Source organism: Anabrus simplex, chromosome 5, assembly GCF_040414725.1.
Source record: "Anabrus simplex isolate iqAnaSimp1 chromosome 5, ASM4041472v1, whole genome shotgun sequence".
Classification (NCBI taxonomy): Eukaryota; Metazoa; Arthropoda; class Insecta; order Orthoptera; family Tettigoniidae; genus Anabrus; species Anabrus simplex.
The window spans coordinates 432,721,789-432,782,308 of NC_090269.1; the positions used below are offsets into that span (position 1 = coordinate 432,721,789).

Consider the following 60,520-nt stretch of genomic DNA (forward strand, 5'->3'; position numbering starts at 1 on the left):
GTGTTGAAGAATACATAGCCTAACGGAAGTCATGATATAGCCGTTCTGGAAAATCACTAACGTTTTTTAATACGATTCAGTGGGAAACCAAGATGAGACTCGCCCTCACCTCTAAAAATTAACATTACCAGTGTAATTACGATGATGATTGTCAACGCAGATTCTAGGCTACAAGGTGAAATCAATCTCTTGTGCCTAGTGTAGTGTACTCCGGCCTTCAAATTCTCACGTACATCAACTCATCATACGGAGAAAGTTATGTTCCACAAAACCAAGATAATAAAATGTAATCCCTAAACAACAGAAACTCTTGAACAGTAAATACTCATCCGTCTGTAGAACCAGTACTTTCAAGCTACTTACTGACATCACGTATAATCACAAAGTTTCATTTACGCCATTTCAAGAAACAAGCATTAGTGACTGCGCGCCTTTTTCAGCCAGAAGGTTACAATTTCTCTGAACCATCCCTGTCAGTTACCGAAAAAGGAGGATATTCGTTTTCTTCGCTAGGGGCTTTACGTCGCACCGACACATATAGGTCTTACGGTGACGATGGGATAGGAAAGGCCTAGGAGTTGGAAGGAAGCGGCCGTGGCCTTAATTATGGTACAGCCCCAGCATTTTCTGATGTGAAAAAGGGAAACCACGGAAAACCATATTCAGGGCTGCCGGTAGTGGGATTCGAACCTACTATCTCCCGGATGCAAGCTCACAGCCACGCGCCTCTACGCGCACGGCCAACTCGCCCGGTACGAGGATATTCATCAGTGCATGCATATACTACCAAAATTGAAATAACAAATCCCTGAGAAAATAGAAATCTTCTGGTAGGAGCATGAAAAAGAGAATTTCTCGCTCAGCTGCAAAGAGCTGCAGGGAAAGCAGCACTATGAAGATCCACCAGAGATCCACATACCATCTGATCAACTGATTAAGCAGCAAGTCACGCCTCCAGAACTAGAAGGCACCCAGAGAAGATGGCATCATTGTAGAAGCTCTGAAACATGGGGCAGATGCAACCATCAAGACCAAAGCCCGAATCCTTTTCGACCGATACGAGATCAGCTGGATACCTGACAACAGGAAAATACCTCTTATACACTAATTTTGCAAGAAAGATTATCGAAGTTATGTTAACAACTATTATGGTATTCCACCGCTGCCAGTAGCCCAAGAAGTAATCTCCAACAAGACAAGGCAGAGAGCCAGTTCGACCAGAAGAATCCTTGAATATCAGGAAGGATTTCATCAAGGAAGTTCTTCTGTCGAGCAGATCCACAAGGCTGAAAACCATTCTGCAACAACAACAACAACAGGTGAGGAGCAATAACATACCTTTGGAATTCGTCAACTTCAACAAAACTTATGACTCCATCGACCGCCAAAGACTCTTCACAGTGGTACGGGAACAATATGTGTAATATAGGCCCCCGTGCATGCTCTTCTTCCTTTGACTGCTCTAACTAATTAGAGGGTGGAGCGGTGGGCGCAGCCGGAAGCATACGAATAAATCTGAAGGCGAAGGTTATTAAAATATGGAAGGCCCTGAACGGCGTAAAGGTAATGCGAACTGATACGTTGTTGCATGCATTAATACTACAGATACACATCGCAACATATTAATTCCCAACAAGAACTCGTTCGAAGAAGGGCGAAAATTCTGGACATTAGAGTAAGCAAAAAAAAATTAATTGATCTATGCAACATAATAGTGAAGATACGCGAAATACTGGTGTCCCCTATGTACATTTTAAATAGGACTGAATCCCGTTATTTATCTCTAAACTGACGAGTTGCAAAATGGCAATATAATTGTTAATTTTACAATAGTATCAGTACGCAATGCTTCATTTTCAGTGCTCTAAAGCCTACACCAGCTAATTTCCTTGGGAGCAACATCACTAGAATCCAGCATATTCCGTGCATTCTTCCTCAGGGTAACAATACAACTACTTTGCCATAACTAGCTGCTAAGAGCCCCAAAGGGAAGGAAGTGAAGATGAAACGATGATGCAGGATGAACCTTCACTTATGAAGAATTAAGTCACTATAAATACAAATAAGAGTGAACTTTAGTTTGGTGACTTTTTGAAGATCACTGGGTGTTAGCTGTCTACAAAAGCGTCTATCCAATTACATACCGAAGTCAAGTTACACATGAAATGTTACGAGAACAGTTGCGGATCGCATGAAATTGTGAATGAAAAAGTAGCTAATCAGGCTGAATTAGTGACCTATTAGAAATTGTGAAATCATATCTATAAACTCCTCTGATTCTAAAAAGCAATTTATACCACTTTTATATCACCTTGCAATTACGTTCTATTCTCCGCTTTGAATATGGGTCGGTAAGGCATGAAATATTAATTAAGTCTTTTAAATTTGAAGGCGTACTTCTTCCTTTATAAGACTTCTTCGGAGCCTTCCTCGGGTTTACGGCACGAAGTAGTTTGTTCATTGTTAACACTGTTATTAGGCGAAGATGAGCTCTGCAACATGTTTACACGACTTTCCAGCTCTATCTGAACAACGACAAAGGTTACTGTTGACTTGCATTTTGTTTTACTATTTGCTTAACGTCGCACCGAACAGGTAGGTTTTATTGCGACGATGTATACGAAGAATCCAGGAGTAAGAAGGAAGTGGTCATGAGCCTAATTACGGTTCAGGTGTGAAAATGGGAACCATGGAAGTAGGGTATTTTAGGGTCTTCTGCGGCTACCACCCCCACACGCGCCTGGGAGAGAACTCCACCGCACTTAATGGGCTGACTAAGAGGTGACTCACAATTGGGTGATTTCGAAAATAGGGTGGGGTTGAGGCCCTCGTCATGGTTGACTCACTTTTCAGGCATGTGTGGAAAGTGTGTGGAGGAAAGGTAACCAGGGTGAGTATTATCCAGGAATCAGGATAAGGCAGACGTTGGGGAATATAGAAGAGATGGAGGAAGGTGAGGGAAAGGCAGTAACAGGTACTAACATAGTTGGGGTTCTGAGGGATCTGGTTACGGCAGCAATGAGGAAGCAGAGATTGTTATCAGTGGGACAACATGGAGGAGGGATTCTGACTGGAGTGTGATTAGGGATTTAAATGAAACTAAGGGATGGGTAGGTGGGAAACAGGGAGTAATATTTGTAGATGCTAATGTGTGGGTAGGAGAAAGCGATCTATACTAAGATGGTCTTCGTGTCAACATAAAACTGTTAGTATTTAACTGTAGAAGTATTGTAAAGAAATAAACAGAATTAAGTCATTTGATCGATATATATTTACTAAATATTGTAATTGAATTGAATCATGGCTGAGAAGTGACACTATGGATGTGGAAATTTCCTCCCTGAACTGGGGTATTTAACACAGAGACAGGTTAGGAAAAATTAGGAGTATTATTTATTTATTTTATGTTTTATACATAGCGAAGTTAGGGCTCAGTTAACAACATTCAGTCTGTATACAGTACCTAGACATTTTTTAACAGAATAAGTAACATATTATTGAAATGCCACCATGTCTACCTGTGATAAAACCAAGCTACTTTGTTTTTTGTTTTTTCTTTTTTTGCTAGGGGCTTTACGTCGCACCGACACAGATAGGTCTTATGGCGACGATGGGATAGGCAAGGCCTAGGAGTTGGAAGGAAGCGGCCGTGGCCTTAATTAAGGTACAGCCCCAGCATTTGCCTGGTGTGAAAATGGGAAACCACGGAAAACCATTTTCAGGGCTGCCAATAGTGGGATTCGAACCTACTATCTCCCGGATGCAAGCTCACAGCCGCGCGCCTCTACGCGCACGGCCAACTCGCCGGGTGCTACTTTGTTATTGCTCGCTCACGGTAGACAAACATGCACTCCAATTTGCAGACCCTTGATTCAAGAAGAGGGTTTAGAGCTCAAGAAACCTATGAATAAAAATCCAGCATTTACTGCTACCAGAGCTTGGTTAGACTACTGCATATAGCATGTCAACAAAATAAATTACCACCCAGGGTGATTAGAAAATCTGTAAGTCCATGACCGTAAAAGATATGAACATGAACTCTCTCCCTATTTATTACAGAAATCATGGCATCTGCTGTTTAAGGACTGGTTTTAGAAACAAGTTGTTCCCTTAATTAAATGTTTCAATACAGAAAATGGAATGCCTCCTTGAGCTTCCCTTCTAACTGACAAAACTCCATCTCATCCATTGGATATGCAGCTAGCGAATGAAAGAAGAAAACAATCTTATTGCCACCAAATATGAGCTCAATCTTGCAAAATTTCTAAAAAGGTATGTCACAAAACATAAAATTAAATTACAGGCAAATATTTCTACAAACTCTAAATGAAGGAGAAGACACTTAGATCTCTAAAAATCTTCAGAAAATAACCATGAACAATGCTACCACCAGGTAGCTAAGGCTTGGGATGATTGTGGTAAACATTTACTACAAAAATTATTAAATAAACTTTGGGGAAGTCTTGCTTTTGAAGACACTCCATTCACTCAAACATAAAACAATGATGATATCCTGCAACTTTTTCAGGAAATTCTTGGATGCAAAGGCACAAGAGTAAAATGTTTTCAAGACTGGATGCAGTCATCAAGTCCTGAGTGACAAGGACATTGTCTCCATGGCCCAGGATCAACCTGCTGGCAACTCTGAAGATACAGGACCTTGTGTCACATTCAGATTGTCAAATGTTCTTCAACTGGAAGCACACTACTATATGCTGACTGACTTGATGATTTTGCTATGCTGGTGAAAATCGCACCATTTAGCAGGTTTAATTCCTAACGTTAAAAAAAAGTTACTGTTCTAGTTAAGTAATGGTTACCGTGTCCTAATACAAAATTGAAGGTTATAATTAAAAGGAAAATATTGTTAAAAAGTGCATTGTAAAATACAAGTTCATAGTGTAAAATACTCATATTATTTTAAGTACAGTGCTGAGATTTAATACACATCAAAACAAATAGTTGTTGAATCCAAAAAGAAGTCATGGGAAGACTTTAGTAATAGCCTGGAAATGCTAGGTCAACCTTTCTGAACAGTAATAAAGAATCTTAGGAAGGGAGGGAAAAAGGAAATCAACAGTGTTTTGAGTAATTCAGGTGAACTCATAATAGGTCCCAGAGAATCACTGGAGACGTGGAGGGCATGTTTTGAACATCTTCTCAACATGAAAGGAAATCTTCCTGGCGGTGTCGCGAACAGCCAAGCTCATGTGGAGGAGGAAAGTGATGTTGGTGAAATTACGCTTGAGGAAGTGGAAAGGATGGTAAATATACCCCATTGTCATAAAGCAGCAGGAACAGATGAAATTAGACCTGAAACAGTGAAGTATAGTGGGAAGGCAGAGATGAAATGGCTTCATAGAGTAGTAAGATCAGCCTGTAGTGGTGGTAAGGTACCTTCAGATTGGACAACTGCAGTAACTGCACCTATCTATAGGCAAGGGAACAGGAAGGATTGCAACAACTATCGAGGTATCTCACTTATTAGTGTACCAGGCAAAGTATCCACTGGCATCTTGGAAAGGAGGGTGTGATCAGTCGTTGAGGGGAAGTTGGGTGAAAACCAGTGTGGTTTCAGACCACAGAGAGGGTGTCAGGATCAAAATTTCAGAATGCGCTAGGTAATTGAAAAATGCTACGAAAGGAATAGGCAGTTGTGTTTAAGTTTCGTAGATCTGGAGAAAGCATATGCCAGGGTGCCGAGAGAAAAGATGTTCGCCATACAGGGAGACTATGGAATTAAAGGTACATAGATTATTAAAATCAATCAAAGGCATTTATGCTGACAATTGGGCTTCAGTGAGAATTGATGGTAGAATGAGTTCTTGGTTCAGGGTACTCACAGGGGTTACACAAGGTTGTAATCTTTCACCTTTGCTGTTCGTAGTTTACCTGGATCATCTCCTGAAAGGTATAAGACGGCAGGGAGGGAATCAGTTAGGTGGAAATGCAGTAAGCAGTTTGTCCTATGCTGACAACTTGGTCTTAATGGCAGATTGTGCTTAAAGCCTGCAGACTAATATTTTGGAACTTGAAAATAGGTGCAATGAGTATAATATGAAAATTAGCCTTTCTAAGACTAAATTGATGTAAGTAGGTAAGAAATTCAAGAGAACTGAATATCAGATTGGTAACACAAAGCTAGAACAAGTCGATAATTTCAAGTATTTAGGTTGTGTGTTCTCCCAGGATGGTAATTTAGTAAGTGAGATTGAATCAAGATGTAATAAATCTAATGCAGTGAGCTCGCAGTTGCGATCAACAGTATTCTATAAGAAGGAAGTCAGCTCCCAGACGAAACTATCTTTACATCGGTCTGTTTCCAGACCAACTTTGCTTTATGGGAGCAAAAGCTGGGTGGACTCAGGATATATTATTCATAAGTTGGAAGTGACAGGCATGAAAGTAACAAGAATGATTGCTGGTACAAACAGGTAGGAACAATGGCAGAAGGATATTCAGAATGAGGAGATAAAGGCTAATTTAGGAATGAACTCAATGGATGAAGCTGTACGCATAAACTGACCTTGATCGTGGGGTCATGTGAAGTGAATGGAGGAAAATAGGTTACCTAGTAGAATAATGGACTCTGTTATGGAGGCTAAGAGAAGTAGAGGTAGACCAAGACACTGATGGTTAGACTCAGTTTCTAACAATTTAAAGATAAGAGGTATAGAACTAAATGAGGCCACAGCACTAGTTGCAAATAGAGGATTGTGGCAGGGTTTAATACATTCACAGAGGCTTGCAGGCTGAACGCTGAGTGATGATGTGATGTGATATATCAAAGATTCAGTTCGGATTACCAAAACTTTCAGATCAAAGTGGTTGGAATTACAAAGATTCTAATGTACTTCAATTCTTCTTTGAAATATGGGACCAATTCTTCTATTTATTTCATCCTTAAAATCTGCAGCAGGATGTAAGTATGGAAAGTAATATTAGAAAAGTAAGGAGGAAAGAAAAGTAAAAATGGTATAAATAAACAAGAAACAGCTAATAAAATAAATTTTATAATTCCACAAAAGAAATATCACCATCTTCCAAGAAGCATGCATGTTAATAGATGTTTTTAAACAGATTCACATCGCTGCTTATATTTCCTGTTAATGACATCCAAATGCTGTACTGATCAATGGGGCATTGATTTATTGATTTGTGACCTTAGTTACAATAGTTTGAAAAGTTGATATAATTTTCAATATACCATTTAATCAAACCTTTTTGTGGTAGCTGACAAGTATTATAAACTAATTTTGGAAACATATTTTCATACACATCTTCAGTAAAATGATATCCAGAAATTGATTTGACCTATTCATTAGTTACTCAACATTTCACGCAATTCTAATATCTAGCCTTTGTTGTGACAAAGTAATGTATATACTCTTCAAATTAATATGATTTATTCAGGGTGGAAGGCAGCGTGAGACAAAGGCTGCCAAACTGATCAAGTCAGTCAGATAGTTACCATAAATGTAAAAGACATTTTGTTTTCGAGTATTTTAAAGGAACTCAATAATAGCAACAGCAGAGAGGAACAGAAGTGCTGGGAACAGAGAGGATTCCGTGGTAGGTACAAGGTAGTAAACAATTTTTGGGGAACCATCAAATAAAGAAAATACCAGAAGAACAGGTGCATTCTAACCAAATATCTTACAATGCATATATTTTGACCTGAGAAAACATTTTCAACTCTTAAAGAACAGTAATACAATAACAGTGACTGCAGTGCATAATGAAATTTTTAAAAACTTGGCAACAAATATTAAAAGTTTAAGGCCACAATTAAATTACATCGTCCAGGGTGTTTAAAAAAACATTGTTCAAGTAAAAATGTAGAATAAAAGGGACGTCTATCCTCCAGAAGCCAACAGAAAAGGAAAAGGAGAGGCGGGGAAAAAGGAGATGGCACAAGAACATAGTGCACAGATTTATATTAGGTGAATTTGAATAGAATGTAACTTTTTGACCATATCTTGTTGTAAAGTAGTGCTCCACAAAGTTAATTTTAGTATAATCGTACATTAAGTTCTCACACTGAGAAAGAGAACACAGATCAGCAAAAGAGGAAGATTGAAAGTTTTTGCAGAAGCCTGAATGGCTCACCCAGTCCTCACACATGAACGTTTTTCAGTTGGAGGGAAAAATAAAAGAATACATGCATAGAACACAGACTTCAGGCGGAGTCCCTCCACACCAAACAACAATCAATGCTGGACTGATTTGCCAGGGCAATATTCGGCCCATTTATAGGACATGAGGAATGTCCTCGAACAGAAAGCAAGCATCGAGAAAGTTTGATGATATCATAGGTTAATACAAAGTATGTTACAAGTGTTATTTTTAATATCCACCTATTCAATACAAAGAGATCTAGTAAATTAAGAATTAAATCTTATCATAAAAAGTTACAAGGGACATGTTTCACGCATATTAAAGGCATCATCAGCCTCAATATCAAACCGGTAAAGTGAATAATCAGGATCCTGATTGTTCGTACAAATAGTGAAAAGATATTAACGTAGGTGTTTGTCTAACATAAAATGATTAGAATGTCCTTGGTTAAAATCGTAGTATCAAGCTGCATGTCACAAGTTCACAAGATTACACTTTCTGGAGCACTGAGTTAATGCGCCCAAAACCTGTTGAGGGTAGAGCAATAAAAAGCTCAGTCTTTATAATGAAATAGAAATGTGTTTCCTTAAATACTCCTATTGGAGGATAAGGAAAAGTAAAGCTGACAGACTGTTAAAGATGTTAATTTTCTATGTTCAGATAAGACAACAGTCTTCTTAAGTAGCTGTTCAGCTGTCTATAGTCCTATTTAACTGGCTTGAAGGAGTGAAAGTTGAATGTGTTCCGATAAGATAACAGTCTTCTTAAGTAATTGTGAGAGCAAGGAAAGTTATTCGGCTGTCTATAGTTGTATGAAGTCTGTAACAAGAGGAGAGTGAATGCTTAGGAAAGGTATTTTGGAAGTGAATGTGGGTTTACAAAGAAAAAATGAAGAATGTAAAAAAACTTACCCTTTCATCTGTAAAGATGTAAATCAGTTACGGAAAGGTTAGCTGAAGAAAACAACGTTATGTGTATGTTCATTTATTTCTTTGACTGTTATGGTGTTAATCAGTTGCTATGGTAATGTTGAATGACTGACACTTGTGCTTCAATTTTAACCAAGGACATTCTAATCATTTTATGTTAGACAAACACCTACAGTGATATCCTCTTGTTACTATTTGTAAGAACAATCAGGATCCTGATTATTCACCTTACAGGTTTGAGTTTGAGGCTGATGATGCCCTTAATATGGGCGAAACATGTCCCTTGTAACATTTTATGATAAGATATAATTCTTAATTTACTAGATCTCTTTGTATTGAATAAGTGGGTACTAAAAATAACACTTGTAACATACTTTGTATTTACATACATTTCAATACGGACCTAACATGAGAATTATAACGTGTGACGTCATAGGTGATGTGGCGAAGAAACAGCTGGAAGTACAGTCAGCTCAGCGTGTAGTAGGAACGTGATGATGGCAGTGTCCGAGGCAGACGAGCAGGTAGAAAACAATTTCTTGTAGATTTTCATTGATTCGAATGGGCACGTTATACTTCTTAAGAAATTAAGAATTTAAATATGACCAGGTAATAAAGGATTAGATTGACAAAAATTGCTATTTAGAGATCAAGCGATCATGAACATGGCAGTGAAATAGGTAATAATAATAATAATAATAATAATAATAATAATAATAATAATAATAATGATAATGATAATACATGGCCTCAGACACCATGTGCAGGCATATTAATTTGCTGCATCTGCTGCTTGTTCATCAATTCCAATGTTAAATTTTACTTCAGGCCCACTAGATGCCAGAGTGAACTAAATCTCTCTTAGGCATCCACCACTGAGTTTTAATGATTTTTTGACATACCGACATCGTACAACAGGAAGTGTTAATCCACCCTATAAAAATCAATCTACCTCAGCCGCATCTGAACATGTGATCTTGGAATCTGGAAGCTAGCACTCACCACTGATCCAAGGAAGGAGCTAGTGAACACATTACATATTGTGTAGAATTAGGGATGTACAATCAAATTAAGCCACTTACTTGTTCTCTTCTTTGAAGTATGGGACCAGTTCTTCAATTTTTATTTCATCTTTAACTTCTGTAGCAGGCTATAAATAAGGAAAGTAACATAATAAAAGTAATGAGGAAAAATGTATAAATAAACATGAAACAGCTGATAAAATAAATATTATAATTCCATACTAAAAATATCACCATCTTCCAATGTGTAAAAGTACAAGAATGAACAAACAGTATCAAATCAAATCATCAAGAAACAAAGAGATCACATAATAGGACAAACATAATGAGGACAGCACAGGAAGAGAAAGCAATAGAAAAAAGAGGAACTTGAAAGGACAAAGACAAACTCCAAACCTTCACACAATACAATTTTCTACTCTTCCTTCTTCCTACACTGTCCTGTCACTGTGTTAATGTGAAATTAGCAACATTTATATTCAGGTTCTAAACGACTCTGAACAGGTAATGCAATTTTGTTAATAAAATGTAGGAAGGAGCACAATATTTTTCTTGGCGATTTTGGATGAAGATGTGGGGAGATAGATTGGTATGAATAAGTTTCAGTAGAGTTTTTGAACATATGAACATAAAGTTGAAATTCAAGAGGAAAGTGGGGTAAATATTTGTTTATAAATAGAGGAATTTGGGAATGGAATAATTTATCATGGAAGGTGTTTGCTAAATGGGGTGTTCAGAGCACAAGGGATTCTAGACCATTTTTGTCATTTTGGAGATATTCCACCTCTATGCACTACATCTCAAGCTGCTTTCATAGTATAAAAGTTTTGTGTCCAGAAATTGTAAACAACTCTTACAGGATTAACAATACTGTTGAGCATGGATGAAAGCAATGTTTTGTTCAGAAAACAATGTGAACAAGTCTGTTATTATAATTTGCATGGTTCATTATGTCAGTGTGCCATCTTAAATTAAAAAGGATGATGAGAAGTGATTCATCTGCACATATTGATAAGGCATCAGATTATCTGCCTTCTAGCTCAAGTAATCTAACAATAAGGCTACTTCGCATTTATTATGCATGTTTCTTTGAAGAGAAAAAAGAATGGCTGAGAGAGGACTGTGGGTGTGAGTGGGAACTGAGGAAGATGAGGGAAGAGATAGCAAGATTCAGGGTGTTAATTAGACTTGTAATGGAGGACAGAAATGAAGATAGGTCTCTCTCAATCAACGTACAGGATACAGTAGGTAGGCAAGAGGAAGAAGAGAAGTTGCAGAAGACAGGTGGGCCAATTTCAGGTAAAAAAAATGAGGGCTAATGGTTTTTCACAGGCAGTGGGGTCAGGAAAACTATCAGTGAGGAATCAGTATGAGTCACTTCAGGAAGATCAGCAGAGGGAAGATTGAGTTCAGGGAAGTGTTAAACAGGGGTAGGCAAAACAAATGGAACCACTAGGAAAGGGAAATGTACAGTAGAGGATAGGAACAGGGTAGTATGAGGAGTGACTAAGGGAGTGAATTCCAAAGTCGTGATATGCCTATTAGCTCAGCGAAAGGGGGGGTAGCAGCCATTTGGAAGTTGCAAAGGCGGCAGTCTAGATGGTTGCCTGATATGGCCTTGTAATAATACTCAACATGGCTTAGCTGTGTTGATACTGCTTCACGGCTGAAAGCAAAAGGAAACTACAGCTGTCAATAACTCTCGAGGACATGCAGCTCTCTGTATGAATGATGTACTGATGATGGAGGTAAACTAGTCCCCCATTCGGATCTCCGGGTGGGGACTACATGAGAGGGGGCATCATCAGAAAGATGGATACTGAGATTCTGCGAGTCGGAGCGTGGAATGTTAGAAGTTTGAATCGTTGTGGTAGATTGAGAATCTGAAAAGGGAGATGGATAGAGTAAAGTTAGATGTAGTTTGTATAAGTGAAGTACGTTGGCAGGAAGAACAGGATTTCTGATCAGGCAACTACCGAATTATCAACACAAAATCAAACAGAGGAAATGCAGGAGTTGGTTTAATAATGAATAAGAAAATAGGGCAGCAGGTAAGCTACTATGATCAGCATAGTGAAAGAATTATTGTTGTCAAGATAGACACCAAACCAATGCCCACAACAACAGTGCAGGTCTATATGCCTATTAGCTCATATGAAGAGATAGAAGATTTAATACAATATGTAAAAGGTGACAAGAATCTGATTGTTATGAGAGACTGGAATGCAGTGGTAGGCCGAGGAGGAGAAGGTAGGAGATTTCGGATTGGGACAAAGGAGCGAAAGACGAAGTCGGCTGGGTGAATTCTGCACTGATCATAATTTAGTCCTTACCAATACTTGGTTCAAACACCACGAACTACGGCTTTATACATGGACGAGACCAGGAGACACTGGAAGGTATCAAATAGACTTCATTATGATTAGGCAGAGATTCAGAAACGAGGTGTTGGATTGCGGAACTTTTCCAGGAGCAGACGTGGACTCTGACCACAACTTGTTGGTCATGAAATGCCATCTGAAGCTGAAGAAATTGAAGAACGGAAAGAATGCAGAAAGATGGGATCTAGACAATTTGAAAGAAAAGAGCATGAGGGATTGTTACAAGGAACATGTTGCAAAAGGACTAAATGAAAAGGCTGAAGGGCTGAAGGAAACACAATATAGGGAAAATGGATAGCCAGAACAATGAACTTAGCAGGGCCGCTGAAGAAATGTTAGGAAGGAAGAAAAGATCAACTAAGGATCAGTGGATAACTCAGGAGATACTAGACCTGACTAATGAACGACGAAAATACAAGAATGCTAGAAATTAAGAGGGCAGAAAAGAATACAAGTGATTAAAGAATGAAGTGGATAGAATGTGCAAGGTAACTAAGGAAGACTGGCTGAAGGAGAAGTGCAAGGATGTCTAAGGTTGTATGGTCCTAGGACAGGTAGATGCTGCATACAGGAAAATCAAGGTAACCTTTGGAGAAAGGAAATGTAGGTGTATAAATATTAAGAGCTCACATGGAAAGCCACTTCTAGGGAAAGAAGACAAAGCAAAAAGATGGCAGGAACATATCCAACAGTTGTATCAAGGTAAAGATGTAGATAATTTGGTTCTGGAAGAAGAGGCTGTTGATGCTGATGAAATGGGAGACCCAGTATTGTGGTCAGAGTTTGACAGAGCTGTGGACGACCTAAATAGGAACAAGGCCCCTGGAATTGATGACATTCCCTCTGAATTACTGACTGCCTTAGGAGAAACCAGCATGGCAAGGCGATTCCATTTAGTGTGTAAGATGTATGAGACATGAGATGTCCCATCCAATTTTCAGCAGAATGTTGTTATACCTATTCCCAAGAAAGCTGGTGCTGACAGGTGTGAAAACTATCGCACCATTAGTTTAGTATCTCATGCCTGCAAAATTTTAACACGTGTGATTTACAAAAGAATGGGAAAACAAGTTGAAGCTGAGTTGGGAGAAGATCAATATTTGGCTTCAGAAGAAATGTAGGAACACATGAAGTAATCCTCACTTTATGTCTGAACTTAGAGGATCGAATGAAGAAGGACAAGCCCACGTACGAGGCATTCATAGTTTTAGTAAAGGCATTTGATAATGTTGATTGGACCAAGCTATTTTAGATTCTGAAGGCGATTGGGATCAGATACCGAGAACGAAGAATTACTTACAATCTGTATAAAAATCAGTCTGCAGTGATAAGAATTGAAGGTTTTGAAAAAGAAGCAGCAATCCAGAAATGAGTGAGGCAAGGCTGCAGTTTGTCCCACCTCCTTTTCAATGTTTACATAGAACAGGCAGTAAAGGAAATCAAAGAGGAATTTGGAAAGGGAATCACAATCCAAGGAGAGGAAATCAAAACCTTGAGATGTGCCGATGATATTGTTATTTTATCTGAGACTGCACAAGATCTCGAGAAGCTGCTGAATGGTATGGACGAAGTCCTGGGTAAGGAGTAAAAGATGAAAATAAATAAGTCCATATAAAAGTAATGGAGTGCAGTCGAACAAAGGCAGGTGATGCAGGAAATATTAAATTAGGAAATGAAGTCTTAAAGGAAGTAGATGAATATTGTTTCTTGGGTAGTAAAATAACTAACAATGGCAGAAGTAAGGAGGACATAAAATGCAGATTGGTACAAGCAAGGAAGAGCTTTCTTAAGAAACGAAATTTGCTCACTTCAAACATTCATATAGGAATCAGAAAGACGTTTTTGAAGACTTTCGTGTGGAGCGTGGCATTGTATGGAAGTGAAACATGGATGATAACTAGCTCAGAAATAAAGAGAATTGAAGCTTTTGAAATTTTACAGAATAATGCTGAAGGTGAGATGGATAGATCAAATCAAAAATGAAGAGATACTTCATCGAATTGGCGAAGGGAGATTGATTTGGATAAATTTGATGAGAAGAAGAGACAGAATGATAGGACACATCCTAAGACACTCAAGACTTGTTCAGATGGTTTTTAAAGGAAGTGAAGGTGGTAAGAATGGTAGGGCTAGACCAAGGTATGAATATGACAAGCAGATTAGAGCAGATGTAGGATGTAGTACTTACATAGAAATGAAAAGGCTAGCACAGGATAGAGTGGCATGGAGTTCTGCATCAAACCAGTCTATGGACTGATGACTCAAACAACATAAAATGTTTGGTCAGGCCACTGTTTGATAATGTCTACATTTCAAGTTCCAGGATAGAGATTTCTTATTGTATATATTTTTTGTGATATGAAACATCCGTTCCATAATGTTTACTTTTATATCTATAGCTACCTCTTCTTTTGTGTTGCTTGTTATCCATTCAGTATGAAAGTATATTATACAGAGTATCCTCTATTACTCAAAGCTGTAAGCTTTACTCTGTCATTAGATATTTAGCAAAAACATTGCCTATTTTTCTCAAAATTGTCTTCATGTGACTTGATTCCGTTGTGCCCTGAATGCCCCAAATGTCCAACTTTTCTCAAATAATTTAACAAATGTCTAGATAAACAATGCATAGGGAATCTGTCCCCTGACAACAAGCCTAAATGCACATCAGTGGGGATTGACTGATTGACTGACAGACTGATTAATAAAACACCAAAAGAATAGCCAACAAGTTTTATACTTTTCATCAAACAGACAATAACCTGATTATCTATGCAATGGATGCAATGATGATGATGATGTCTCTTGGTTTCTACAAAGAATCTTCAGGTTTCTCTTCCTCAGAAATAAGTCATGACTGTTCTTATACAGCAACCCTCTGTTAAGAAATTCTCCAAGGGACCGCTTAAAGAAACTTCTTACGCAGGAAACGTCTTAACAGGGGCAATACCCAAAAACTTATATATGGTACCCTGAAATTCACGTGAAACAGCCGGCAGAACTCCTTGTTTGTGAATGATACCAAAATATACTGACACATATGCACACAGTCTATCTATATATGCCATCTACATATGCTTTGAATTACAAGGCAAAAATATCAAGACACTTTACTATTGAACAGCAACTATGAAAGCCACAAAGTACTTAGAACAGCATCTTAATCTAATATTATCAAATGTCAAGATTTCTAAATTTGGTTTTATTCTAGGTTAGGAACACAAGTATTATATTCATCTGGCTTGCACAAAACCATGAACGACAATCAAATGTCAAGGACGAATATAGTTATACGTAAACAACAAGCAGCATAGTCAGTAATTCATTTATATACCATACCTCAATTTCATGATAGGCAATAAGAGTGTTTTTCTTTATCTTATAGAGGCAGCAAAGATTGTAAGATGACCTTTTAACAATGGAGGAGTTTCAAAAACATTCACAGAAACATCAATGGGAGTTGATACAAAATTTTATAAGACTACCTGTTTCCAGACAAAACAATTAAAAAAAGATAATTAACAAATCCGTATTACATTTAGACCAAGAACTGGAACGCAAACACCAGAAAAGAATTTTCAATAACTTTCAATGTAGACTGACATATAATAGTTTGTAACATTTCATTCAGAATGATAAAAACTATGTACATTAATTTCAAGGCAAGATAAAGTAATGAGGTCAATAAGTCCTAGAAATGCTTGGTAGGAATTACAGCTCCTGTAGAAGAGTACAATAGTACCTCGAAAAATGGAGGAATATAAATTATCAGTGATTGATTAGTTTGAAGTCAATACGAACCAAATAAATTAAACCATTATGGTTAAAACAATAAACTCACACATATATAAGTTATAAGCTGCTAATAGAATTTGATTACCATGACATAACTCCCAACCCTTCCGATTTACCTGGAAACTTTTCGCTTTTAACTCGCCTTTCGATTTTCTGATTTATTTTTACTACTTCCTATTTTTTGACCAATATAAACTCCACTATGGTCGATACTTTGCCCTAGGATATATTATTGTGAGATTGTGTAATTTACGCAACCTCATTTTCAAGCTATATATTTGATGCTTTATTTCATGAATGTATCGTCAGTTGCATCCGTGTATTGTGCTTCCCGTTCATTACAGCATCTTAGGAATTTGGGACGGCCATCATCCTACAAGCTGGAGAGACTAGCGAGCACTAGCAAATCCGTTAATCAGGACGATAGATTGAGTTTCTTATTGCGCGGTTCACATGCTGTTAACGTTGTTTCTGTGTATAGTTTCGTTGGGTTGTAGGCCATGTGCTTTTTCTCGTGGTTCTATGCTTTCCTCCCTGTCAAAGTTGTATGTTAATAATGCAGGAGACATATAGATCTGTTTTGTATGTGGTAGTTTTGTGTATTTAATTGATTCTGTTTTCATTCTTAGTTCATAATTTTAATGTGTGCTGTGTATTTCAGAGAGCTGTGTTGATGACAGTGTCTAGTATTTTATTTTTATTTTGTTTTCTCATTATAGCCATAAAATATAACAACAGTACCTCCTATTTTTCAGAGATATCTATAAAAGTGAATCTATCATTGCCATAAGACCTACCTGTGTCGGTGCGACATTAAGCAAATTGTAAAAAAAAAATTCCGTTCATGTTACAGTCTATTAAAAGGATTTATTATGCATTACGTTTGGTGTTCGTAACTTTTCTTGTAACTATTTTTATGTTTCCTTACTTTAATATTTTAAATTTAATGATCAATTCACCTTGTAATGCCTTTTATGTTGTCCTTTTTTTTTCATCGAGACCATGGTGCAACATACACGATGAAATCCAAGAATTAAAAATTATTCCTATATTTGATTCCTAATAGTTGGCAGGTATGCCACGACGTGTATTTTCAAGGCTAGGTAAAATAAACTGTGTTATAAAAATTTTTGATACGAGAAGGAAACATAACATACACTGAGCGGCACGAAAAACGCAACACCCAATAAATGATGTGTAATTATCTATTTAATCGAAGTGAAGCACTTCAACCATTGTTTTTAGATGGAGTATGCTATTGGCGTTGCTTTGCGAGTAAATATTAAAGTGTTGATTGTTTATTGCACTAGCCTCAGTTGTTTTTCCCGCGCAACATGGAAAACACATAGCTGGATGTGAGCCAATAATGTTTTCCCGCCCTTGTAGCGCTTATTGCTGTACCTTTAATTGTTTCCCTTTCAATCACACATGTTTGTAGGATCTTTCTGTGATTCTCTTAATCAGCTTTCTGGAGTAAACATGCCATTAAGCCCTAAACAAGCTGCAAAAGCTGTTACTTTGGTGAAAGATGGTTGCAGCATGCATTACGTTGCAGAAGTGTTGCGTACTACACCTTCTACAATTTCCAGAACCGTACGAAGGTACAGGGAAACTGGACGCTTTGCAAGGACACCAGTATCAGGCCCGAGAAGAGCAACATCGGTGAAAGATGACCGCTTCTTACAACTTCAATTTCTCCGCAACCGTCACACCACCGCTATTGAAGCACGAAATAGACTCCACCAAGTTGGAGGGGTCAATGTTAGTGAGAGAACCGTTCGAAGAAGACTGGAAGAAGCCAATCTTCAGTCCAGAAGACCTACTACAGGACCGGAACTAACCAGAGAGCATTGCAAAGCTCGACTGCGTTTCACAAGGGAACATCTTGGCTGGACAGTACAACAATGGGATCAAGTGTTGTTTTCCGACGAGTCACGATTTGGCCTCCGATCACCTGACGGAAGAGAGAGGTCTGGAGAAGGCCAGGGGAAAGGTATTCCCCTTGCACATTCTCATCCAGGATGCCTTTTCACGTGGGTCTGTGATGGTGTGGGCAGGAATCAATACAGCTGCAAGGGCGGATTTAGCCTTCGTGGAGCATGGGAGCCTTACCGCACATCGGTATGTGGAGGAAATCGTTCTGGAGCACGTTGTGCCTTTCGCTCCGTTTATTGGTGATGGTTTTACACTAATGCACAACAATGCTCGCCCACATGTTGCGAGAATTGTGCAACAGTTCCTGGATGAAACAGAGATTGATGCTATGGTTTGGCCTGCTCAAAGCCCCGATTTGAATCCCATTGAGCATGTTTGGGACCAGCTGGGGAGAAGAGTCCATCAGCGCTATCCAGAGACCCTCCAGGACCTACGGAATGCCCTCCTGGAAGAATGGGAGATGATTCCTCAACAGGACATTACCGCATTAATCAGGAGCATGCCTGAAAGGTTGAATGCCGTCATTGCTGCAAGAGGTGGCAATACATGCTTTTGAAGATGCAAACAGAGGTCCCCAAGATAGTCTCCGAGGTCTGTGAAGTGAAAGTGTGAAGTGTGTAACATTAAAACAGAGTGAGGTTACTTAAAATTTCCTTGAAATGTGCATCTCTCGCTTAATTTGTTCAATTTGTTTATAATAGTCTTTTCTTTTCATTGTTAGAATGTTAGATGGGACCGTACCACAATATTCCATCATAAGATAGTGGATTAGTGTCATAAAAGTGTCATAAATTTAGAATAAATTTCAGTTTTTGAAAGAAATTGAAGTGTTGTGTTTTTCATGCTGCACAGTGTATAAAACTTTGTGTGAGTGATAAGAAATCGCATACAACAAACATTCAAAGGTTGGATGATAAGTGTACATTATGTAAAAGCAGTACTGCCTGGTCATCCTACCCTCATGTTCATAAAAACCAGAACACTAAAAACAGGAAGTTCATATTTACAGGACATGTACATTAGTATGTTCTGACGAAGCATTTGGACCATGCCGGCCCTCTGGTTCATGGTCCACATCGATGTCTCAGCGCACCACCACCAACTGGTGAAATGTACCTCTAGCTGTCATTATCGCAATAAAACCACAGATAATGGATCATTGTGACATGAGCAGATGTGCAGGATGCCTCGCAGGCATATGCAAGAACCGTACCGTCAAATGTGTGAGTTTGAAAGGAGGCGCATTATTGGCATGAGAGAATGAGATGCACCCATCCGGAAAACTGCAACTCGTGTGGAATGAAGTGTGCTGGCAGTACAATGGGTGTATACAGAATGGTTCACAGAAGGCCGTAGAACACGATGAGATGGGTTTAGTCGCACCGTCCAGATCACCCTACAGATCACCCAGATCCAAATGGCAGTGCAGGAGATAGCAGCATCCTCCGCAGTTCTGGCGCAACAGTGGAACAGTATAACACATCGTATACTATCAGGAGTGACAGTGTGTCGCCGTTTATTACGGTCTGGATTAGAAGCACATCATCCACTTCTCTGCCTACCTTTGACTAATGTGTTTAAACATGCTAGACTGCAATGGTGTATTGGAATGATGTCACTGGGGAGATGAATGGCAGATAGTGTTTTCAGACGAACCAGGGTTCTGTTTGCTTGAAAATTATGGCCGCATTTTGGTTCGCCAATGATCGAGGGAGAGGCATCACACTGACTGCATTCACACAAGACACACAGCCTCGACTCAAGGCCTTGTGGTGTGGGGTGCTCTTGGGTACAACCACAAATCACAGTTTATGCACGTCCAGGGCACTGAGACCAGTTTGACCTACGTGAACGACATCCTGCGACACGTAGCCATACCCTTTCTGCACGACACCCCAAACACAATATTTCTGCAGGACAATGTGCAACCACATGTTGCTGCATGAACGTGTGCCTTCTTGTTGTCACAGGATGTCAGACTGCTGCCCTGGCCCACCCGATCACCAGACTTGTCGCCAATCAAAAAGCGGCACTGTGACCCAATGCAACCACCAAACATGAACTGTGGAACCAGATGAATGCAGCATGTATGGCTATACTCCAGGATGCCATTCGCCCATTATACGCGTCGATGCCGTCACGCATGGAACAAGTTTTCAGCTCCCATGGAGGACCCAGTGCCTACTAGAAAACAGGACATATACCAAACCTAGATGACTGAAATGCTAATCGTTTCTGCAGAACATCCTAATGAATATTTCCTGTGAATATAAACTTCCTATCTCTAGTCTTTCAAGGTGTTCTGTTTTTTTAATTTTTAATACCTTTCAGGCTAGAAGTAGTGAAGAAAAGAAGAGCAGGTTTGTAGTTAATTGTATAAATTACTGCACGGGAAAATGTTGATGATATTAAGTGTGGGTGAGAAAGGTGCAGATCTCACTGCACATATAGATGTTAAGAGTTTCTTTTGCCATGATAACTTTATTTCATGGCCCTTCGTCTTTGCAATACATTCTAATAATACGATGTAATAATTATGAGTAACACAAGAATACAATGCTTAGCTCATGCAACAGTAAAACTTGAAAGAATGTTCATATTTATGACAACACGTTGCAGCGTATCAACAATTGAACGCTAGGGGAACAAAACAAGTGGCGGCATAACCTCTCAAGCATACAGCATCGATTGGCAGCACAACCACAAGAAAGCCAGAGACCACTGAAGTGTGAAATTATGCCAACTACTTAGGGTAAGTCCTGACAAAAGCACAAGGAAACAGGCCTGGGAAGTGAAGGGAATCTGGACAAACCACGGTCAAACGAACCTCAACAGAGGGTGAATTTTACACAAGCATTGGATAGAACACTTGAATTAAAATAACACAACTCACCTTCAGAGTTAAGGATCAAAAATTTAATGTAATCCAATTTAGGATGGTGGGTGTATAAATAAATATAATAAAATAATAATGATGTTAAATACCGTACTCAAAATGAAATAAATCCCCCTTAGGAAGATTAAAAAGATGGTAACATCTAGGGTAACATACTTCCTTACTTACTTTAATTTACCTGGTAAATTGCCTAGGTTATAAATACTCATTGCAAAAGATACTGTCAGGTAGTATGTTTACACTCTAGCTCATTTCAATATATCTTGTAAATGACCTTGGTGCACCATTTAGTTAACATTAAAACCATTAAAAGTGGAGGGTACCCTCATTTGAATATTATATGATTACCCAAAAGTAAAGCAGAAGTGCCTTAAAATTTGAACCTAACTTCAGAAATGAAATTTAACACAGACCATTTTCCATTAGAACATAATTAAATTCAAAAAATTTCTTGTCCTTCAAGTTGAGTCTTATTACAACAACTGATTACACGAGACAACCACGTCCATATAAACTGACAATAATGACAATAACATATGATGCAACATTGTCTTGTAGATAGAGATCACTGACAAAACAATTCAACTCTCTTAACTTGTGTTTACAACACACACCCAGAATTAAATATTTACTAGCAGCTTCATGTTCAGTACATATGAAGGAACAATTTCAACTTATTTAAAGAACCAGATAAAATTTAATTACAATAAAACAAGTCTGAGACAGCCTGAGTGGCAACAACATTTCACAGATGACCATGAAATTATGTGTATAAGCCTAGTGGTACACACCCAACATTTTAATTATTACTCTTAGAAGCAGTCCAAATTAATGAGTCCTCGAAAATGTCAACTTGCACCATAGAATTTTACAATAGAGTTTAAGTTAATGGACCACACACACCTTTCATGATTCAAAAATTTCTTGAAGTTTATTATTGTTGAAATGAAGACCTACAACCTGTTTTCCAGTCTTTGACCAGTTCAGGGATGTAATTAATGTACCATGTATAGGCTATTAGTACATTGGGGTTGAAACTCCCAAAGTGATTTATGAATGATGGATAGATGCTATGAAATGATAATGGAGAGTGTTGCTGGAATGAAAGATGACAGGGAAAACTGGAGTACCCGGAGAGAAACATGTCCCGCCTCCGCATTATCCAGCACAAATCTCACATGGAGTGACCGGGATTTGAACCACGGTATCCAGCGGTGAGAGGCCATCTGAGCCACGGAGGCCACTGAAGTTTATTATTGTTATTAATTTAAAATGAAATTCAATGATCCTTTAGAGGGTGGCAGTAGAACTCAATCTATATGAAGAATTCAATTTCACCAATAGGCTTATAATAAAGAACAGAAACTTTCATTATGTAAGTAGCTGAGATGTTAGATATTAACCAGTACAATTTCAGATATAGAACAGTCAGATGTTCAAACTGTGGTGGTTTCACAACACTTTGTAGCATGTAAAGTAAGACCAATGTACTGAATACAAGATTTAAGAGTTTGGTAAGGGCTTACCAGAGTTGATGTCCATATTCAACTTTAAATGCTCACCTGAGAGTGCTAAATTTATAAATGACATCTAACTGCTGAATAACGGTCACCTTGTTCAGTTTAAATTTTGGAGAGCATCATCACTTACGGCAATAGCACACTACTAAATTGTCCAATGGCGAAGTGAATGCCCACAGTTATATTAAAATTTATATCCAATCATTAATTAGCAGTTAAAACAACAATAATCTGCAAAATTTAAGCAAGATTTGAAGTGAAGCTTAACGAATATGTCCAAACATAATAATAATAATAATAATAATGACCATCTGAATTATAACGCTACAACATGACATGTGGCAGAAGAGAGAACTGGTGCCCATTTCTCTTTTTCTTTTTGTGTGTGGAGTTGCGCTGCTATAATATTGGTATGAGTATTTGACTTGTTATTCAATATTTGCATTCTTCGTACATAATGTGTCCACAAATGACAAGAGTTATAAAGGTTTTTTTATAATTAATTCATCACTGCTGTGCCCTTATCTTCACGTGTAAAACTGTCTGAGCAATAGTACAAATATCGAATGTTATTGTAGGATTGAAATATTTTGTTACTCGAGTATCAATTTCAAAATATTGTATTAAATGTGGTATTTCAACATCTGTATGTGTGTGTGTTTGTGGGTGGGTGGGGGTATGAGAAAGAAAGCTAGTGTTGTTGTCATTACAGCACAAAATCGTTTACCCTTGGCAAGCTCAGTATGGCTCAGAGACGTCAGTGATTCACCACAAGCGTGCAAAGCGTCTAACACAGAGTGCAGCTTGCACAGAGACAGGACAGTTTTAACCACGAGCTGATTTGCGTGGATGTTTTATACTTTAAGGGGCTCTGAAATCTGCACAGGTTAAGCGGGAAAAATTATTATGCGGGAACATCTTAACTGTATTTTACTTGAATAAGAAAATGTTTGAGTATAGTTAACTGTCATTAAGCCTTTCACTAATAGAACTGCAGTCACCTGAAATCATCAATCTAAACCTTCCTAAACTCTATTGTATATTTCACAGTTAGTACTCAGCGAAAGGTAAGACAATACTAGTGGCTTGTGTAGCAGCTGAAGGAAATCACACTTCCAAGGTAGCTGGGCAAATCTGCAGTTGGTCTTCATAATCTAATTGTTCCTGCTGAAAATCCCTGGACTAAATTATTATGAGAGGAGTCTCTTTGGGATTGCCCACATCTATGGAGATAAATCACCACACTGATTTGTATATTAATTTGTATCATTTCACACAACCACCACTTCAAACAACAGCTTACAATAATGTCATGCTGTTGTCAGGAGAGCACACAAACATAGTAAACTGGCAATTCTCCTGATATACCCCTATTAGCAACAAAACCACCTACCACAAGCAATACAGTGGAGGGCCTGAGAACAATACCAGCCACCATTCAGTACCTAACGACATTGCTTGAAGAAAATGTGAAAACTGGTTACGACATTTGGCAGATTACTATTCTACCAAGGACCTTCAAATTGTATACCTAAAAATGAGAGGTCACTTTCTAAAATCTGTTCAACAGTTTTCTCACAATTCCCTCTATCAGTCTATGATCTATCTAATTTATAGGTTAACTGAAATATGTTTACCTGTGATGCTCTTGTCTGTGTAAAGTCAGGTTTGCTTTCTTCTTTTAAACATGTCACTGCTGACTGATGTTCAAAATTTTCCTGCAGAAAAGTTAATAATTTAGGCCAACTCTTCAGACTTACCTATCTTAAAAACAGATAACAAAATATAGACCTCCCTCTACAACCAGCCATCAATTCACAATAACAACAGATATTCTATGGCTCCCTCTATGAGAGGCAACTGTTACATAATAACAATAGATATAAAACAAAACTATAACAAGTTTTATAACCATACAAATGCTGCATTTGAAAATAACAATGCACGTCTGATCCTGGGAATGTCTTGCAATCTAATACCTGGTTTCTGAACCTCTGCCTAATAATAAAGTCAATTTTATAACATCAAGTGTCCCCAGATCCAGTTCACTTATACTGCCATCATTTGTGGTGTATGAAACAAGTATAAGCAAGAACTAAATTATAATTGGTGCAGATATTTACAAGCAGCTGACTTCCTCCTGATTCCTTTGTCTCAGTTCGAATTCCCGTACTACATTACCTTCTCTTCCTTGGTCTACCACTACACTCCATTCTCCCATAAAAATTAGATTCTCACCTCCTGCCACATATCCTATGAAGGTCGATCAAATATAAACAGGATTTTTGTTCCTGAACATAAACAGTTGGTAGGATTGGCCCCATCCTTCTGCTATGCTTAGGTGGAACCGTTAGCAGTGGGGAGAGCGTGCTTATTTCCCACCATTTCATCAGTAACGCTCACAATGTTGGAGCAACAGGTGCACTCCTATACTGCACAATGCATAATTATAAAATGTCTTCCTCGTAAAGGTGTTACACTGGCAGAAATTTTCCAGAGATTGACTGGACAGTTCAGTGATCAAACACTGTCAAGGACAAGTGTGTTTGCCTGGCATGAAAAGTTCAAGGAAGGACGAGAACATGTGCAAAATAAGCAACACTATTACCGTCCTTGGACCAGCATTACAGACGAAAACATTCGTGCAGTTAAAGAAGACATTACTGATGACAAATGACAGGCGTGAGTATCAGAAATTGCAGAACAAGTTGGAATCAGTTATGGGAGCTGTCAAGCAATCATCACAAATGACCTAAAGTTCCGTAAAATGTGTTCCGGATGGGCCCCTTGCCTTTTTACTGGAAATGTCTCCAAGCAACAGGAAATAAACTAGACTACTTGATCATCCTCCTTACAGCCCGGACTTATCGTCCTGCAATTTCCATTTGTTCAAAATGCTTAAAGAAGCTCCAGGAGGGCAACGATTTGTATGTGATGAGAGTGTGGAAGACTTTGTGTGCAACTAGCTGGTGACACGAACCTGTTCTTTTTATGATGAGGACATCAAAAAGCTCCCCATACACTGGGACAAATGCATTTCCAAAGCAGGAAGCTATGCGGAAAAATAAATAGTAATTGCCTTCCGTTTGTCAATAAATGAATTTAAATAAAAAAATAAAGTACCATTTATATTTGATCCTCAGTCATACAATATCTTCTATCCCTTCATATGCTCTTTCAACTGCTTCATCATCTGCTGAAGTAGTAAGCATATAGGCCTGCACTATTGTAGTGGGCATAGACTTGGTGTCCATCATAACAGCAATAATCTGTTAACTACGCTGGTCATAGTAACTTACCTGCTTCCGTATTTTCTTAACAATTAAGACCTGCATTTCCCATTTAATTTTGTGTTGATAATTCTATAGTACCTGACTATAAATGCAGCTCTTCCTGCCAACATACTTCATTTATACTAACTGCATCTTCACTTCCAACATACCACACTCTGACTTGCAGAATGCCAGTAGAGTAAAATCTTGCATTGCAAGCCAATTTGTTTGCAAGTGCCAGGCAAGGTGAGCAAAAACATTAAATGAATTTCAACTTGATAAACATGCCAGGGAGTTAGGGATTGGAATAACTTACCAAGGGAAATGTTCAATAATTTTCCAATTTCTTTGCGATCATTTAAGAAAAGGATAGGAAAACAACAGATAGGGAATCTGTCACCTGGGCAACTGCCCTAAATGCAGATCAGTAGTGACTGATTGATTGATTGATTGACTGATTGAATGGTTGGTTGATTGATTGATCGATTGATCAATTGATTGATTGATTGATTGATTGATTGATTGATTGATTGATTGATTGATTGGGTTCGAATCCACTATCTCCTCACACTTCTTGTTGTGGGATTGTTGTTAATCTTCTCACTTGCTCAAGTTTAGTTAGCATGCCCTGCTCAACATCATACGAGTGTATACATATTGTGCTGTATTGTGTGTGTGTATGCACACATAAATCTTTTGTGTTGTATCCAAGTATAATGACTCTGTTAACATTACTATAGAAATAGGCCCTTTAAAAGGACATGTTGAAAAGGAAGGCAATAAAAAGCAGGAAATTTTACAGTGGAAGATAAGAATGAAATCATCAAGGAGCCTGAAAAGGTACGCATGTGGCCGATACAAAGTCTACATAGAATATTTCCACAATATTAAAGAACTAAAGGGTCCAGAAGGAGGTGAAGGAGTAATGAGATTATCGGCCACATGTTCCGGATGATGTTGATCAGCTGCCTCTCTTATAGATAAATGTGAAGCAACTAACAGCTGATGAGGCTGAGAACTTAAAAGGCAAAGATCTTGTAGGCAGAAGTAGACTGCCATGTACGTCAACAGGAAATGAACAAGACTTCGAGGTAAGCATGAGATGGCTTGGTAAGTGTACAAAACAGAAGTCATATACATAGCATTGTGAGGCACAGAGACTATGAGTTTAGATGCTACGGCAGAAGAGGCTCATGGCTGCAGAACATCACTCAATCATACAGAGAGAGCTGCATGTTCTCTGAGTTCATGGTTGTAGCTTCATATTGCTTTTAGCTGTGCAGCTACAGCCAAGTATTATTACAAAGCCACATCAGTATATATAATTTCTAGCCAAGTGCAGCCCTTGTAAGGCAGACCCTAGGAGGAGGGCGGGCGGCATCCACCATGTGTATGTAACTGCGTGTTATTGTGGTGCAGAATACTGTTATGTGTGAGGTGTGAGTTGCAGGGATATTGAGGACAGCTAAAACACCCAGCACCGGAGCCATCAGAATTAACCAATGAAGGTTAAAATCCCCGACCCGGCCGGGAATCGAACCCTGGGACTTTCTGAACCAAAGGCCAGTATGCTGACCATTAAGCCAATGAGTCAGACAGCCATATCAGTAAGTTATTCAAACTACCACCCTTGTAATATTTAAGTCTGCTACCCCATTTTTGATGAATCGTTTGTTAGCAGAGAAGAAACTGGCAATCTTATAAGGATATTCATTTTTATGCATATTTTCAAACAATTCTTAGACAAGAGCTTACTAAACTATGAACGACATGCAGTCCAGAAAACCATGTCATGTGTTAGTTGGCTGTATCAGTACAGGGGATAAAAGAAAGTTTGAAGGATGAATTCTGGCTTGTATTAGCTAGAACAGAGCCTCGAAATACAACTGTACACATTAATTCCCTTCATTTTTATCAACCATTCTCCAAAAGTGAGTGAGAATCTGATACACTCTAAACCAGCTTGAGACGAAAAAGCTACTTCTTTCTATAGTTCAGAACCGAAGAATGTAAAAGGCAGAAGAACTATCACGAAGATGCGTGGCATGGTTTTCCTGAAACAATTTCCAATGTGTTTCATTTGCAAGAGCTAATAATGCTCAACAGACAATATCCCACCAATCTAAAAGTCAGTAGCTGAAATTGGCATAGTAATTAAGGTTATTAAATATGTGCTGAGACATGGCATCAGTCATTCAGAACAAATAGAGAGAGACTTATCAACAGATACTCAGGAGGTAAATGAAAACTGGAATGAATATATCACAAAACATTATACATACATCTTCATTATGATTTTTATGACTTTCAGCATTCAGTCTCCAAGCCTCTGTGAATTTACTAACCTCCGCTAGTCCAACCATCGTAATCCTGCTCTCCATTTACTTCCGTTACCCTCCATGATCCAGTCCTTTATTGTTCTATATAACCTGTTATTCCCCATTCACCTCACTCGACTTCAGTTCATACTTAACTTAGCCTTTATCTCCTCATTCCATATACCCTCCAGACATTGCTCCCACCTGTAACCATCCTCGCTATTTTCAGGTCTGTTACTTCTAACTTACAAATAAGATGACACGAGTCATCACAGCTTTCACTCCCATACAGCAAAACTGGTCTGAAAACATACCAGGGTAAAGATAGCTGACCCCTGTTGAGAGCAACTGCAAGCTCACTGCACTGTATTCAATGTTACTTCATTGTGCTACCATCATCACAGAATACACACCCTAAATACCTGCTCCAGTTTCATATTCCCAACCTAACATTCAATTCTCATACATTTCTGAAGCCTGCTATTATGCCAAACTATATGATTATGCATCTGCACATTTTTGACATAGTTAAAAGCATGAATATAGTGAGTAAAGCGAAAAATTAGTAACGACAGTTTAACAATAAAGTGAGCATAATGATACTACTTATGTTGTTTGGTTTAACAAATCTCATCAGTGGGAGTGTTATCCAATACAGGCTACAAGTATAAGTAAATAATGGCTTAAATCTACTGCTTGAATTGATTCGGTGAGCTCAGCCATATTTGTTATAATTCACCATTGTCTTATACCTTTAATTAATCAATTACTGTAAATATGTTACCTCAACAAATATATTGCCAAAATTGCTTATTCTACATTTGACTTCTGTCAGGCACTGATTATCATTTGTAACAACACTACCCAGATAACAAAATTCTTTAATATTATCTATTTTTTTTTTACAGCCTCATTTAATGTTTCTTTCCAATTCAGTCTTCTTCTTTAGAACGACCATCATTTTCATTTTCTTTATGTTTATTTTTAGCCTGAACTTCTCTAATGTGTTGTTTAGTATACCGAGCATGCTAGTCATCTTGTGCTCAGAATCAGCTATCAATGCAATATCATCTGCAAAGCATATACTATGAATTTCTTCACCATTGAAATTTATCCCTTTGGTTTTTTTCTTTTACTGTTCTAATAGCAAATTCTATGAACATAATAAACAGATAAGGTGATAAGGGACAGCCTTGCCACACTCCTCTTCTGATTCTTGCTTCTCTTGTCGTTCCATTTATGTTTATTTCTGTGCTTTGGGCTCTATACAGGTTAAAAAACTAACATCTGTCCTTCCAATCAAGATCCAACGTTCTTGCAGTTAGAAATAATAACTTACAGTCAACCTTGTCAAATGCTTCCTCTAAATCCACAAAAGTTATGTAAGTCCCGTTAACTTCCAGTCTTCTCTCCAGGATTTGATGTAGAGCTAGAATTGCTTCCCTAGTACCCTTACCTGCTACGAAGCCATACCGGACATCATCTAAATTCTGTTCAATTTTCCTGCTGATTCAACCTTTAAGTATTGTCAGCAGGATTTTAGAAGCATGGGATAGAATGGCTTATTTTCTGTAATCTGATCAGTTCATGGCAATTCCTTTCTTTGGGAGTGTTATTGCCTGGCTCTTTATGAAATCAGGTGGTATGATTCTGCCGTCATAGCAGTTTGTAATGATATCAAACAATCTCTCTTTCATGATGTCTCCACAGTCCTTTAGGAGCTCTGCTGAAATGTTATCAACACCTACAGCTTTTTTATCCTTTAATAAGTATAGAGCCATATTAAACTCACTTTTTGTAACTGGTGGGCCTTTTCTTTCTACCTCAATCAGGCTATCATCCTCTACATAATCCCGAATGTTATCTATTTCCTGACCTTCATATAGATCTTCAATATATTGCTTCCAGCAGTCACATACCTCCTCATTTTCAAAAAGAATCTTTTCTGCTTTGTTCCTGCCCACATTGCTTCTGGTTATTTTCTTGTCCTGCATTGAATTTATTTTAAAATATGCCTTATCAGATTTCCCAGCTTTTAAATCTTTTTCAATGTCCCTGCCAATTCATTCATCCAGATGTATTTTGCTAAGCGACAATTGTCTGTTACTAAATTTTTTAACGCTCAGTATTGTACTTTCACTGCTCAGTTGATTAGTTTTCTCTTTGAATTTTGAAGCCAAATCTGCTAAGTGTAAGTTATTCAAACACCATTTCTTCTAAACGTACGCTTTATGTTTTCCGAATCTAATACTGCACTTTGCTGCAACTAATATATGATCACCGTCTACATCAACCATGGGTAAGTGTGATCGGTAAGCACTTGGTTTCTGTATCTCTGTCTTACTATTATGTAATCTAACAGATGTCTTCTACTATCTCCAGAAGCCTTCCACGAATAACATTGTCTTTTGTGAACATCAAAGCATGTATTAGTTATTAATAGTTCATGTTGTTCACAAAACTAAAGCAATTTTTCTCCTCTAGAGTTTGTTTCACAAAGTGCGAATTTACCAGTATGTTTAAGATTTTCATGCTTACCAACTGAAGCATTGAAGTCTCCCATTAAGATAATACTAGCTTTGGTGTCTACTAACTCAAAGAGTTCTTGAATACAATAAATATGTTTCTTCTACAACATCATCTTCACTGTTTGTAATTGGAAAATACACTTGAATATTGACTATGTCAACATGGTCAGCTTTTTTCTTAACCATCAAAATCCTATCACTGATGTGAAGGGTATTCATCACATTTTGACACCATTTACCTTTTAGGATTATTGCTACTCCAAACATTCCACCTTTAACATTTCTGGTATTACCCTGAAATTCCCTGACAAAGTCTCCATTTCCTGCTCATCTAGATTTGCACTTTTCTTGATCATTCAGTTCTTTACTTCTTCCAATTTTCTAAGCTTACCTAGTATTCTCACATTCCATGTACCTAAGTTGAACTAATTAGCCAACTAGTAACAGTTAAATTATAATAATTATAAAGTTATCTGGAATAATACTTACAAGCGAAGTACTTGGTGTTTCCTCAAAACACACCGGCTCCTCTTTGATTTTCACTTGCAAGTCCATTTCACAATGCATATGCAGTTTCAGGTGGTGCTGGGGTTGTAAATCACTTCCCTTAACTTTGCACTGAAAGAGTCAGAAACATTTTAAATTACTACTGTTGTTGTTGTTGTCTGGGTCATTAGTCCACACACACACATTTAGCTATTAGACTGACAGAGTCCTATCTCCTAACATAGCACTTGTGAAGCTGTGGCCATCATACATCACTGGAGATCCACTGTAACTGTGTATGTTACTGTATTAAGTGAGCCATCATACATCATTATAGATCCACTGTAACTGTCAACTTCGATCATGTGAGGATGTTCATCACAAGGAGGGAGGAGGCACTAATACTAAAGAAGATGACATAATTGCATACAACCATCCAATTTAAATTATAATCTAACAAAAAAAGAGCAGCAGCAAGAGCACCAGGGCAAAATAATGGGCTACAAAATGAGAGAAGTGAGGCCAAGACAGCTTAGTTGTATGAGGGTAGGGTAAAGCACAGCACGACCAAAGAGGAAATTCAAGCTTTTCTATTATCTAACAATATAACCGAGGGAGTAGCTTGTGAGTAGCTCTAAACATTGGGATCTAAGGAAGCTTTCAATGTTGGCATTCCTTTCAATCATCTCGCCAAAACAGAGAAATTTGAGTTTTTGCCATCAGATTTTTTTTTTTTTTTCAGGACCACAGAAACAACAAAGGAGCTGACTTCAAAATAACCAAACTCTGAAACTTTTCTTATGGAACATCGAAGGACTAAAAAATGCATTATAATTTAAACCATCAGATCTGTCAACGAACTATGACCTAGTGATCATGACAAAGACTTTTCTATGAGAACCTTAGACCTACCAGGGTTACATGGATTACATGCATAAGCAAATACCACAGGAGTCAGATCAGCTGGCGGAATGTCTTGCTACCTCAAACCAACAGCGGAAAGCATACTGTAGTAAAGGACTGTGATAAACACCATAATAGATATGACAACTAGGCTCCAAATAACAGGAACATACATCTCTCCAGATATGGCAGTGGAAGACGTAACAGACAGTCTTCTAAGGTCAAGAAGCCCCACGGCAAATCAAAAGAATGTAATCTTAGCTGGAGACATCTACTGCAGAACTGACAACACACATACAAATACTGACATGGTTTTGAAAATTCTAGAGGAAGAAGGGTTCATGTTGTGCAAAATGTGGCAAGGACCATTGATCATGTGTTTTACAGAGGAAAAGCAAGAAGCATATTAAACAAGAAGGCATGTGGGACACAGGAGATTCTACCATCCAGAAACACATCCCTGTGTACACAAGAGATAGAAATAGCACTACATGCAGCACTAGAGAAACAATCTCCAGAGTCATATCATTCCAGAAATTCATCATCCATCATCACTCAGGATATTTAGATGATGCAGTGCAGTGTACCAGCCAGTTGATCAGCAAAGCAATCATCACCAGAAGAAAGACACATGCACAAGATTGGTTTGACACCCATTGCTACATTACTGGGAAAGTAACACTGCATGCATTGTATAGAACATGGAAGAACACATTAAGCGGAGGAAAGAATATAAACTGTTACTTAAGACTAAAAGATCTGAGCACACTGAAGCTGAAGCTCGGAAAACATCAGAAGTAGCACAAACAGACCCCTTCTTAGCTGTAAGAAAGAGACATGCACCCAAGACGAGAGAGATACATAGAGATACATGGGTGAATCACTTCTCCATGATCCTGAAAAGGAATTTAACAGTAACAGACCATCCAGTCACAGCAAATTACCCTATAAGAAATACAAATCAACATCAATCAATCACTACTGATCAGCATTAAGCGCCCAACTCGTTGGCTGAATGGTCAGTGTACTGGCCTTCGGTTCAGATGGTCCTGGATTTGATTCCCGGCTGGGTCGGAGATTTTGACCTTCATTGGTTAAATCCAATGGCTTGGAGACTGAATGTTTATGCTAATCTCAACATCCCTGCAACTCGCACACCAAACGTAACACTATCCTCCACCACAATAACATGCAATTACCGACAAATGGCAGATGCCTCATAGGATGGTCTGCCTTACAAGGGTTGAAACAGGCTAGAAATAGCCACAAGAAATTAATTTTAGCATTTAAACAGTCGCACAGGTGACAGGCCCTATCGGTTGTTTTTCCCAGCCTTTTCTTAAATGACTGCAAAGAAATTGGAGAAATTTTTAAACACCTCCCTTGGCAAGTTATTCCAATCCCAAACTCCACTTCCTATAAATGAATATTTCCTCAATATGTCCTCTTGAATTCCTACTCCATCTTCATATTGTGAACTTTCCCTCTTTTGAAGACACTACACAAACTTATTTGTCTACTAATGTTATTCCATGCCATCTCTCCAATGACAGCTCGGAACATACCACTGAAATGAAATGGCGTATGGCTTTTAGTGTCGGGAGTGTCCGAGGACATGTTCGGCTCGCCAGATGCAGGTTTTTTATTTGACACCCGTAGGTGACCTGCGCATCATGATGAGAATGAAATGATGATGAAGACGACACATACACCCAGCCCCTGTGCCAGCGAAATTAACCTATTAAGATTAAAATTCCCGACCCTGCCGGGAATCGAACCCGGGACCCCTGTGACCAAAAGCCAGCACGCTAACCAGTTAGCCATGGAGCCGGACAACATACCACTTATAATACCAATATAGTTGGTCGGTTATTGGCTATTATTCAATCAATACTGATCTGCATTTAGGGCAGTCACCCAGGTGGCAGATTCCCTATCTGTTGCTTTCCTAGCCTTTTCCTAAGTGATTTCAAAGAAATTGGAAATTTATTGAACGTCTCCCTTGGTAAGTTATTCCAATCCCTAACTCCCCTTCCTATAAATGAATATTTGCCCCAGTTTGTCCTCTTGAATTCCAACTTTATCTTCATATTGTGATAAATTTTCCAGCTAACTCATTCCTGGTTGCCACCATGGCTACTGCATACCATGAGGGCCACTATGTAGGCATTTTGGTAGGTGTGCTATTTACCAATTGATGAGTCTAACTTAGCACAATGGAGCGAAGCCCTGGCAACCAGGAATGAGTTAGCTGGAAAATTTATGTCCCATAACAGACCAAGTATATTCGTATTATAAATTTCCCCATTTGGGACAAATATTTCAGCTTCCCTATGGGAATCAACATCTGTATCATCTGACGGCAGGGCAGGCATCAGTTTTTGAAAATGAGACAAAGTCTCTAAAAATGCACTGGCACTGCCGATGTCTCCAAGTAGACTACGCAGTGGCCTCCATGATACGCACTAGCCACGCATCTTGGTAGTTGTGCTATTTACCAAATGATGAGCCCAACTTAGCTCACTGGGGCAAATGCTGGCAACCGGGAATGAGTTAGGTGGAAAATTTACAATATCCAATAACGGACCAGCTATAATGGTATTATGAATTTACTCATTTGGGACAAATATTTCAGCTTCCCTATGGGAATCAACATCTGTATCACATACCACTTAGTCGAGCAGCTCATCTAATTTTTCCAAAGTCTTACCTGCCCAAACTTTGCAACATTTTTGTAACACCAATCTTTTGTCAGAAATCACCCAGAAAAAAATCGAGCTGCTCTTCTTTGGATTTTTTCCAGTTCTTGAATCAAGTATACCTCGTAAAGGTCCAATGCACTGGAACAATACTCTAGCTGGGGTCTTACTAGAGATGTACACTCTCTTGCCTAGTCCAATTGCACTCACTTCTGCCAGTAGTCTTCCATAATCTACCCTAACATATGCCTTACAAACGTCAATCGTGATACAGTCCATTTGATCTCCTGAATCCAAGGTATCCGCTGTATCTTGCTGTAATCCTACAAGTTGAGATTCAGTGAAATAACCTTTCCTAAACCCAAACTGCATTCTAACGAATCAGTTATTAATTTTGCAAACATGTCTAACATAATAAGAAAGAATGTTGTCCCTAAACTTACATGCAATGCATGTCAAACTGACTAGCCTATAATTTTCAGCTTTATGTCTATCAGCCTTTCCTTTACACACAGGGGCTACTATTAACAACTCTTCATTCATTTGGTATACCTCCTTCATGCAAACAATAATCAAATAAGTACTTCAAACATGGTTGTAAATCCCAGCCTATTGTCTTTAGTATATTCCCAAAAATCTTATGAATTACAGCTGCTTTCCTAGTTTTCAAATTTGTGTCTTATTGTAAATGTTGTTGCTATCATAGATAAATTTTAAAACTTCTCCAGTATTAGAAACCTATTCTGCCTAGACATTATTCTTGTAAACTACAATTTTTACATACTACTGACTGAATACTTCTGTCTTTTTAAGATAATAGCATACATATTTTGTATGACTGCCATTTATGTTTTCCATCAAGTCATCCTTAGCTGACTTCTCTGCTAGATTCAATTTCCTAGTTTGTTCCTTCAAATTCTGCTTACTTCCACAGCCATTTCTAACTGTATTCTCTATATTTTTCTTTCTAATGGCTTTACGTCACACCGACAGAGATAGGTCTTATGGCGACGATGGGATAGGAAAGGGCAAGGAGTGGGAAGGAAGTGGCGATGGCCTAAATTAAGGTATAGCTCCAGCATTTGCCTAGTGTGAATGTGGGAAACAATGGAAAACCATCTTCAGGGGTGCTGACAATGGGATTCGAACCCACTATCTCCCAGATGCAAGCTCACAGCCGTGCACCCCTAACCGCACGGCCAACTCACCTGATCTCTATTTCTTCACAACCTGCACCCCCTTCCCAGTCTCTTTCTTTCTCTGTTATAATATAGTATGTCTTTACCATTCTTTATCCCACCACAAATGCCAAAAACCTGTTTTCACAGTCCTCAACAATTGCTTTAAACCCATCCCAAACTATCTCTACATTTTTAATGACTGTTCTCCATCGATTACAGTTATGTTTCGAAAACTCCCCAATACCTGTTTCACCAACCATATGGCACTGCCTACTATTCCTACTTTTAAGACCTCCCTTCCTTTATTTTCAACTACGACAAAAACAGCTTTATGATCACCAATACCATCTATTACTCTGGTTTCTCTAAAGAGCTCATCTGGTTTTACCAGCACCACGTCCAGAATATTCTTTCCTCTATTTGGTTTCATCACCTTCTGAATCAGCTTTCCTTCCCTTATTAACTTACTTGATATTTGTTGGTCATGCTTCCTGCCATTCACATTACCTTCCCAACTGCCATTTGGTCAATTGAGATCACCCACTACAATCATGTTTTTTTCAACATTGTTTCCCACATGGCTGATTTTCCTATTAAAAAAATTTAGAATCAGCGTCAGTGCTACCCTTCCCTGGTCTGTGTACTCAAAGTACATCAAGTAGCCTATTACCTTTAGAGATGGGCCTTATACTTAGAACTTCATATTTGTCATCTTTAACCATTTTGTAACTTACAAATTCTTCCTTCACTAGAACAAATACTCCTCCTCCTACCACTCCTATCCTACCTCTACAATACACTCTCCAGTTCTGTGAGAAAATTTCTGCATCCATTATATCATTTCTAAGCCATGATTCTACCCCTATTACAATAACTGGTAAGTGTCCTGTATATCTATTAAATTATATAATTCTATTCCTTTCTTTATATACTTACACAATCTGACACTAACATTTTTATGTCTTCTCTACTTGACTTCCAGATACCTGTAGTACTCTTATCACCGCTCCCTAGACCACCCCATTTTCTAGAATGTACCTCCCTATAACACTTCTAAAGAAATTTTCTAACTTATACATATGAATGTCATCTGAGTGCCCATATCTATCTCCTACCCACCCATGAGGATCTAGAAATCTCACTCCCAGTTTCCCACATACCCACACCATCTTATTTGAATCCCTAATCACCTTCCAGACAGTATCTCTCCTACAAAGTATTCCACCTATAAACATCTCCGCTTCCTTAAACTTCACTCGTGCTGCATTTACCAGATACCACACATCCCCAACTATGTTGGTACCTATACCTGCTAGCCTTATGTTTCTTTTTTTTGTCTTTTTTTTGCTATTTGCTTTACGTCGCACCAACACAGATAGGTCATATGGCGACGGTGGGATAGGAAATGCTTAGGAATTGGAAGGAAGCGGCTGTCGTCTTAATTAAGGTACAGCCCCGGCATTTGCCTGGTGTGAAAATGGGTAACCACAGAAAACAATCTTCAGGGCTGCCAACAATGGGGCTCAACCCAATATCTCCCGATTACTGGATACTGGCTGCACTTACGCGACTGCAGCTATTGAGCTTGATGCCTTATGTTGTTGGTACCTATGTGATACACTACCACCTTCTCCTTTACCTCCTCCTTCTCTTCTACTTTCCTCAACATCTGCCTTAACCTAATTTCTGGATAATACTCTACCCTGGTTCCCTTTCCTCCACAATGTTACCCCACTTATCTAGCCCAAACCCATCCATCTCACTTGATCCCCTCCCCTCCTGGTCAGCCATATTTATTTATTTATTTAATTATTTATTTATTTATTATGCCTTTGTAGGTGGTGAAGTTAGGCTCTTGCCCTTCTGTTACACATAACCACTGTAGTGATACATCATTGGGAACAGAGTTTGAGTACATAATATTATATAGTAACCTGCACAAAAATACATTTCACTTTACTAACTCACATTCCTTTGATCATCCAGTCATACAAGTTAGTCAGCTGCATTCAGCAGGTCGTTTTGGCAAACAGCCTGAAATTTAAGTAATGGTGTGATATTTTTGATGCTGACAGGCAGGGAATTCCAAAGCCAAGAACCTGTCACAACAAAGGAATTGTTTCACAAAGAGGATCAGTGAACAGGAATAGAAATGGAGAAACCAGAGGCGGTATTAATGTTGTGAAAGGAGGACAAATACTTAAGCTGGGATGAAATGTGTATTGGTCTGTCTTCAGAGAGCAGTCTGTATATCTGCAACAGTATGTGATACGTTCGTCGTTTGTCAAGTTTCAGCCATGAAATAGCGTGATAGTATGTCCTGACATGTGTTTCATAACTCAGACTGTATATAAATCTATGGCAACAATTAAGCGCTTGTTGAAGTTTCAAAGTCTGTTCTGTTGTTGCGCCTACAAGAATGACGTCACAGCAGTCAAGGACGGGAAGCACTAGTGTTTGTATGTGATTGACTCCCACTTTACAAGGTAAAATATCAATGTTTCTTTTAACTGAATGAAATATTGCTAATATATATTTTTTACACACATTCTCAATATATTAAGACAAATTTAAAGTTTCATTCATTGTCACTCCAACATTTCTCACAGTTTGGCTGAATGGAATAACTCCACCATTCAGTATAACTGGAGGAATAGTTTTGTATCATAGTGTAGTCAACAATTTTTGAGAGCCAATAATGATTGCTTGTGTCTTGGAGGGGTTAAGAAGGAGGGAATTTTTCAAGGAGTAAGCATTAAGTCAGTTAAGGTCACAATTGATGCCTGTTATGGCTTGAGGCAAATTAGAAGTCTTACAGCAACAGTATATTTGTAAGGCACCCGCCTAAATTATATGAAATGTTGTTTGTGTACAAAATAAAGAGCAAAGGGCCTAAAACACTACCCCGTGGTGTTCATTCCCCTGATTCAGTGAGAGGTTTGATGAAGGGGTTGCGCGCGATTTCTGAGGTACGATGAAAAGAAATGTATAGTTTGTTGATCGAAGTAGTAAGATTACATCTTGTTTAACAGAGCCTGGATGTTTATAGTGTCAAATGCACTACTGAAATCAAGGAGAGTAAGTACTGTCACCAGTCTTCGGTCCATTGCATGTCGTATGTCCTCAGTCCCTATGAGCAGGGCAGTTGCTGTGCTTTGTCCCTTCTTGAAGCCAGATTGTAATGTGTCTAGGAAAGAATGGTTGTTTAAGTATTCTAACACCTGCTCATGAACCAGATACTTGAGTGCTTTGGAAATCGCAGGTAAAACAAAAATTAGTTTATAGTCGGATGGTTGGGATGGGTCAGGTTTCTTAGGCACAGGGACAACTTTGGCTAGTTTCCATAATGAAGGAAAGGTTCAGATTTTAAGGTGGTAGTTTCAATGTAGGTAATAATTGGTAAAACACTACCAATAATGTTGTGTAAGAAAGTTATAGTAAGAAAGTTTTTGATTTGATTATAATACTTTTTTAACTCTATTAGCAGTAACGGGGTGAAATGTAAAATATTGTTTGTCAAGTAAAGGGTTCATTATGTAGTTGGGTACTGAGTTAGTGGAATTTACTATATTAGGTGGTGTTCTTTCTTCAGTAAAAAAGTCACTTAACTTATCAAGTGGTAAGTCTGGCACATAAGGTTGTTACTGAGGTTTCCCTATGCCTAAGGAATGAAGCATGCTCCAAGCACTGCTAGAATTCATGTTTGCAGTCAAGTTTCACTAGTAAAAAAATTTATGGTTTCTAACGAGCTGTTTTAGTCAATTTCTAAGTACCCGATAATTTTTGAAGTCACTTTGGTCATGAGCTCGTTTAAAGCGTCAATAATGTGCACCGCAGTGGGCCATCATTCTTTTAATTTCATTTTTTAGCCAAGGACAAGATAGGCAATTAACTTTTATCAATCGCTTAGGGGCATGTTTATTGTACAGAGTGATTACAAGGGAGTTAAACTTGTCTACTTTCACGTCTATATCATCCAACAAGAGTGTGTCATTCCAGGGTAGATTGTATGTATCATGTCTTAATTCATCCATATCAATGCCTTTTGCATTTCTGGAAATAACATACTTAGGTTTATATTTTGGCATTCGGAACGAGTAGGACGGGCAGATAAGGTCAGGAGTGGAAATGGCTGGGACTGGAATCTGGCCGTGAGATATAAACTTTGTTTGGATTATTTGTCACAATGTGGTCAATGAGCAAAAATATGAATACAACGTTCGACTAGGGCATCTTTATATAGATTTTAAACAAGCCTATGACAAAGATAAGAGATCGACATTGTGGGGAAACAATGAAGGAGTTTAAATTACCACAGAAGTTAATAAAATTGACTAAGATGACCCTGGAGAACAGCAGAAGTCAGGTAAAAGTGCAGGGAAGTCTGTCAAGATCTTTGAGAACCAAAGAAGGCCTAAGGCAGGGAGACCCCTTATCAACAGTGTTATTTAATCTAGTGTTGGAGAAAGCTGTAAGATCAGTGACTACTAATCCGGGTGGTAATATTTACAACAGACTGATCCAAATTTTGGCTTATGCAGATGATGTGGTGATATCTGCTAGAAGTAACGAGGCACTTACAACTGCCTTGAGGGAGCTGAAAGATGCAGCTGGGTCCTTGGGCTTGGAGATAAGTGAGGCTAAATCTAAATATATGGTAACAGAGAGAAATGGAAGGAACACTGAAAAACTCCAAGTGGATGGTTACACCTTTGAAGCAAAAGATAACTTCACATATCTTGGCTCAGTAATAACATCAGAAAATAAAGTTGAGACAGATATTGTAAATCGAATTAAAGCTGCCAACAGATCCTACAGGGCACTGAATCCCCTTCTGAGAAGTAAAAACTTAAGCAGGAAATTAAAACTGACTCTCTACAAAACAATAACTAAACAAGTGCTTATGTATAGGAGTGAGGCATGGGTATTGACTGAGGCCACAGAGAGGAGATTAAATGTGTGGGAAAGGAAAGTACTGAGGAAGATATTTGGACCGGTGAAGGAGGGAGATTTATGGAGAATCAGAACAAATGAAGAAATAAGATTATTGTATAAGGAGCCGGACTTGGTGACATCAATCAAAATGAGACAAATTGGATGGCTGGGGCATGTACAACGGATGGAGGAGGGAAGACTTCCAAGGAAAGCACTGACAGGACACCCTGGGGGCAGGAGAAGGAGAGGTCGGCCCCGGATGAGATGGCTGGAGGATGTGGAGACTGATTTGAGGACCGTTGGAGTCAGGAGGTGGTGCAGGCGTGCTGAAGACCGGGACGACTGGAGAGCTGTGGTCAAGGAGGCCAAGGTCCTTAAAGGACTGTAGAGCCATGGAGTAAGTAAGTGGTCAATGAGCGTGTGTGTTTTGTAGTTATCCATGTAAGTGTGATTAGTAGGCTCTAAACGGAGGATGGTCATATCGCATAAAGAAAACATCTCAATAAATTGTTTAGTTTTGTATGTTTTAGGAAGTAGGTTAATGTTAAAGTCACCTATGGCAATAATATGCTTGTAACTAAGCAGTAGGTCAAGTTAGCAAAATTCAAATTCAGTCATATTTGTTATTTTGGGTGGCTTGTATACAGTAACTATAAGGAGTTGCTGTTGGTTAATAATGACTTTAACAAACACGAATTCTGGCATTAGCTGTGCAATGTTAGATGATACACATATCAGCCGGCTTTTTAAGTAATTTCTGCAGTATTTGGCCACCCCACCTCGTCTTCTGTCATCGGATCTATCGTGACATAAGAGGGAATACTAGTCAAGATGTACCATACCAGATGGTATGCTCAGTGTAAGCAAGCTTTTGCTATTACCAAGAATATGGATATTATGTTCCCTCATTATGGCTTGAATTTCATCGAAGTGTGCAACCAAGGAGAGGGCGTTGACATGGCAGCACTGTAAACAGTCGGTATAGGGAGATACTGCCCGTTTGAGGAGAAAGCCTGTGGTGAGAGGGTTATCTGGATAAGCTGAATAACGGAATGTTAACAAAGTAGTATAACAGAAAAAGCATGCAACTTACCTCAATAGCCTGATAAATGCTTACACTGACTACCACTAATACACACACATAATACACTTACAGAAACACTTATGAATAACAAACAAATACACTATCAATCTGTGCTGTTTCATTTGAATTGTCAAAGTTATCCTGCAGATTTTTTATGCTGTCCAGTTCTGCAACAGTGCTAATGGCTCTTTTCTGCCCATTAGGAAGGTGAATCATGATACGTCTGTCTTGGGTCCAGACGCGGGATGGCCCAAAGTGATCCCTAGCAAGGTTTTAGTAAGGGACTCTGTAATAAGTACCTATGTGCATTTCAGGAGCCCCTTCGCCTTCCACACACGGTCACATTTGTGGTAGCGGGTAAATTTAACTACTGTAGGGCGCCTGCCTGTAGATACCACTTCAGCTGCTGAGCGTTGAGGCCACCCAATCCTGTAGCACTGGTTGAAGCTCTCCATCGTGAAGTCCACGTTCAACTTCATTCGGAAGGTTTCCCTCACTTTCTCATAAATATCCTCCCGTGGTACCTCAGAGACCCCATGAATTAGGAGGCAGTTTCTACTGCTGTACTGCTGTCCTTCATCAATAAGAGCTTCTTGATGGTATTGCTGCCGTACTAAATTGCACAGCTCTTCTGCACGGCAAGTTCAAAGGAGATAGCGCCTGGGAAGTCTCGAAAATCCTGACTCAGTGGGTCTAGGGACTCTTCCCTGAGGTTGGCAGAGCTGGATAACAATTGAAGGCACGCCTCAAAGTCCTTCATCGTTGCTTCAAAAGCATTAATCCACTTATTCGCTTTCTGGACGGACATATCTGTTATTATTTACGTCCAAAATCAAACCACACTTGTACAAGATCACTTAGCACACACTTGCAAGACAAATATGATACACGTTATGGGCTTCTGCGAGATATAGAAAGAGCACTCCTACGCGTACGTTACAGTAGATGCCATGTTGACATGTGACTGCTACAGAAGCTAATTCTTCCTCCCTTTTCTCCTTCCCATGACCCTGTTCCAACTGTTTCCTATCCTATCCTCTACTCTACATTTCCCTTTCCTACCTTTTCCCTTCCTCCTACTTCCACACATCTCACCAACAGTTCCCTGTCCCTCATCTTCCCTCTGTTTTTCTACCTGGAGCAACTTGTACCGATTTCGCACAGACACCTGTCCTGAATTCTGATCCCGAATAGAGCCCTTAGCCTGCAGTGTCCTTCCCCTTAAACATTAGGCCACCTGTCTTCTACAATGGTCCCTTTCTTTCCCATCTCTCTTTTACAGCTACTGTATCCTGTACATTGTATGAGGCAGGCCTACCATCCTTCCTGTCTTCTGAGAAAATCATAATAATCTCCCTCAAGCTGTCCAACTCCTCCCTCATACTCTTAATGCCTGGCCACACCTATAGTTCCTACACCTGCACTCCTTAGCCATTCTTTACAGAAAAATAAAAATATAATAAAAATAAAATAACTTATTCTGTGCATAAAAAATTGTTAGTACACAACGATCACATGACATTAAGGTAATTAATACCCTACAATAATACATAGTCGTACTATACTTTTATCCTACAACACCCCAACAGGATCAAAACTGGAGTCAATCACTGAATACCAAAAGGAATACACAAGAATTACATAATTCCAAACTGCAGTTAAGCCTATCCTTATTACAACAACAGAATTCTAGTAAGAGAGTTTCTAGAGATACTTCTACAACATAAATATTTCACAATAATAGAATAAGCACACTGATTTCTAATAAGATACTATAGGTAAATGTACCAATAGATGACACCTTTGCATGGCAATACCAATAGTTGACACTCACTCACCGTCATAACACTAAGTAATATCCACATCCCCAGGAGGTAGTGCAAGTACTGGCAACATTGGTGACCCTTACTTGACTACCTGAACTGAACCCTAGGATCAGTGATGTGTATGTTTTCATGTGAAACAGAACTCCGAAAGACTTGTGATTGTATGACTCAATATTTCCCTTCTTCTAGACATATTCCTTACAAGGTAAGTTGGAAGTTTATTGTCTTCTTGTTTTATGTAGGAAGGTGAAGTTTCTTACTGTACAAAGGGTTGCAGGGTTCTAGGCTCTATTTATTTGCTTTAGTTGAAAAGATTAATCTTAAATTGCATATGTTATTTTGGGTTTCATCTATTGGTCTTACTGAACCCCATTGCAAACGCAAACTCGTGTCGTCATATCGAGGTGGTGCAGCTCATTTTAGGCACAACCCCAATGGAGGTGAGTTGTATGTACCATATACCAGCCTTTCTACCATTCTTCAATTTCTGGCAGTACCGGGAATCGAACGCAGGCCACCGAGGATGGCAGTTAATAATGCTAAACATCACAATACGGAGGCAGACACTGAAACCACTGTTCCACAAAGGAGTTGGCTATGTTAAAAGAGTTATTTTAACATACATAGTAAGCTACGTTCATTTCATTTTAATTTGACTTCCAGAACCAGTAGTTGACAAGGTGTCTCAGACAATAGTGTTACAACAATTGGTTTTTACATCGCACAGACAGAGATATGGCCTGGTTTGAAAATGGGAAATCATGAAAAACCATCTTCAGGGCTGCCGACAGTGAGATTCGAACCCACTGTCTCCCGGATGCAAGCTCACAGCTATACGTGCGTAACTGCACTGCAAACTCGCCCGGTCAGCCATTGGTGTCCAAGGTGTCAGGCATTGGCTTGTTGATTTGTTTTACAATTTTTTCCCCTTTTTGTATCCCAAGATTCAAGATGTAAAAAAAAAAAATCATTCACAAGAAACCATGGCTGATGCCATAGAAGTAGTGAGAAATGAGAGTTCTACAATGGCAGCAGCCAAGAGAGTTCCAAGGGTGACACTAATGTACAAAGTCATTTGATTTCATTGGTTGCATGGCTAGAATTTTAAAACTTTGAAGACAAATTTCATTGCATTTTTACTCCAAAGACTGATCTTATGGCTTTCTTAATTAGAAGACTGATTCCATCAACTTTTTAACTTTAAAGTCTGATTTCATTGATTTATTTATACTTTTGAGACTGGCTTTTTATAATTCCTTAGTACTAGCAACTGTTTTCCTTGACTAGCACTATCGGAAATGTTCTTCCGTGAAACGGTGATCTAGATTACATGATTTTGTGTGTATAAGTTCCACTAACTGCTTTTAGGGTCTTAGGAGATGCCTATAGTCGAATGAAGAAGAAAATGGAAAAACAGACCCATTTTCACCAGGGGATAGTCCAGGACACTTAAGCTAGTTTCTTGTTCAATAAAGTAGCATTATGTGTAAGCACAGTTCTCATTTTGCTATTCTCTTCTCTTAACGGTGTCATGTATAGGTACCTTTACCTTACAATACACTAGAAGAATTTTTAAAACTAGCCTACGTTCACATGTATGCTAATTACAATAGGTTACTACTAAGCATAAACAGAAATAAAAATTTCAATTAAGGTTTGAAATTCACAAGAACTACTCAAGGATTACCAACAAAGTTAAATCACATCATAGCTGCTAAGAAGGGTAAAGCATCAGGGTCTGACAAGATGTTCATGGAACACATAAAAGAGACACAAGACCTACTTCTCCCACTTTGGACAGATCTGTGCAGTAAGTGTTTGATAAGAGGAACCATCCCAGTCAGCTGAAGAATAGCCCCAATGACAACACTGTACAACAGAAGGAAACACACGGAAGGTCCCAATTCCTAGAGAGGAATAGTTATACAACATTAAAAACTTTTCTCCAACATTTTAACGAAAAGACTAGCCAAGGAGGTGGACATGTTCATACCTGATTGCCAATTTGTCTTCCGAGAGAAAAGGAGCACTCTACAAGGAGTGAAATTACTGCAAGCAGAAGTGGAACAGGCCTTGAGGCACCAGAAAAGGAAATACCATATGGACTTCATAGATCTACAGAAAGGTTTTTGACTTAATTAACTGGAATATCCTCACACAAAAACTAAAAGGAATGCTGGGAGTCTCTCATCTACTAGTGAGAATAGTTGGGTTAATTCTATCATACAACCACATAGTTATAAACAATGGTGTTGTCCTGTCAGAGGTCAGACAGAAAATGGCATACTTCAGTTTGACCCCATGAGTTTCCCTACTATTAACATCTTAACAGCTGACACCATAAACAAAGCTTGAGACTACCCCACAGTGAAACTAACCATGTATTCAGATGACATGGCACTAAGATCACATTGCGAAGATGACCTGAAAGCTGCGCATCAGAAGCATGACTGGCGAAAACAGCTTAAACATAAACAAAGAGAAAACACTGCAGATGATTATCAGAAAAGGAGGTAAACTAGCATTTAATGACCATCTAATCCTGCAAAGAGATATGCTAGCAACCATGAAAAATTCAGGTACTTAGGAGTGTATCTACAAATGACCTTGTCTTCCTACAGGATACACATTGAAGAGAGAGAGCATCAAGAGCTATAAAAGCCATATACAGAATTAAAAATACCACCAAACTTTCTTTGCCTACTGCAAGGCAGTCATAATACCAACAGTCTCATAGCAGTTAATTAAGAGCGACTTCACATGATTAGAAAGTGTGAAAGCAAGACAGGTCTACAGGAAGAGAACTCTAGGAGTTGAGATACATTCACCCTCATGGATTGTATATGAACTAGCAAGAGAAAGCTTCTTCATAGAGGACTTGAGACTGCAATTCATGCTACCACCTGCCGGGTTTTACCAAGTGCATCTCGAATTGCAGCGGTGGAAGAGGAATGACATAAATCACAATACCGGTACCTATGGCAGTGGACGGAGACTGGCCAGGACCAATCACACGTAGTAACTAGACTTGCAATTCATGGCTTTCATCATATAATCTGCTGAAAACAACGGTTTCACCAAAGACTGCATACTTTAATTGTGTAACATGATGAGTGACACTATCACTTAATTACATGTACATGTGGTATGCTCTTTTGAATGCCGCTTAATAAATATATATGTATTATCGGCACACTTGATCTTGGTGCATTTGTGTACGGGGATGAGGAGTAAGGAGGGAGCTGCCCCGGTTCCGGTAGTGCTGCCAACTGAATGAAAATGAAATCAAGAATATGATCGATCGATATGAAGTTTCTAAACTGTTATTCTTAAGCCAATAACTGTGTCACATAAACATTATATAACATTTCTCGATGTGAATCTTGTTCCAAGCATGAATTCTATAGTTTGGCTTTGCTGTGTAAACAATGACAGTACTAGTACGTAAAGTGTACGCCAGATGTCGCACAATGATGCTTAAGCGATTCATAGTTTGTGTTTCAAAGGTTGCCAATACGAATCTCGAAGATTGCCGAGGTCAACCGATTCAGCACTAGGGTGTAAATGCAGCAAGATAAAGTGAGCCGATAATATCATGGGTATGTCACCCGCATAGGTCCTACCCTTCCGAGGGCCCAGCTCAGACTGAATACTTTCGCCCTCCACTCTTGTGAGCGCGCTGTTGTACATCACGTCACTCACCCATAGCCCACGTGACGAATACGGAAGCTCCTATTGGTAGAAACATCTTCCGATTGCTATTGGTCGATTTGAGTTTGACACCTTGGACCACGTGGGACGACCACGTTTTTGACGTTTGTGACATTTTGCTTCACTTTGATTTGGATGCGTATATATATTATCTATGTTTGCGTGTTTGAAGAAAAAGTACAAGATATTTGAGGTAAGCATCCTTAAGTAAGTTAATAAGTTGATGATTGATAGTTGCTTCTGTTCCCAAAAATGTATTTTTATTATTTTTGACTGTCACCTTTTTATTACCTTTTTGCATGGTGGTTGATATGATAGTTACATAAGCCTACTTTAAACAGACACCTTAAAATTCAGTTGATGTAATGTTATATTATGTCTGATAAGCCACTATCATTTTGATAGTATTGATATTAGCAGTAAAAATATAAGCTGATTACAGTGTCCTTAATTATTTTCTTCTATTTCTTTTCATGTCTCAAACCGTGCACGAAAAGTGTCAGATCTGTGGAATGTACACAGATAGCGAAGAAGGCCGGCAACAGGGAATCTTATTTCATCATTTCCCTGTTGCTAGACCTAACATTTGCAGAGAGTGGTTGGACGTTGTGGGGGTCGAACGGTTGCGGCAGCTTCCCCCGAAGCAGCTGAGGAACCGCACTGTGTGTTCGAGGCACGTTCGTCACTCCAGCTATCCAGGACCCCTATCAAAGATGCTGTCCCGGAAAGAAGTAAGTAGTTGTTATTATTATTGTTCACAGTACCGGTACTGTGACCTATCACATTTTCCTGCGATTCATTTCAAATTGCTCTCCAGAGGTAATGATCATAAATTCATCAGTGCCAGATGAGGGGGAACCTCGCTTCTCATAATGAAATTGACTATAATGCCTGTCATACCTGAGCTTGCCTTACCTGTAAGTTGAAATGTGTACATTTCTTTGAGGCAGAGTGTAGCTGAAATACCTAACATTTATTATTCACAAAATAGTGCACACATGTGCAAATGTTATTCCTTGTTATAATCCATCAATGGCTTTACGTTGCCTGTATTGTGAAGGCGAGGTATTTAAATGAGCTCACTATCCTAACTGCCTCTTTATCCGAAAACGATTTGTACCGTTTTGTCCAGGTTAATTTTAAGTTTGTTGTCTTCAGAATATTTTTTCAAGGCTGACCATAGTTGCTTGAAGATAATCTTTGTTGTTAGAACCTATATCTAGGTCATCAGCGTATAAGTACAATTTGGTTGCGTTAAGAATTATTTCTGTAACGTCTGCTGTGGCGATATTGAACAGAAGCGGACTGATAGATCACCCTGTAATACTCCACCCCACTGTTTAATAGTATCTGAAGTTGTTTTGCCATCATGAATTCCTACTTTATTTTGTGACAAGACACTGTTTAGTATTTATCTGCTTGTTACTATCATGTTTCCCGGATCTGTGTACATAATCTGTTGCACTAGAATTCATACAATGGCGCCTTTCACAAAAACTAAGTCAGTGGTACTGTACTGTTTAGGGCTATATATATCTTTTCCATTGAGTTGTTGATTACTTTGTATCCTTCATCATTTATTAATTATAGTATAATCATTGTCTTTTGATATGGTTTATTAACTCTACAACTTAGGTCACCTCCCAGAACTACAGGCTCTTTATTTTTCACTATTTTGATGGCTTTCATTATGTGCTGAACTGCAGTGTCCACTCTTCATTTAGAGGATGGTTTGAGGTCAGGAGTTCTGGTCAGTGATCTACGTTGACTTGGTGTCTGCACAGGTGACCCTGGGGGTGCTTGGAGAGACCGGGTTGGCTAAGCAGAGGTGAACCAGGCCAATGGGGGGAGGGGATGGGGAATTTCTAACATTTGAATGTACCATTTTGAATTTATTTCCAACATCCTCTCAGCATGTAGGGGATCTTTTCTGGACTCAGTGAATATAAAATGTGCAAGTACAATTAGGTTTTCTTCCTTAAGTTCAACTGAACATGAATGGAGCAAAAACAGTTGTATGACATCTCTCAATACAGTTACTGTTAATGTATTCATGTGCTTAATATTTAGGTCGACAATATCATATGCTCAATGTAATTTTATTGCTGTTTTGCCTACTGTAAGAACCATAGAGGGACCATAAGAACCATAATACATGTTTATGAATGAATGACATTATGAGATTTGAAAATCAATACCCTGCATTCACTGTAGTAGAGGAGGAAAAAATGGTACCATTCTTATTGTTTTTTCTTGTGCATGTAGGTGTGCCTGAACATGAGTCTGGTCCTCGGCCAAGGCCTTCAGCTGCTATGACTGCTGCTCCCACCACCTGCACTCCTACTGCCTCTGCTACTGCTACTACTACTACTACTACTACTACTACTACTATCACCGGTGCTGTTGCTGCCACCACCATCTCCACGCCTGCTGCTACTACGAATAAACTTTTAATGAGTCATCGCTCGTCTGTGCTGACAGTGATATATAACCCTTAAAAAGAAATCTTCCCTTCCTGAGTGGATGTCGTTCATTGTAAAGAGTTGTTATTATGAAGAACTATTGAGGTAATTTCTTATTCTCTTCAGCCTGTGGACTGTAATTGTTGTTTCACTAATTGGTATTTATGTGCTCAGTGTTCTCCCTAGGACCTTTCTAATGGGTGCACCACCCTGCCGGTTTTAGAGACCGCTTGACTAAACCTAGATATATGCTAATTACATAATATTATTAATAGGTACACATTTGAGTCATTGGGTGCTCCAAATTCACCTATAAATACTGTAAATCTGCCAATTTAAATGATAAATCATTACCATAATTGCATCAGTTACATCGGAGGTCAAATGTTTAGCTTGACCACTATGTAGTCGCGAGCAGGGGTTTGGATTAGCGTGGAATCGCATGCGAGCCCTCTATTCCGTATGACATCACAAACCTGTATGGCAGTCCACATGTCCACAGCAACCGAGTGGGAGGCCTAAGTCCAGTGTTACATGATTTGGAAGGAGCAATAGAACACTAGACGTTCAACGTACTCTGTTATAACTTGTTCATGATAATAACATTCAAATAGTTCAATTGTGCAGTTAATATTTACCTGTCTGATATTATTGTTAACGCCCTGAGGGGAATGAATTGAAATTTATATTCATATTGAAGTTTTACGTAGTATTCCCCGCCCGGCTACTCATTCTTGCCACCCGCCTGACAAACATTTCTGGGGAGAACACTGGTGCTAATGTTATTATTGTTAATTTTACATTCAAATTAAGCAATTTCAGTTTATGACTGCTAATGATTGTTTAGCAATATATTTAATTTTGTATTACAAAACACCCAACAAGTAGGCTGTGCAGTGTGGTCATGTATCTATGAAATTGCGCTTGGGCAGTGGTGGGTTTGAACCCCACTGTCAGCTATCTTGAAGATGGTTTCCCTTCTTTGCAATAGGCAGGCAGATACTAAGGCCATACCGTAATTAAGGCCACAGTTGCATCCTTCTGAGGCCCATTCCATCGTTGCCATGAATCGGTGTATGAGCCTCATAGGCAAAAAAATGAGATCATTATGAAGCCCAGAACATCATTATAATTGTTCATAAAGGTGGAAAAATGTTAAGTTCATGTTCAGTGTTGTAATTCAAAATATGCTATACATCTGCATGTTTCAGACCCCCATTTGTCTTAATTGCATTCATAATGACTTTTATAAATTCCTGCCCTACAGTTGTTATATAATCAAACACTTTATTTAAACTTCATGGGACATGTATTATTATCATTAATATTAGTATTACTATTAATATTATTATAGGGAGATTAAGTACAGCATGAAACATATCTGCTAAATGGGAAGTGAAAAACTGTAATGTGGAGTTATTTTCAAGAGCAATGAACCTTTCAAACATGTGGTTTACTGAACTCATAGTCTGTTCCTTTATATGAGATCATCATTTGTATGATAATATTCAAGTACTGAAGTGGAAGTGTCGTGTGATATTGTGTGAATGATTTGTGTAAAGAAGTCATAGTTTTGGCTAAGCATCCATTTCTACCAAAGGAGGTTTCACTGAAAATCTTGTATTTTGGAGAACATTTCTCATCAGAACACAGGAAATATATTATGCTCTCTCCTCTCTTATTTGCAGTTTGTATGCACATCCTCCTATACAAAAGTATGTACTGGTATGTATGCAATGTCCAAGTAACTAAATTAATATTTGTGAATTTTGTGATGTTGGTAACCCATTCACTTGATGTGATGGTAACAGTTCTACAAACTTTCCTTATCATAGTACTGGGCAAGTTGGCCGTGCGGTTAGGAGCGCACAGCTGTGAGGTTGCATCCAGGAGATAGTGGGTTCGAACCCCACTGTCGGCAGCCCTGAAAATGGTTTTCTGTGGTTTCCAATTTTCACACCAGGCAAATGCTGGGGCTGTACCTTAATTAAGGCCACAGCTGCTTCCTTCCCATTCCTAGGCCTTTCCTGTCCCATCGTCGCCATAAGACCTATCTGTGTCAGTGCAACGTAAAGAAACTAGCCTTATCATAATTGTCCCCCTGTGGGTAGGGGGTGGGCAACCACGCAGCCCTTAATTGAATTTTGGCATTGTTTCCGCTTACTTGTGCCAGGCTCCCCACTTGGTTGGCCGGGTGGAGTGCATGCTGTCAGACCACAGATCAGCCTACTCTGCAACCACCAACATAGATTTCCGCCTTCGATATACAGTAGGTACTAATGGCACTTTCTGAAGTGAGTTTCCACTGTCTTACACAGGCATTTCATCTAGATCACAGCAAAGGCCCTTGCACACCATAATGTTGTGGAAGTAGCAGCATATTGTTCATAATACTGTACTAAATTAGCATACAATTCCTTGGACATAGCTCTTAATAGGCGGAGCTATGTTGTGACTTGGCATGGTAATGTTTTGTGCTGGATCAGCTGCCATATTATTGTACGTAGATCCTGATGCTACATATTTCTGTCCATTTATTGGAACTCCTCTCCTGCGGATGGACTGAAAGGAAGCATTATTTGTACCTCCTGCATGTTGTAAGAGGGAACAATCACATAATCTGTAAGTGCTCTCTTGTCTTTTAAACCCACAAACATATTCATGATTCCATCTTTTTCCATGTAGCAGAAAAATTTAGATATATCCTACTGTCACATAAAATAGAACATTTTTAAGTATTGTAAATAGTGCAGATCAATGAATACACGGGATGCATACAATTTTTTAGCTTGACATTGTTTATCATCTAAATGCAGATGACTGATTGAATGATATGTTGTGTTTTGGTGCAGTATGTAGGAACAGAGTATGTGCTATCATGTCTTGGTTTCTTCAAACACTACTCTGCCAGAGATTTGTGTGGCCCTAGGTGCCTCTTTTGACAGACTGAAAGATGTATCATATAGTAAGTTCCTTGGGAAAATACAAATGGTGTTGCTGAAAACTTTTGCAATGTCAGTGCAACGTTAGACTGCAATAAGAGAGAAAAGTATTATGTTGTAACTTGTCAGTTCCAGTCTTTCTTTCCTAAATGAATGATTTTGTATTTGTGTTGTATTGCATAGTTTTCTGGCTGATGAATATTAATTGATGATTAACACTGCTGAATGTAATGTCATGAGATTAGATTATTTTGTGCAAATTTCTACACAATTTTATACCTGTAACACTGTGGATAGTAGGTAGAATATAGCTCCATAAACCAAAAGATCATGTTTCATTTCAATTTATCTTTGAATCCTACAAACTCCCTCCTTATCATATGAGTTTCCTTTCATCATTGTGGTTCCTGTGTATGGTTTTCTTTCTTACATTGTATTTATATTTTATTTCCTGCATAAGTGGCATATCTTGATACTATTGACTATTACGGTTGGCTTAAGTAGTGTTAAAAGAGGACTGATGTACGAGGGGATGTTAGTGCCTATTTCTATCATAGGTCTTAATCTGAGATAGGGATTGCCAATCCCACTCACCTTCTGGTCACTTCCTTCCTCCCTTTGTGAGTTAGCTTCCATTTTCCTCAGCAGAAACAAACAAAAGCAGCACAGGCAAGGCCAGTCACTCCCATCCTTCATGGCTTTGTGAATTAGTAAAAGTAAAATATAACTCCATAAATCAAATAATTATAATAAGCAGCACAAGCTGGTAAGCTTCTTTTCTCCAGCAAAAAATTATTAATAACAATAATAATAATAAAGCACAGGCCAACCTCCAGGTGTATTGTTGTTCAGAATGCAGTATTTCAGAAAAAGGTAACAAAGAAGGAAAGAAAGAAAAGGAAATGAAAGAAAAAATATGAGGGAAAAAAAAGAACAAAAATATATTTAATATAATATTTAAGAGGGGGCGGGGGGGGGGGGCGGCGAGAACCTGGGGACCCTCCCGGCGCTAAACGATTTAAATCGCCCGCCCGGTAATTTTAGTTCAGCCCTGTGCTCACTAGAGGCGCTATTGTGCAATTCCTGGCGATCTTTGCGCAGCCGTTGCGTACAGAAGTGAAAAATAACGTTGAGAGTCATCTCTTACTCATTCTCTTTGGATAATATAGCCTACAGAGACGCACACATCAACATTAACAACGGCTCCTGGATAAAATATAGTGAATATAGCATACACCAGACTGAAAAACAAGCATTATTTGCCGTTTTTCTTCTGTATGAAGTATATTTCAGAACAATCCAGCTTACCTGATTCCTGTTCGGGTTACCGAACGATTTTAGTACTTTTTTCTTGAGATCTAGAAGACTGCCAAGCTTTATCAGCAGTACCGGTGCGTTAAAGGCTGTGGTGGCAGTCTAAAATGAAATAAATCACGATTACTTGAAGCAAATCTTCCGGAAATAGCACAGTTCATGAAATAAAACTACCCAAGCTAACGAGATATATCCGATACACACAATACGAACAACTGAACATGATCATTAAATTATATACCAACCACTTCGAAATCAAACCTGAAACTGTGAATAGCCCAGCACGTCTCGCAGATTAAAAATCAATACGATGTTCCTTGTCTATAGCAATATACACTCAATACAGTTCACTTCAATCATAGTTCTATACTTCAGAGAAAAATCCAAAATATATCATGTGAACAAGTGAGATCGACAAGACGAGCTGGAAGTGACTCGCAGTCCAAGAGACAGTACCGTCGAGTGGGGATACTTGGGACAGTTTTATCATTCACATTGTTATAGAACGCTAACCTATAATCATATAAACTTCAATTAATTACAGGGAAACAAGTCTGTGATGGCTGTCAACATCTGTGCAATAAACCCTGTGAAAATATGACTTTAAATGCTTTGATTTAATTAAAATCGAAGTGTCCCAAGTTTCCCTCCTGGAGGGGATACTTGGGACAGTAATACAAATTGCAGAGAAACATCATGTTAACCATTGTGAATCAAACTTGGGACACCCATCAAGGGATTTCTCCTTGATTTTAGTTATATAGTCATCAATACAAGCTAATTTAAGTTCACCGGGCGAGTTGGCCGTGCGTGTAGAGGCGCGCGGCTGTGAGCTTGCATGCGGGAGATAGTAGGTTCGAATCCCACTATCGGCAGCCCTGAAAATGGTTTTCCGTGGTTTCCCATTTTCACACCAGGCAAATCCTGGGGCTGTACCTTAATTAAAGCCACGGCCGCTTCCTTCCAACTCCTAGGCCTTTCCTATCCCATCGTCGCCATAAGACCTATCTGTGTCGGTGCGACGTAAAGCCCCTAGCAAAAAAAAAAATTAAGTTCACCATAATGTATTTTATTTTCAAATTGCGACAATTTTCATGTTTTGGTTACACTGCTATTTTGTGGTTTAATATACTAAGACAAATTAATTTGTTCATTGTTTGCCATGATTACATTCCTATTTCAAACTTTCCCAAATGACATAAGAAAAGCGTCAGTTTATCCATTTTAATCATGGTACCATACGGTACCGTTACCAAAATTTGAAATGTGTAGCGATCCCGAAAAATACGAATAGGGACTAGCAGTTTACAGATATTTTGAAAGGAAACATCTGCAATATCATCAATCTGAGGAAATATAAATGCATCTGCAGAACCATGGTAACTTCTCATAAATTTACAAGTATAGGTGGTGGTGTGATTGACTGAACTTGGCACACAAATAGTTTTGCAAGTTTTGCAAGAACAAAATCACATTTTACACCTTTTATGGCCTTTTCCAAAGTCTCGTGGGTAAAATCATGGTATTTCCTGCTCCCAATCTTTCGTTTGTGCTTTCTAGGCATGGTGATAAATATCCGGAAAAATAATTGAAGGTGTTCCAAGTTACCCCACATCAAACATTTGTTTATGAAATCTCACTTATTCACTATAGAGTATCAGATATCAGCTCAATACATTGTTGTTACATTTACAAGATTCTAGGTTATGTGGGGTACTAATAAACTGATTTCAGTGATCGTTTAGCTCTCCTTGGCAGACGAAGTTTTAAAAGGTTACTAAAATAAACAGAAATAATAATGAAACTAAATCACAACTATTTTGTACATAGCTCAAGTTACAAAGCTTGAATATGGTTAGAAAGTATGCCTGAAGCATTCACTTCAGCTGGGAATAACAAAAACAATATTAGCATTATATGGAGGGTAGATAATTGAACAAACATAAGTATACCCCAAATTGTCCCAAGTTTCCCTCCAGTCCCAAGCAACGAGCTAGAATAACATAGAGGGACTGTATACCTAACACCAGCGCTCCCTGCTTGAAGCAAGTTGATAAGGGGCAGCCATGTTAAGGGTTGTCAAAACAAAGCGAATTGGCGCGAGAGCATATGTTGAGGTGACAGGGAGATCGTGCATGCCAATTTAATTCCCTAAGTTTTAAGAAGTGAAAACATGATTCTCGCTTTCAAGAATGCCAGCCGTAAGCTCAGCGTATGGTTGTACTAATCGGAGTAATAAAACCAAGGATATATCGTACTTTAAGTAAGTATTACTGAATTATAGCGGAGATTCCTTTTGGTAATTTCTGTTTGTAATTAAATCCATTTTATTGTTTACTTAGCGAAAGTACGGATAGCCACGGTAATTATTTGTCGAATTTTGTTTAAGATTTCGTTTAAAGAACAAGGAATTAACCGAACAATGCGTTGTGAGGGCGAAAAGAGATAAATGGTATCCCACTCAATTCAGTTGCTTATGCTCTGTACATTTCCAGCCCTATTTAATTTTCATTCACATTTACAAATAAAGGAAATGGAGCGCCCACCACCAAAAAAACGTAACCACAAAAAATCACTTGAATTTCGTTCAAACGTACACCAAGTATGATAAATACAGCATTTTACTGCTATTTTTGAAATGTATACAGCCTTTATTGTAGATGTCTGTTGCCTTGGTTTTTAAAACTATGCCACACTTCATAATGGACAACTTTCAAGGTTATCTTTCAGCTAGTAATCCCAGTATGATATGGTAATGGGAGAAACATGATATCCCCCCTATATTATAATAAATAATTACACTAAACGATTATTGTGGTAAAGTATTCGTGGGCCGCCTCTGTGGTGCACTGGTTAGCGTGAGCAGCTGCCACCCCTGGAAGCCCGGGTTCGATTCCCGGCTCCGCCACGAAATTTGAAAAGGGGCACGAGGGCTGGAACGGGATTCTATCAGCCTGGGGAGGTCAACTGAGTAGAAGTGGGTTCGACTCCCACCTCAGCCATCCTCGAAGTGATTTTCCGTGGTTTCCCACTTCTCCTCCAGGCAAATGCCGGGATGGTACCTAACTTAAGGCCACGGCCGCTTCCTTCTCGCCCCCACAAGGCCCATGTTCAGCATAGCAGGTGCAGCCCTCCCTCACAGTTGTATCCCCCGACCCAATGTCTCACGCTCCAGAACACTGTCCTTGAGGTGGTAGAGGTGGGATCCGTCGCTGAGTCCGTGGGAAAAACCAACACGGGAGGGTAAACAGATTAAGAAAGGAACACAGTACTCATGAGGATGCAATAATTTTAAAAATATGAACAGAATGAGGTTGTAACCTATTGTAGGTCCCTACGATTTTAAGGTTTCCTGTCATAAATATTTATGTCCATCGTTTTTATTCTAATTTACGCTTAACCACAACAGCCAAGCAGGGTAACGCTCTTGTTCCGATTTCGAGGCCTATTCGTATGTCACTGTGCGATGATTTCGAACTACCCTACAATCAACTGATCGTGATGTGGGCCTCGTGCCGCAATATGATGAAGCGGCGGTATTCGCTTTCATGCTTCAAGCTTTTGGCAACGGTCTTTAATTCTCCCCCAGCGATTCTAAAATGCGCATTTTCTACACTTTTCGTCATTTAAAGGCCATGCCCCCTTGCTTGTGTGACCACAGGAAACATGGCGGACGTTCGTTCTATTAGGTTCACCCAGGCAGCGCTTCCGCCTCTCTATGTTATTCTAGCTCGTTGGTCCCAAGTATCCCTACTCGACGGTATCGCATCTTCGACATCTTTGAACGACTCGTTTATTTGAACTACTACGAGTTCGTTAAAATATTTTGAACGAGTCGTTCACGCGAGCATACAGCATATTAAAGGAGGACGAAGATGTAAGCAAGCACCATCTATTGTAAAACTTACGTACTAGCTCAAGTCTGGCACGGAATACTATCTCTCTTGCGCCGCTGGTGCTGTTGCTAAGATAGCTTTACCTAGTTCATTTGAACGAAATGCCGCGAGAGCACAAATGAACTACCTCGTTCATTTGAACGAAACATAAGCAAGCACGCAAACGGCCAATGGCGTGCCGTGTTAATGATCACATGACAGCACATTTCTCAACTGGTGATGGAGCAGGAAGAAGAGTTATAAAAATTTAGAAAATTTATCTGTCTCTCGTAGATGCCTTTTCTCCACCTAGGGAGGCTGGCGGCGCCGCTGGGCACTGAACAGCTGCTTTCTGCTCGTGCTAGGCGCTCTGCAAGACGATGAAGTACCAAGTTCATAGAATGTCGTACTAGCCGCCTAGCTTTGTAACTGAGCGCATGTTGGTTTGAGTCCGGTCCTTGCAAGATACTGCAACCATACCACCCACGCCTTTTTAGTCTAGAGTAAAATGCCATCTCATCTAGAAAACGAAGAAAAATAAACTTCAAAGTCATGGGTGAGCAAAAGCTCTTTCGACCGTGCAAGGATCAACTGCACTCCTCCGTCCCAAAGAACCAAACCAATGACCTCCCAGGGCCATGGTGCATTCGGGACAAAGGATCATAATATAACACCTAACTAACTTAAAGGCATAAATGAACGCAGGGAAATTCAGGATGCAATATTTTTCCGGCAAAATGACAATCAAAGAAAAGTTTAAAAACCTATTTATTATTCCTTGATAAAATCACGATTAATTGAACTTAACCCTGAATAATTATACTATAATGAAAATAAAATATACAATATCCGATGGACTAAATACAAATTTGGAGATGTCACTCCTTTCATTAAGAAAATATAATATTTCATGTTTGTTAATATTTATCGATTAAATGTCGAAGTTGTTTGTTCCATTCCCTTTTTGACATGACAATAAGTGTTACATTAAATAATCGGTACAAAATCCTTCTTAAGAACAGAAATATCCTTGTAAATGCGACGGTTCTCATTACAAGTATTCTTCACTATTAGAAGAAACAATTATCTATGCGAAAAATTGGAGACAACTTTGAGTGGTCGCCTAACTAATTAATTATACTACTAAATAAATAAACAAAAGAATAAACGAAAACTAGTGGATAACATAATCATCAAAATAAGATTTGACTGATGTTGGGTCCAGAAATCGAACCCACATCACAATGACTCCGATGACAAATAACGAGACAGAACCCGTTTTGGAATCCAAACAAAGAGGACGTTTTATAGGGTTCGTCCTCCCAGCTCTTTAGCAGATAAAAAGGACAATTATCATCTTAGAGCAATTTTTCCCGTGGATAAAGGCAGTAAATAGCTTCTTCTCTCTCAAACAGCTGGTTCATACTCCCCTTAAAACCGTCGAGCTTTTAAAAACGTAGGAGGTGGGGTGGGGTCAAGGCTGTATGGTTTGTCATTCAAGTAAAGGAATACGAAGACGTACGCAAGTACCATCTGTTGTAAAACTGACGTACTAGCTCACGTGCGGTACGGAAAACTACCTCTGCTCACGTCGCTAGTGATGTTGCCAAGAGAGCTCATAATAAACTACCTCGTTCATTTGAACGACGTGCCACGAGAGCTGTTTCCATGAAGACAGCACAAATCAACTACCTCGTTCATTTGAACGACTTCGTTCGTTTGAACGACTTCGTTCATTTGAACGAAATGCCGCAAGAGCACAAATGAACTACCTCCTTCATTTGAACGACAAAATAAGCTCGCACAAAAATGGCCGATGGCGTGCCATGTTAATGGTCACGTGACTGCATATTTCTCATCTGCTCATGAACTACCTCGTTCATTTGAACTAGTTCATTTGAACGACTCAAGGCGATGAACGGTATCGAATGAACTAGTTCAAGCAAATGAACTGACTGGACCCATCCCTATCGACAGCGCATAGGGATGGAAACGATATATCGATTTTTATGAAATACCGGCAGGACGAATAGAAATGAATAGTGTGACAACTCCCTCTGAATCACATGTTAGCAGACCTTAATCGTAATTGTAAAAATTACAAACATCTTCCAAGGTCCTTTACGACAAAATGTTAGATTATCTTATATTAATATATTTAGTTTTTTAAAATATTTTTTCTCTACGGGGTTGACTGTATGATGTAGATAAAAAGAACTAATATACCTTCTGCAGCGCTGCTGTCGATAAAAGGGCCGAGTACGCGCGCTTTTCGTCGGCTTACTGTGGAAGTGTGCAAACAGTTTGTGGTCTTTTTCAGTAGTTTTATACATTCTCCAGTTGTATTAGTGCAAAATAGCTGACATTAACTTTTCATGAACTGAAAAG

The 60,520-nt window shown here is 38.9% G+C and overlaps 1 long non-coding RNA gene across 2 annotated transcripts; it reads right to left on the bottom strand.

Moving 5' to 3' along the window:
* Positions 1 to 10,150: 10,150 nt before the first annotated feature.
* Positions 10,151 to 54,757, bottom strand: LOC136875065 (uncharacterized). 2 transcript variants are annotated; one of them, XR_011018329.1, is made up of 5 exons: positions 54,519 to 54,757; positions 54,252 to 54,359; positions 31,204 to 31,332; positions 24,234 to 24,314; positions 10,151 to 10,197 (listed from the first exon to the last, which is right to left on the bottom strand). It is a non-coding gene; the product is annotated as an uncharacterized lncRNA (long non-coding RNA). The 2 variants fall into 2 exon arrangements; XR_011018328.1 differs by lacking the exon at positions 54,519 to 54,757 and having other exon boundaries at positions 54,252 to 54,454.
* Positions 54,758 to 60,520: the final 5,763 nt, after the last annotated feature.